General features: G+C 35.3%; 1 protein-coding gene across 1 annotated transcript; it reads left to right on the top strand.

Annotated features, from left to right (window-relative positions):
- Positions 1–37,342: 37,342 nt before the first annotated feature.
- TOP2A (DNA topoisomerase II alpha) lies at positions 37,343–61,447 on the top strand. The gene is made up of 35 exons (XM_074261450.1): positions 37,343–37,486; positions 38,890–39,045; positions 39,301–39,391; positions 39,804–39,867; positions 40,795–40,940; positions 41,199–41,296; positions 41,631–41,843; positions 42,035–42,208; positions 42,407–42,508; positions 43,166–43,303; positions 43,422–43,560; positions 44,160–44,317; positions 44,717–44,842; positions 45,725–45,835; positions 45,924–46,029; positions 46,253–46,362; positions 46,653–46,745; positions 47,223–47,337; positions 47,425–47,546; positions 48,098–48,246; positions 49,421–49,652; positions 49,840–49,974; positions 50,084–50,284; positions 50,532–50,727; positions 52,190–52,281; positions 52,392–52,562; positions 52,760–52,843; positions 54,037–54,228; positions 55,478–55,568; positions 56,454–56,609; positions 57,942–58,071; positions 58,535–58,593; positions 58,779–58,925; positions 59,678–59,895; positions 60,277–61,447. Exons 1-35 carry the CDS (start codon positions 37,451–37,453, stop codon positions 60,412–60,414), a joined length of 4,689 nt encoding a protein of 1,562 aa, XP_074117551.1. The 5' UTR covers positions 37,343–37,450; the 3' UTR covers positions 60,415–61,447.
- Positions 61,448–72,089: the final 10,642 nt, after the last annotated feature.

Here is a 72,089-nt window from a genome sequence, read left to right as displayed (position 1 = left end):
TCTGCTTCTCAAATTCCATCTAACCCTGCAGGGATGGATGCTTCTTTAATATAATACAAATATATTGCATAATATTATATTATATGAACATATAATATGATATAAGTATAATTTAATATAAGTATAAATTTTGTTTTATTTCTATGTTAGGTATATTATCTACCCATCCCATCCCATACAGGTTAAGCTAATTTTTACTTAAAAGATATTGAGGGGGCAGCTAGGTGGTACAGTGGATACCAACCCTGAAGTCAGGAGGACCTAAGTTTAATTTTTTTTCCCCTGAGGCTGGGGTTAAGTGACTTGCCCAGGGTCACACAGCTAGGAAGTGTTAAGTGTCTGAGACCAGATTTGAACTCAGGTCCTCCTGAATTCAGGGCTGGTGCTCTATCCACTGCTCCACCTGGCTGCCCCAGGACCTGAGTTCAAATCTGATTTCAGACACTTTATGCTTCCTAGCTGTGTGATCCTGGGCAAGTCATTAACCCCTTCCTAATCAGCAAAACACAAAGCAAAAATAAATAAATAAATAAATGAAATTTTAAAAAGTATTAAGACATTTCACAAGCTTTGGTTGATTAGGAGCTCATATTATTGATGTCAATTCTTTATCATCTGAGGAAAGGGGTAAGAAAGAAGAAAAGGAAGAGAAAAAACAGAGGAGGAGAATTAGATGATAGATGAAAAAGAGAAGGAAAAATAGAAAAAGGAAAAGAGGAGGAGATGGAGAAGCAGTAGAGAAGGAGAAGGTGGTGGATGAGGGAGAGGAGGAAAAGGAGAGAAAAAATAAAACAAGAAGGAGGAGGAAAGAAAAAGACGAGTGGGAAATGGAGTTGGAAAAGGAAGATGAAGAGAAGGGGAAAAGGAGTGGGAAATGTAGAGTAGGGAAGAAGAAGATGACAAAGAAGGAGATGGAGGTGGAAGAGAAAGAGTAAAGTGAAGAGTTGGAGAAGAAAAGAGGAGAAGATGGAGGAGGAGGAGATGAAGGGGAAGGAGATGGAGGAGGAGGAGATGGAGGAGGAGGAGATGAAAGAGGAAGATGAGGAGGAGGAGGAGGAGGAGGAGGAGGAGGAGGAGGAGGAGGAGGAGGAGGAGGAGGAGGAGGAGGAGGGGAGGAAAAGAGAGAAAAAGAAGAGGAGAAAAAAAAAAGAGGAGGAGGAAGTAGAAAGGGAAAGCATTACTTCTCTCTGAAGTTTGTCTAGAGGATCATCATGGATAAAGGAACTTTGCCTGCAGTAACTCAAGATCTCCTCAATATCTCTCCTTATTGAATATCCTTTTTCTACTATAGCTAAATAAATCTCTTTTTGTTTAGTTTTTAATGACCTACAAGTGTCTCATTTTGTTCCAGCATCACACTTAAACTGCCCAGGCCAAAGAACAATTTCCATTCAGATACCAGAACAAGAACATAAGAAAAAGAAAAGCATTCAAAGTCAAAACAAAAAACAGCTTTCTCTAATAAGTCATGTTTCAGATTTTTCTTTGTACTCTGGGTGGGTGAATAACCCAGTGGGATTCAAAGTGTGATACCTTGTTAAATAATGTTGTTTCATAGCATCTCTGAAAATTAAATTCAATTTCCAATTAGGGAAATCATTTGTAACACCTGAAAAAACATTCCAATTAACATGCTAGGTCGTCTGATCATTGGTTTTGAACTATAAGAAACTTTAGTTATCTTTTAGTCCTTCAGTACAGTCTGATTGTTTTATAGATGGGGAAACTAGAATCCAGAAAGGAACAGGCATCAAGATTAACAGGGAGTAAGTGGCAGAACTAGCATTCAAACTCCAAATTGTCACACTATGCAAACCCGCATCCTTTCTTTAGAGCATGATATCCCTGAAACAAGATTGCCTCAGATTTTAAGTATTCTGTGACTTCACAACCAACTCAAAAACTATCTCATGAGCCCCTACTGATATGCTTCTTTTTACTAATCAAAGGATAAAATTAATTTAAAGCAAAGGCATTTAATGAAATAATTAAGAAAAGTGGCCTTGAAATATTCCCCCCAAAAAACCTGTAAACACATTGTCCTACAAATACATGCACTATCAATGACCAGAATAAATACACTTAGAGAACATAATAACAGATAATACTTGTTGCAAAGTAAAGGACACACGTGTATATGGAATCCACATTTGGTGCATACATAGAGAAAATATTAATTCTTATGATGTCACCATGCTTTTCCCACTAGGTTTGTTTCAAATCATGTAGCATTTAGTCACTTTGGATATTCATCCCAGCCAGTCCCTCAATGCCTCTGTTCACCCTTGCTTTACTATAGGTCTTTGTTTGCTATTTGTGACTACCAAGTGAGATTTCACTGAACCATGGAGTTTCTCTTACTTCTTCTAGATAATCTTCAGCAAGGATACTAGCCCTTCCTGACAAGAATATGGGATATGGGTAAGCATAACTATTTTCTTTTTACTTTAAAATCTAAAGGATTTGCCTGCCATAGCTCTCCAGTCAGGAAAAAGTCCTAACATATCCAGTCATCAAGTTAGGGGAAAAACTCTTCCCAGATTTATTTCTGTAAGGAGGAAGCCTACCCAGGAAAGTGCTGGTAAATGTTTAATAACCAGCTCTCCAACTTATACATTTAGATGTGACATACTTTAAAGATAAATTTCCAATTATTAACATTTTCTCCATCATTTTCTTAAATCTGGACAATTAATAAAACAATAAGTCAAACCCAGATTTATAGCATTAATCTCTCTCTAAAAACACTATGAACTTTCTTTTCTTTACTTTTGCTTTTTTAAAAAAATGGTTACAATGGATATATGTTTTGAATGATTCCACATACATAGTTGATATCATTTGCTTGTTTTCTCAGTAAGTAGGGGAGGGATAGGAGGGAGACAGAGAATTTGGAACTCAATTTTTTTAAATGTTAAAAACAATAAATAATAAATTGTTCCAGGAAGAAAAAAAAAAGACAATATGAGCTGGTTCCAGCATATCTCTGGGCCCATTTGTTTCTCAGAGCTTTAAGTAGATTAGGTTTTTCTCTCCAGAAAAGAAAATTCTTACTCCAGTGGCAAGTCCCCAGCTAACTAGTGCTTTCAACTTCAACTTTTTTAACCTATGATTGCCAAGGGCAGAGTTTCTCTCAGCAATCTCTGTCTAACTTAGGGTTAGAAAGTCCCTACTTAATCCCAATGGTCCAACTGCTTTCCATCAGAATCTTTAAAGAGAGTCCATTCTCCATTCAGCTGCTTGCTACTCTTCCCTTCACATTAACCAAGGGCTTTTGATTTCTGGGATCCGTCCAGTTTCTCAGTTCCAAAATTTCCCATTGAAATAAATTAGAGAAGTAAAAAAGCATAAGGAAGAAAATCTTTTCTCTTTCATTTATATAAATTCCTGGCAAACTTTTACAGGCTTTTTAAAGTCTATCCTTCACATAGTGATGCTCACCTAGACTGAACATACGTATAAAGTAACATATCCTGGGAACTTTCCTCCCTCTGGTAACCTTTGTCTTGAGTATGTATTTTTTCTAATTTAACTCAGACTCTAAAAAAAAAATTAAATCAAACATCCAGCCCCCCACCTCCTATGGTGAGAGTAGGAGGTGGGAAAGGAAACCAAATCACATTATCACATTATGATATCAACTATGTATGGGGAATCATTCAAAACAATAACTTGTTCTATTAGAATTGCCTTCCTGGGGCTCAGTCAAGATATATGAGATTAGAAACTCTCTGAAACAGTGAGTTGAGAGATAGTCCCCAAGAAATTAAAATAGGAATGCTAGAGGAAGCACAGATCCAGAGCCCCTAGTCTGATAAGGGTGACATAATAATAGCCCATGTGGTTACATGGGTTTTTTAGTTGGCTATAAGACAATTTATATATTGCTGTTTGCCTTTATAGAGCCATCTTGAAATTCCACAAAATTCCCTAAATTTAGTAGTGAAACCCTTTATAAGATCCACTATCTGCTTGGACACTTATAGGTAGCTCACTTCCTACAGAAACAAGTGGTCTATCTTTGGCTATGAGCACACTTATAAAGCAGAACATAATAAAGAATACTTACAAAACAACCTAGGAAGATATGAGAGCAAACTTTATAGACATTAAGTCCTAAATGATGAAAGGATAAAAGAAAAATGAGATCAGAGTAGGGTTGCAGCCTTGGACCCTAAATATCAACGCCATCTTCCTTCTTCCAAACTTTCCCAATGACCATACAAAAATTATGAGTAAAGTGTCTTCAGGGTTAATGACCAGATACCTCACAGGCCCTGCTTATTGACAGCACCTTCAAGGCTCTGTTCAGTACTTCTCTGACCTTTGGGAACCTGGAGGGGTCTGCAACATCTGCCCACAAACTCAAACCTTCTGGTGTGGACATTGTTATGGTGCCTTATGATCCCTGCCCAAAAGTCCTACATGACGAAGGATGCCCTCCCAGATAGTGCAAGGGTCTGCACAAAGAAACCTGAAGAGTAAATACTGAGAAAGCCAAGGTCTTTTCCCACCTTCAGCTGGTATACAACTATGGTCTTGCCTAATGATTTCAGTCCTGATATCAGTATGTGGGCAACCAGGAACAAAAAGAAACACACCAGAGTATCCCAGATCTTTGAGAGTCTTTCCTTCCCAGAATGATATCTTTGTGGTGATAAATTAGGTCATCTTTTGTCTCAATTCTTACCTAGCCCCAGCTTTTGGGATAAGAATTCACAATTTGACAAAACTGCTGGGGAAATTGGAAACTAGTATGGCAGCAACTAGGCATTGACCCACATATAACATTATATAAGGTCGAAATGGATTCATGATTTAGGTATAAAGAATATTATAAACAAATTAGAAGAACATAGGATAGCTTACCTCTCTATGGAGGAGGAAGGAATTTGTGGACCAAAGAAGAACTAGAAATCATTATTGATCACAAAATAGATAATTTTGATTATATTAAGTTAAAAAGGTTTTGTACAAACAAAACTAATGCAGACAAGATTAGCAGGGAAGCAATAAACTGGAAAAACATTTTTACATTCAAAGGTTCTGATAAAGGCCTCATTTCTAAAATATATAGAGAACTGACTCAAATTTATAAGAATTCAAGCTATTCAAAGGATATGAACAGACAATTCTCAGATGATGAAATTGAAACTATATCCACTCATATGAGTGTTCTAAATCACTATTGATCAGAGAAATGCAAATTAAGACCACTCTGAGATACCACTACATACTTGTCAGATTGGCTAAGATGACAGGAATAAATAATGATGAATGTTGGAGGGGGTGTGGGAAAACTGGGACACTGATACATTGTTGGTGGAGTTATGAAAGAATCCAGCCATTCTGGAGAGTGATCTGGGACTATGCCCAAAAAGTTATCAAACTGTGCATACCCTTTGACCCAGCATTGCTGTTATTAGGATTATATCCCAAAGAAATACTAAAGAGCGGAAAGGGACCTGTATGTGCCAAAATGTTTGTGGCAGCTCTTTTTGTAGTGGCTAGAAACTGGAAAATGAACGGATGTCCATCAATTGGAGAGTGGTTGGGTAAATTGTGGTATATGAAGGTTATGGAATATTATTGCTCTGTAAGAAATGACCAGCAGGAGGAATACAGAGAGGCTTGGAGAGACTTACATCAATTGATGCTGAGTGAAATGAATAGAACCAGAAGATCTCTATACACTTCAATGTTGTATGAAGATGTATTCTGATGGAAGTGGATATCTTCAACATAAAGAAGATCCAACTCACTTCCAGTTGATCAATGATGGACAGAAACAACTACACCCAGAGAAGGAACACTGGGAAGTGAATGTAAATTGTTAGCACTACTGTCTATCTACCCAGGTTACTTATACCTTCGGAATCTAATACTTAATGTGCAACAAGAAAATGGTATTTACACACATATATTGTATCTGGGTTATATTGTAACATATGTAAAATGTATGGGATTGCCTGTCATCAAGGGGAGGGAGTGGAGGGAGGAGGGGGATAATTTGGAAAAATGAATACAAGGGATAATATTATTTTAAAAAATTACTGTGAAAAAATTATAAATAAAAAATAAAAAAATTAAAAAAAAAAAGAATTCAAGCTATTCTCCAATTGATAAATGGTCAAAGGATATGAACAGACAATTTTTTTTTCCTGAGCCAACTGGACTTAAGTGATTTGCCCAGGGTCACACTGCTAGGAACTCAGGTCCTCCTGACTTCAGGGCTGGTGCTCTATACACTGTTCCACCTAGCTGCCTCAAACAGACAATTTTCAAATGAAAAAATTGAAACTATCTCTAGTCATATGAAAAGGTGCTCCAAATCACCATTGATCAGAGAAATGCAAATTAAGACAGCTTAAGATACCATTATACACCTCTCAGATTGGCTAAGGTGACAGGAAAAGATAATGATGAACATTGGAGGGGGAAAACTGAGAGATTGAGCATTGTTGGTGGAACTATGAACAAATCCAACCAATCTGGAGAGCAATCTGGAACTATGCCCAAAGAGTTATCAAACTGTGCATACTCTTTGATCCAGCAGTGCTGCTATTGGGCTTATATCCCAAAGAGATCTTAAAGGAGGGAAAGGGACCTGTATGTGCAAAAATGTTTGTGGCAGCCCTCTTTGTAGTGGCCAGAAACTGGAAACTGAGTGGATGCCCATCAATTGGGGAATGGCTGAATAAATTGTGGTATATGAATGTTATGGAATGTTATTCTGTAAGAAATGAGCAGCAGAAGGATTTCAGAAAGGCCTGGAGAGACTTACATGAACTGATACTGAGTGAAATAAACTGAACCAGGAGATCATTATACATGGCAACAACAAGACTATACGATGATCAATTCTGATGGACATGTCTCTCTTCAACAATGAGGTGATTCAAACGAGTTCCAATTGTTCAGTGAAGAGAGCAATCTACACTCAGAAAGAGAACCGTGGGAGCTGAGTGTGGATCACAACATAACATTCTCACTCTTTCTATTGTTGTTTGCTTGTATTTTGTTTTCTTTCCCAGTTTTTTTCCTTCTTGATCAGAGTTTTTATAGTGCAACAAGATAACTGTTAAAATATGCATACATATACTGTATTTCACATATATTTTAAGATAGTTTACATGTATTGGACTCCCTGCCATCTAGGGGAGGAAGTAAGAGGAAGGAGTGGATAATTTGGAATAGAAAGCTTTGCAAGGGTTAATGTTGAAAAATTACTCATGTATATGTTTTGTAAATAAAAAGCTTTTAATTTTTTTTCTTAAAAAAAGACATGATTAAAGAATCAATACCAAAAAATATTTTTACTTAGCCTTTAGTTAGTGACCGGGCATTGTTTCAGACAAATGGAGACCTGGAAAAGACTTTAATTTAGAACTGCCAAAGTCATCTATTGCATTCCAGGCCATTGCATTTGAGTGAAGTGGAGAAACTGACTTTCCCTACATGTCTATTATTTCCTAAATTGGTGCCTCAGGGTCTTGGGGAAGAGACATGTGCTTCCCAAAATACTAGTTGGGAGAAACTCGTGAAGATATAAGCTCAGCCATATGGGGAAGTAAATTCTTCAATGTGTCTCTAATTTCCAGCTTGCCTTCCTAGAGACTTTGAAGTTAAAGGCTACCTTCTCCCTGTAAGAGTAACCAGATACCTTGCTGTCCATAATCAGTTTAGCTCCTTCTCACTAAATACAATTATACAAAAGACTATCACAAATAGTGAATAGTGACTAAATCCATTTATTGTGCTTGAGAAAAACAGCAAACAGAAATCAGAGATGCTATGCAGACTAAAAGAACTCCACATATGTGAGCGAATGAACTCTTAGCTGTGAGTGGAATGAATGCTCAGTTCAAACTGGAGCTCAGAGTCACTCAAGGAGAAATTCTCTTTCCAGAGTCTCTAGGAAGACAAGCTGGAAATCAGAGATACATTGAGGAACTGGCTTCCCCTATATGTCTACTATTTCTTTTTCCCTCCCAAAGTGTCTCTAGAACCATACCCCGCTGACTAGATATATTTCCAAATGGAGACAAGGGAGTTACATCTATCTGAAGCAGTGCTATATTCTTGCTGAGTATGCTTTCCATACTATGGCAAAGTAATCGTTACTGTTCGATGGCCTACAAGCATCTCATTTTGTTCCAGTCCTGAAACTGAACTACAAGACCAACCTGAGTCACCTGTACTACCAAGTAATAACAATAATAATTGACATATTGTGAGAATTAAATTAGGTAACACATAGAAAGTGCTTTGCAATTTTTAAAGTTTTATAAATGCTATTATTAGCTATTCCAATTTTACAAATAAGAAAACTGAAACACAAATTGATTCAAGTGTCTTGCTGAAGGTTTTTTGTTTTGCTGGGATTTGTGGGGTAGAGTTTTTTGGCTTGGAGTTTGGGTTTGGTGGTTTTTTGTGGGAGATTTTTGTATTTCCCGTGCTTAGCACAGTGCCTCACACATAGTAAAAGCTTAATAAATGTTGACTGACCAATTGATTAGCAAGTGGCAGAAATGTGAGAATAAAGTCTGATTTTACCCACAGTCTAGTAGTATATACCACCACAACTAAATATACACATATATATATATATATATATATATATATATATATATATATATATATATATATATATTCTCAGGTTCCTTAGACCAACTCCCTGTTTCCCATTCTCTCTGTAAGAGAAGGAAAAGGAGGGAAGAAATTGCAAAGCCATCTCAGACACTGCACCCATCAGTAGAATCACTTCTCAGTGCCCCTGAGAAGGTAGCAGGCTGGAGAGCAAGGAGGGCTTTCTTACAACGTGATAAGGAGGGTACAATACCTGCCCTTCAATACTAGTTCCCACTACAAATATGGCCAAGGGCCATCTTATCAGCAAACACCATCAGTTGCTCTCCTTTTCCCCTAAGCAAAGGAGCCAAGGTAATAAAAAGGACAGTCTTGACCTCTTGACAACTGTCTGGACCCACTGCTGGTTAGCTATTCAGACTAAAGTCTCTGCTCCCTTTCCCAATTCCCCAAAACTCTCATGGTATTGTTTCCTTCATTTGTGGGCAAGCTCTCTCCACACAATTTCAAACCCAAAAATCTACTATAGTGTTCTCCAATACCCAATGAAGTAAAAGAAGAGCAAAAACTTATTCTGGCAGAGAAGTGGGGAGGTATATATTCAGAAATGTAAATGATACTTAAAGTAGCAGATATCAAAATCTAAAATTTAAAAAATACAAATGAGCATTTAGACTAGCTGATTTCTAAATTCCTTGCCAGCTCTAACATCCCAGAATAAGTTTTTGTTCTTCCTTCCATCCCAAAAGAAAAATACCAACTGGCTGCTTAAAATCTTACCATCAGTATGTACTGTTGACCATTACAAAAAATATTAGACTCTAATCTTCTTAAGGTCAGAGACAATCTTTTGCCTCCTTTTATAACCCTAGCATTTAATGTGTCTGGTTCTTAAATGTTTATTAATTGAATGAAATTCCATAATTGAGTAGAAGTGACTCATTCTCTTCCTCTTTACCTGACTGTGTTGCTCCAAGCTCCCATTCTGTTTCCTCTCTGATCTGCCTGATCACACCAGCAGGGGACCACCAATGTGTCCTGAGAGGAAACAATAATGAAATGCATTGGAATGAGAGTATTTTAAGGGTTTACCAAAAGAAGAAATTTCAGAATCTTTCTAATTTTAGCTGATAGATTCTTACTCTGTATTCCTCAGTGGTGATCCTTCTGTGCCTCAAGATAATCAGGTTTTAAAAAACCTTTCTAAATGGAGCATTGGGACTAATCAGGGCCCGAGAAGCTTTGGGGTCAGAAACCTCAAACCATTACTACCTCTCCTTTCTCTTCCCTTGGCATTAATTACACATCGTACAAAGAACTTATTGCCAGACTAGAATCACAGAATTTCAGCCTTAAGACACTTCAGAGGCCATCTAGATTAACTCATTCTTCTTTGAGGAAAAGGTATCTGATTGGGGTGAGATTGAAGAAGATTGAGGGGATGGGGTTGTCAAGCTGATGAAGTAGCAAGAAATGAAGTTTTTGTTGCTCTCCTCCCTAAATCCCATCCCCTTTACCCTCCCCTTCTCTCCTGGGTCTTTTGGAAAACCTTCTGGAAAGAGGAGAGGAGGAGAGGTGACACAAAAGAGAAGGGAGGACATAAGACTGGGAGGTGGGTACAAATGCAGAGAGGTGAGAACAAGGCAGATGAGTGAGGATCAAGGAAGAGTTTACTGGTTATTTCCCAAGTTCCAGTCAGAGAAACCTCAGTCAGATCCAAAGTCTAAACCAACCAACAAGCTCCAGTGGTCACCCTCAGTTGGTTGTTAGCTCCATAATTAGACTAAGAAAGCTAGGGAGATACTTGAGGCACTCTCCAAGGAATCTGCATTCAGTTCTCATACCAAGGCAGTCAGAAGGAGGCTATTAAGTAGAGAGAAGATGGAGAACCTCTGGAACTCCCTGAAGTAAATTCGACCCAGGGCTTTGTGTCCCAAGATCCCTACTAGTCCTTAGCCAAGTGACAGCCCCATAGTTTTGCCTGAGTACCTGCAATAGATAGAGCCCAGAAGTAGAGTGATGAGTGAGAGATAGAGAGAGGAAACTGTGGTACCTCCAGGACACTCAGATTTAAGAGGGAAATGATTAATTAAAGATTATAGATTAGAGCAGGAGGGATCTTAGAGATTATCTGGTCTAGCCCCCTCATTTTACAGATGATATAGAAGTAAAGTTGAGAAAGGTTGAGGATCTTGTATTTGGCAGAAAGGTAGTGAGTAGTTGAAGAGAGATTCAAACTGGAATTTTCTAAAGCCAAATTGAGTTCACTTTACACTGCACCAAGCCAAGATGTTTCTGTACTTGACTAGCTTCCTTTAAGTAATCAAGTTCCCCTAGTGCATTTAAAATAGAGTTCAATTTGTAGAAATTAAATTTACATACAATTTTCCAGGAATCACACCTAACTTAGAAAAATTCATCTGAGATAGTTGGGAAAATCTTTGTCTTGAAAAAAACTTATCTGGAAAAAGACAGGCCACAAAGTCAGAAAAACGAAGACTTCAAAAAAGCTACCTCCAAAGTAGCTAAAGAATAGGGTACAAGCTGAGTCCATAGGTGTATTGGAATATCTGGGTGATGCACTCAATGGGAGACAGTTCTTTTGTTCTTCCATCCTACTTTCGGGCTGTGTGGGACCTTTTCCTTTGTCCTCCAGCTCCAACTGATAGCCTTCCAGGAGAAATGAGCAGAATACACAAGGTTGATTAGCAGTGCCCCCGGCAATCTAAAGAAGCACAGTTCTAAGAGACATTTCAAACTTTCCCTCTCTGAACCAGAAGCAGGAATCCCTGGTGAAAAGGAATGATTACGTGTGCCCATCATTAACCTCAAAGCAAACAGAGTCTATTGCCAGACCAGAATCACAGAATTTCAGCCTTGGAAGGCACCTCGGAGGCCAACCAAATTAATTCAAGCCCTTAAAAAGAGTCCTCCCTGAACAATAAGGAATCATGCCAAAGGGCAATAAACTATGACTTTTTACCCAGCTATACCACTGAATAGATCTGTATCCCAAAGAGATCAAAGAAAAGGGGAAAAGATCTATATGTACAAAAATACAATGCAGCTCTTTTTGTGGTAGCATAGAATTGAGCATGAAGGGACACCTATCAATTGGGGAATGACTAAAGAAATTATGATATATATTGTGATGGAATACTATTGTATTATAAGAAATGATGAGCAGGATGATTTTAGAAGAACATGGGAAGACATAGAACAGAACTAGAACGTTGTACAACGTATCAATGATATTTTAACAACTATCAACTGTGAAAGACAAGTACTCTGATAATAACAGTGATCCCAGACAATTCCAAAGGACTCATAAAAAATGCTATCAAATTCCAGAGAATTGATGAATTCTGAATACAGATTTTCTTTCTGTCTCTTGCTATTTTTCCACTGATTTTTTTATTAAAACTTCTTATTTTCAAAACATACACATGGATAATTTTTTTCAGCATTGACCCTTGCAAGACCTTATGTTCCAAATTCCGCCCCCTTCTTCAAATCCCCTCCCCTAAATGACAAATAATCCAATATATGTTAAACAGATTAAAAAATATGTTAAATCCAAACTGCGAAAACATTTTTCCAGTTAAAGGTTCAGATAAGGGCTCATCTTCAAAATATATAGAGAACTGACTCTAATTTTTAAGAAATCATGCTATTCTCCAATTAATAAATGGTCAAAGGATATGAACAGACAATTTTCAAATGATGAAATTGAAACTATTTCCACTCATATGAAAGTGTTCCAAATCACTATTGATCAGAGAAATGCAAATTAAGACAACTCTGAGATACCACTACATACCTATCAGATTGGCTAAGGTGACAGGAATAAATAATGATGAATGTTGGAGGGGATGTGGGAAATCTGGGACACTGATGCATTGTTGGTGGAGTTGTGAAAGAATCCAACCATTCTGGAGAGCAATCTGGAACTATGCCCAAAAAGTTATCAAACTGTGCATACCCTTTGACCCAGCAGTGGTACTACTGGGCTTATATCCACAAGGAAATACTAAAGAAGGGAAAGGGACCTGTATGTGCCAAAATGCTTGTGGTAGCCCTTTTTGTAGTGGCTAGAAACTGGAAAATGAATGAATGTCCATCAAATGGAGAATAGTTGGGTAAATTATGGTATATGAATGTTATGAAATATTATTGTTCTATAAGAAATGACCAGCAGGAGGAATTCAGAAACGTTTGGAGAGACTTACATCAACTGATGCTGAGTGAAATGAGCAGAACTAGGAGATCATTATACACTTCAACAATGATACTGTATGAGGATGTATTCTGATGGAAGTGGATATCTTCAACATAGAGAAGAGCTAATCCAATTCCAATTGATCAATGATGGACAGAATTAGCTACACCCAGAAAAGGAACACTGGGAAATGAGTGTAAACTGTTATTTTTACCTTCTGAATCCAATTCTTCCTGTGCAACAAAAAAATTCAGTTCTGCACACATATATTGTATCTAGGATATACTATAACATATTTAACATGTATGGGAATGCCTGCTATCTAGGGGAGGGGGGTGGAGGGAAGGAGGGGAAAATTCGGAACAGAAGGGAGTACAAGGGATAATGTTGTAAAAAATTACCTATCCATATGTACTGTCAAAAAAAAAGTTATAATTATAAAATTAGTTTTAAAAATAAAGTATAAGTATGCATCTGAAAAAAATATGTTAAATCTAATATATGTATACAAATTTATATAATTATCATTCTACACATGAAAAATCTGATCAAAAAAGAAAAAAATGAGAAGGAAAACAAACATGCAAGCAAACAACAACAAAAAGAGTGAAAATATTATGTTGTGATCCACATTTAGTTTCCACAGTCCTCTCTCTGGGTTGTAGATGTCTCTTTTCACAAGATCATCGGAACTGGCCTCAATCATCTCATCATTGAAGAGTCACGTCCATCAAAATTGATTTTTGTATAATCTTATTGTTGCCATGTACAATGGTCTCGTGTTCTGCTCATTTGATTTAGTGTCAGTTCATGTAAGTCTCTCTGGGCCCCTCTGAAATCATTCTGCTGATAGTCTTTTATAGAACAATAATATTCCATAAAATTCATTTACCATAATTTATTCAGTCATTCCCTAACTGATGGGTATCTATTCAGTTTCCAATTTCTTGCCACTACAGAAAAGGGCTGCCACAAACATTTTTGCTTTTTTTTTCCCAAAATGGTTAATAAGGAAATACATTTTGTATGATTTCACATGGATAATTGATATTACATTGCTTACCTTTTCAATGAGTGGGAAGGAGGGAAGAATATGAACCTCAACATTTTTTTAAATGAATGTTAAAAATTTTACATGCACTTAGAAAATATTTAATGAAATAAAAATATATTTAAAAATAAAACACTGGACAGAAGATTGATAGATATAGATAGATAAATAATTAGATAGACAGATGAAAAAAGTTTTCCCTACAACATATTCAAAGAAGGAATGGAACTAGAAGTCAGGAAAACCTGAGTATAAATCCCACCTTAAATATTTGTGACTCCAGACAAGATCCTGTTTGCCTCACTTTCTCCTCTGTAAAATGAGCTGGTGAAGGAAATAGTAAACCAGTATCTTTGCCATGAAAACCCTAGGTGGGATCATGGAGAGTTAGATTCCATTGAAAAAAAATAACCAAACAACAAAAATATACCCATATACATTCTCATGCTTGTGAAAAAATCACTATGGCTCAGGATTATAAATTTTCTAAAGAAAATATAATAGTTGTAATATATAATGGCGGCTAGGTGGCGCCATAGTGCACAAAAGACTGGGCCTTGAGCCTTGAAAGACTTAATTTCATGAGTTCAAAGCCGCCCTCACTTACTAGTTGTGTGATCTTGGGCAAGTCACTTATCCCTTTTTGCCTCAGTTTCTTCATCTGTAAAATGAACTCAAGAAGGAAATGACAAACTACTCTAGTGTCTTTGTTAAGACAAATGGGCTCACAAAGAGTAGGACACAACTGAACAAGACATAATATATTAGAGAGAGAGAGAGAGAGAGAGAGAGAGAGAGAGAGAGAGAGAGAGAGAGAGAGAGAGAGAGAGAGAGAGAGAGAGAGAGAGAAGAGAGAGAGAAGAGAGAGAGAGAGAGAGAAGAGAAGAGAGAGAGAGAGAGAGAAAGAGAGAGAGAGAAAGAGAGAAAGAGAGAGAGAGAGAAAGAGAGAGAGAGAGAAAGAGAGAGAGAAAGAGAGAGAGAAAGAGAGAAAGAGAGAGAGAGAGAGAGAAAGAGAGAAAGAGAGAGAGAGAGAGAAAGAGAAAGAGAGAGAGAAAGAGAGAGAGAGAGAGAGAGAGAGAGAGAGAGAGAGAGAGAGAGAGAGAGAGAGAGAGAGGGACCTCAGAGACCATCCAATCCAGTCTTCTCATTTTGTAGGTGAGGAACTAAGATCCTGAAAAGTTAAGTAATTCTTCCAAAGTCACCCAGATAATAAAAGATAATTGAAAATGGATCCTCTGAATCCAATCCCTTTTTCAAATCTTTTTCACAGTACCACCCTGTCATCTGAGGACACTGAGGATCAGATAGGTGGGCCTCAAAGTCTCACAGATAAACAGTGGTTCAACTGAGACTTGGATCCAGATGTCCTAAGTCCTAGTCAATATCCAGGAGTTAGATTCTGAACTAAGTGTTCCAGGAAGAATTGGTAGAAAGGAAAGGGGAAGGTATAACATAAAGGTGAGGATGAGGCAACTAAATTTTGACTAGGGTCTGAATTAAACATTAAATAATAATACTCATAAGTACCTGTGCCCACATCTTTTCACACCCTCATAAATTCCCTAAGCTTCTTTATTTACCTAATTATTAGCCTTTCTTCCCTTTCCCCTTCCCCAGAGTCAATTGTTGGCCAGTACCTAGAATTCTCTGTTTAAGGGAATTGCAAGTCAAGTCCATGTGTCCCAAGCTCCCAGCTATTCCTTCATGGTCAACCCAACCTACAAGATCCCCTTAATAAATGCCATGGAGGAGAAATGTGGAGTTTGGGGAGAAGCAACTAGGCAGGGAGCTAAAAAATGAAAGGAAGGGGGGAAACTAGCTCTTAAAAAGCCTCTCTCCTGACTTTGGGGCTTAGAAGACAATATTTGCCTATCTTAAAAATTAATTCCCTGACTTTATCATCAACTTTCCCAGATCACTCAAAATTTTGATTCTTCAGAGATCATTTTGTTCCACGACTCACAGCTATAATAGCATCATTTGGAGAAAACTGGCATTTAAAAGCACTAGATATTTCATGCCTGAGGATAGAATATAATCTTATAAAGGACTATGCAATTTCCCAAATTTGAGAGCCTGCTTCAATCTTCCCATTCAATTTTCTGTCCATCTGTAGCTCCCGTCCAAGATATCTATATAGAATGATTCTTTTAATGGGCTATACATCCAATTTCAAGTTGTCTGAGTAATATTTATTCTTCATCTACTTGGGTTTTCCTAAGTGGAGCAGTAAGTTGATCTTTTTTGAGTAGCTATGGACATTTCTGAAGAACTCTTATTTAGATTTCTGATTTGGAAGGTAACAAGTAGACTCATCTTTAAATCTTAGAATCATTTAGTAGTCTATTAGGAACTCAGTGGAAGGAATCATTCACATATCAATACTGCTTACAAGGTTCCAAAGCCTGTTAAAGCAAGAGTTGTCATGTTTAACTCTTGGTGATCTCATTTAGGTTTTCTGGGCAAAGATACTTGCAAATTCCCTTCTCTAGCTCATTTTACTGAGGAAATAGTGTTAAGTGACTTGCCCAGGGTCACACAGCAAGGATGTGTCTGAGGCCAGATTTAAACTCAGGGAGATGAGTCTTCCTGACTCCAGGCCTACCACTTTATCCACCTTGTTATCCCCTGAAACAAGAACAGGCTATGTTTGTTATAAAGATTCAACTGATATGTCCTTTGAAAAGTCAATGATGAAAAGGTCACATGGCATTGGAAATTTACAATTTCACATGGCGTTATACTGTAGATGGCTCTCTTAGATGGCTGTCACGTGCCAAGCCACTTATCTCTGGGGATGCATCTGGCTTCCTAGTCTTTGAGTTTCAAGGCCAGGAACCACTGTGGCTGGTGCAATCTGGCTAAAAGGTCTATCCGGGTTATTGGGAAGTTAAATTATCAGGGTCTTCCCAAAGGCAGTGATTACTCCTATTAAATTCTCATATTCTATGCCTAATCATTGCCACAGTAGGCACTTAATAAATGCTTGTCAATTATTAGGGCAACACTGGTAAGAGAGCTAAGTAAACTCCGGTAATAGATTCCAAACAATCAAAACTGAGGATAAATGTCTGGGTAGAGGTTGAATATTTTGATGTTATAAGTGCAACAGCAGGAAAATGTATAAATATTGAGGATTAAAAACTCTTTTATTTTTTCTGCTTAATATGTGGCCATTATCTTATGTAGGAGGTATAAATTTTGTAAAGTTTCCAGTTATCCATATTTACACCTAATTCATCCCGTTTTCTGTAACTTGCAGAGAAACAGATTGTCAAGTAATTAATAAATTAATAAACTAACCAACATGTGCATGCAATATGTACTTTGGCCACCAGATGGTGCTCCCCTCGGGTCACCAACCCAGTGGCTTCATCAATCAGTGTGATGATGCAACCTTTCTCATCAGTGCATTTTCTTCCTATGCTCACAAAAAGATGCTTTTATTCTAGAAAAGAAACTACTCTCCCCTATCATCAACCTGGTAGAAGTCATCTGATTTCAAAGCCATGTGGCTGATCTAGGCTCTCTATAGTTCTAAGATTATGATCTGGGATGTTCTCAAAAATTATCAAAATAAGAAAATGACCCTTCTCTGTTTCAAGCCCCCAAATCCATATGACAGCCTCCCCTTCTCATTTACAGCCAAATGTAAATTATTCATGGGAATCAGCCAATTTAATTTTTAACCTTCATATGATTTATTGAAGCACAATAAAATAGGAAACATTTATTTTATTTTTAATATTTATTTTTAACATGTATTTTTATTTAATGTATTTGAAAATATTATTCTGAGAAAGGATTCATAGATTTCACCAGACTTTCAAAGAGGTCTATGACATACACAAAAACCTTTGAGATAAGGCAATTATAAGTTAATGTAGGCTACCTTCTGACCCAACTAATTTCCACTCTCCGTATGTCTAGGAAATAAGAAAAATATAAACAAAGATATTGTTTATTTCAAAACTCACTGAGATTGTCTCAGAAAACTCTTGAAAAACCAGTCGAGGAGGTGGAGAAGAGCTAGGAAGGGAAGGAGAATAGGTACCTAAAGATGGCACAGACCATGGCTAGATCTCATGGGAATTTCATAGCAATTGATAATCTCCTCGATGCTCTCTAATCCAATCCAGATTCTCATTTTTTACCCTTATCTTCAGATCCTCACTATAGACTATAACAAACCTGGGATCAGTCCTGGCTTTTCTTCCACTCTGCCCCACTCTGGCTTTAGCTTTGTTCTTCTGTTCCCTCTTTCAAAAGCTTGTCCTACCGGGGCAGCTAGGTGGCTCAGTAAACAGAGCCCCAGCTCTTAAGTTGGGCGAACCTGAGTTCAAATTTGACCTTAGACACATAACACTTCCAAGTTGTGTGGCCTTGGACAAGTCACTTTATCCCAATTGCCTCAGGGGAAAAAAAAAAAAAAAGCTTCTTCTCCCATCATGTCTATATAGAGGGAAAATCATCAAATAGTCTACTAGGGTACTCTCTGTTCCCAGTCACATGAAGGAAATTTGTCATGGAATGGAAGATAGGGCATCTTTTTGGGGCCATGGCCTGCAAACATAGTATAAGGGACAGAGATTGGCTTACAATTAAAAAAAAAAAAACCTATTATCCAACATCTCACTTGTATTCCAAGATAAAGTTAAAATAGGTACATGATTTAGATATTGAAGATGATATCATAAGTAAATTAAGAGAGCATAAGCTTTTTCAACACTGCAATCAAGACTCAACAATTATGCAATTATGCAACAAGAGATAGAGAGGATCATAGGAAGTAAAATGGATAATTTTAGTTACATAAAATTAAAAAGTCTTTGCACAAACAAAACTAACGTAGCCAAAATTAGAAGGAAAGCAGGAAATGGAGGGGGAGGGGTTGTATAGCAAGTTTCTCTGATAAAGGCCTCATATCTCAAATTTATAGAGAACAAGTCAAATATATTTTAAAAAAAATCAAGAGACATCCTTCAATTGATAAATGGCCAAAGGAATTGAAAAGTACTTCTGATTCCAGGGCTATAACTCTATCCACTGTGCCATCTAATTGCCCCAAGCCAGTCTTCAGAAGAGAAAATCAAAGCTATCAATAGTCATATTGGGAAAATGTTTTAAATTACTAATAATTAGGCAAATGTAAATTAAAACAATTTTAAGGTACTATTTCACACATCCAATTGACTAACATAACAAAAAAGGAAAATAATAAATGCCGGAGGGGATGTTGATAGGTACATTAATTCCCTTTTGGTAGAGCATTTCACAGCCATTTTGGAAACAATTTGGAATTAGGCCCAAAGAGTTTTAAAACTGAGTAAACCCTTTGGCCTAACAATATCACTGCTAGGTCTGTATCCCAAAGAAATCACAAAAAAGGAAAAGGACCCATATGTAGAAAAAATCTTTATAAGCTCTTTTTGTTGTATAAAGAATTAGAAATTGAGAGAATACTCATCATTTGGGAAATGGCTGAACAAATTATAGTATATGATTGTGATGGAAGACTATTGTGCTATAATAAATGACAAAGGGAATGTTTCAAAAAAACCTGGAAAGACTTACATGAACTGATGCAAAGCAAAATAAACAGAACTAGAAGAACATTGTACGTACTAACAGCAATTTTTAAATGATAATCAACTGTGAAAAGATTTAGCTACAATTCCAAAAGACTCATGATAAAAATTGTTATCCATCCCCTGGAAGAGAACTAATGAACTCTTAAGTACAGATTTTCACTTTCCTTTTCCTGCTTTTCTTTTTTTCAACATAGCTAATGTGGAAATATGTTTCACATGACTTCATAGGTATTATATAATAGGGAAGGGGCGCAGGAAGGGAAAGAACTTGTAACTAAAAGTTAATATTTTTAAAATAAATAAAATAACATGAAATGAAATAAAATAAAAATACATGTATGAAAGACATCTTGTTGGAGAAAGCCTTTAAGGCCACAAATTGTTCTACGGCTGAATCAACTTTTTTTCTTCATAATCAAATAGTAACTATAGCAGGATCTTACAAAAAGCAAAAAACAAAACAAAACTTTTGCTCAATCTCATACTAGTCTTAAACTCATACCCAGAATATGTGGAGAAGTGTGGGGAGGGGGAGGACAGGGAGAACATCATCAAGAACATGATCATGTAAAATAAGTGTTGCATTATGAATGAAGTAATACAAATCAATCCCATATAGTATATAAAATATATATTTAGCATTATAATGACCATCTATAATAGAAAAACACTAGAGACTTTCCAATAAAATCAGGAGAAAAGCAAGACTACTCATTATCACCACCATTATTTGATATAGTACTAGAAATATTAGTTTAGATCAACATCTCAGACCATATGCCATAATAAATTTTAAATGGATACATGACCTACATATAAAAAAATCTCATAATAAACAATTTATAGAAATAATAAAGGATATATTTTTTCAAATATGAATAAGGAAAGACTTCTTGACTAAATAAGGACAGGATCACAAGAAATAAAATGGATCATTTTGATTGTTTAAAATTAAAAATTTCTACACAAACAAAAGTAATATAGTTAAAATAAGAAGAGAAAGTTCACTGGAAAGTAAAGTTATTGAGAAAATTTCTAAATAAAGGTCTGATATCTAAGACATATAAGGAATTGATACAAATATGTAAGAACAAAAGCCACATACCAGTAGATAAATGGACAAAAGATATGAGCAGATAGTTCTCCAAAAAAAAGAAATGCCAACTATTGATATCCATATAAAGTTGGTAATTAAATCTATGCAAATTAAAACAATTCTGAAACAACAATTCTACATCATAGCCATCAGATTGGCAAAGATGGGGGGAGGGGAGAGAGACAGAGACAGAGAGACAGACACAGAGACAGAGAAACAGATACAGACAGACACAGACACAGGAAGGAAAGGAAGAAAGGAAGAAGGTAGGGAGAGAGAAAAAGAAAGAGAAAAATCATACCTATTGGAAGACTTGTAGGACAGCCACATTAATAGACTCTTGGTAGAAATATGAACTTGGTCCATCCATCTGGAAAGCAATTTGGAACTATATCTAAAAAATCACTAAACTATGCAAACCCTTTGATCCACTGATACCACTACAAGACATAGACTCCAAAGAATAAAGAAAGAATGAAAAAATCCATACAAGCAAAAATAATTATACCAACACTTTTTGTAGTAACAAAGAACTAGAAACAAAATGAGTGAGCATGAATCGAAAAATGGCTTAACAAATTATGGTATACAGATGCAATAGAATATTATTGTGCTATAAGAAATTACAGAAGGCATTGCTTCAGGAAAAAAAAAATTGGTAAATAGATGTAAATGATGCATTGTAAAGTGAGAAGAAAAGAACTATGTCTACAATGATCACAGCATTCTAAAACAAAGACTTAATTCTAATCAGTGCAATGACCAATCATGACTCCAGAAGACTGAGTGAATTATAATAATATAATTAGCATTTAAATAGCACTTTGACGTTTAAAAAACATTTTATATTCGTTATCTTATTTGATTCTCACAGCAATCCTGTGAGTAAGATGCAATTATTATCTCCATTTTACAGATAATGTAATTGAGGCTAGGAGAGGTTAAATGACTTACTCAGTCATTCAGTTTCTAAGTGTTTGAAACAAAATTTAAATTTAGGTCTTCCTGATTTTAGGTCCATCTTTGTACTGCCTGGTTTGTCTGATGGCTAAAGCATGCTATCATTTCTTGGAATAGAAGTGATGGACTATAAGTATAAAAACAGACATATATTTTCAAACATGATCATTACAATACAAATATGTTTTGTTACACTATATATATATATATATATATATATATATATATATATATATATATATATATATATGAACAGGCTTTCATTTAGAAAGGGGGAAATGAATATGCACTAATAGTGAGCAATAAAAAAATTAAAGAATAAAAAAAATTGTCAATGAAGCATTTTAAAAATACACAGAAGAGAGCAGAAGAAAGTTCATAAGGGAACATAGACAAGCAGAGCATTGTTGTTTGTTATAATTGCATTAAATTTAATTTATATTTTTAAAATAAACTGTATGTAATAGATTCCTAAACAATCTTCTTTTTCTGGCCTTCTTTGTATTTGGAAAGGTTCATTTTTATAGATTATTTTATAGTTCATAGCAAAAAAAAGAAAAAAATTAAGAGCTGAAAAAACCCCTGGGGCTATGGACTAAAAATCCAGAAAGAGTTATGACCACTCTCCATCAGGAAATGGCCACATAGCAGCTACACTTAAAGGGATAACCAAAAACTGATGACAGCAATGCAGCAAATGCAGTGCAGCAGAGAAAATAGCTCAGCAGAGGACAACAGCAACTTACAGCATGACTGGAAGCTCTGTGGTATCATTGGACCAGATGGTATCTATCAGGTGACATCAGCAGTTCTGTGGAACAACAAGTGGCAGTATTAAAAGAGATATTTCAGCTAGCAGGCAATCCTAAAGACTGTGTATTCTTCTCAGGTGTGTTCAATCCATCAGTCAACAAGTTTATTAAGATCTGGGAATACAAATAAAAGCCATAATAAAGATACTCTCTTCCCTCCAAGAGCTTCTTTTCCAACAGAGGAAAATTTGGAAGAAGGAAAAGAAGGTACCCAAGCAGAAGGATGGTGCAGAAAGAAGTCTAGAGAGTTAGAAGCAGAGGAGTGAATGAGGAATGTAGGGTGGAACATATCAGATGTGGACCCTTCCTTAAAATGGGAGAAACTGACCAATTAAAGGTGTGGAAGGATCTTTCAGGGTTAGAAGACCTGCAAGGACAACAAAATCCAGAGATTCAAATTGTTCCCTAAACTTGAATGTCCCCAAAACATGTGGTCTGTCCCATGTATTTTATGTATGGAACAAGTGGCATAGAAAGTATATAATCCAGAATAAAGCTTCTGAAATTGTGGGTCACAACCTCATATGGGTCATGTTACTGAATGTGGGGGTCATGAAATTATTATCAGAAATATTTGGTTTCTATTATCTATTTTAAATATTTATATCCCTGAGGTCACATAAAAATTTCTCTAGTGAAAAAGGGATTGTGAGTGAAAAAAGTTTAACAAATTCTGCTCCATAACATCTAACAAAGTAAACCCATGAATGGTGGATGTGGGAAGAGAAGAGGAGAGTTTTCTTAGAATTCATTTTTCTTTACTGTTTTAATTAAATGTCTTTTCTTTGGACCAGTGGTCTTCTCCTTTTTCAAATAAAAGGAACATCCATGCATGAACACAAGGAGAACCTAGTACTCAAGAAGGTAGACAGAAATCTGTGCAGTTTTCTGCATGAATCTAAGTTTCTATCAGAGCAAGCAGATACAATTCAAATCAACTGACCCAAATAAACTACATTCTTGAGTCCTTGAAGAAGTGGCCAGTATTACTCCTGAGCCACTGTTGGTGATAGCTGAAAGGTCATAGGAAATGAGAACTGTTGGAACAGTAATATGTTTTCCTGATTTTCAAAAGAAAGCAAAAGAGAGACAGTGATACATTGTTGGTGGAACTGTGAATGGAACCCACCATTCTGGAGAACAATTTGGAACCATGCTCAAAAAGTTATCAAATTGTGCATATCCTTTGATCCAGCAGTGTTACTACTGGGCTTATATCTGAAAGAGATCTTAAAGGAGGAAAAAGGACATGTGCAAAAGTGTTTGTGGCAGCTCTTTTTGTAGTGGCAAAAAACTGGCAACTGAGTGGATGCCCATCAATTGGAGAATGACTGAATAAAGTATGGTATATGAATGCTATAGAATATTATTGTTCTATAAGAAACAACCAGCAAGATGATTTCAGAGAAGCCTGGAGAGACTTAAATGAACTGATGCTGAGTGAAATGAGCAGAACCAGTAGATCATTATACACAGCAACAAGACTATACAATGATCAATTCTGATGGATGTGGCCCTCTTCAACAATGAAAGGATTCAAATCAGTTCCAACTGTTTGGTAATGAAGAGAGTCATCTACACCCAGAGAGAGGACTATGGGAAATGAATGCGGACCACAACATAGCATTTTCACTCTTTTTGTTGTTGTTTACATTTTTGTTTTCCTTCTCAGGTTGTTTTCTTTCTTTCTAGATCCGATTTTTCTTGTGCAGCAAGATAACTATTTAAATATGTATACATATATTGGATTTAACATGTATTGGACTACCTGCCATCCAGGGGAGGGGGAGAGGGAGAAAATTTGAAACAAAAGGTTTTGCAAGGGTCAATGTTGAAAAATTACCCATGTATATGTTTTGTAAATAAAAAGTTACAATAATAAAAAAAGAGAGAGAGAGAGCAAGAGAACATAGTCTATACTCTATGCAGAGTTTATGGGCATATAAACATTAAACATTAAAGAGATAGTTAAAAAAAAGTCTAGAAAGAAAAAAAATATATAGTGCAATGGATAAAGCACTGGGACTGGAGTCAGGAAGACTTTAATTCAAATTTAGTCTCAGAACACTTACAAACTATGTCACCTTAAACAAGTCACTTAACTGCTGTCTGCCTCAGTTCCTCAATTGTAGAATGAGTTATTTTGAGAATCAAATGACATGTGTGTAAAGAAGGATGCCTCCCATGGACCCACATTTAACACCACATACTAAGATAAGATCAAAATGGATCCAAGATTTAGGCATAAAGAACGAAATCATAAATAAATTAGAGGAACATAGGATAGTTTACCTCTCAGACTTGTGGAGGAGGATGGAATTTGTGACCAAAGAAGATCTAGAGATCATTATTGATCACAAAATAGAAAATTTTGATTACATCAGATTAAGAAGCTTTTGTACAAACAAAACTAATGCAAACAAGATTAGAAGGGAAGTAACATATTGGGAAAACATTTTTCCAGTTAAAGGTTCTGATAAAGGCCTCATCTCCAAAATATACAGAGAATTTACTTTAATTTATAAAAAATCAAGCCATTCTCCAATTGATAAATGGTCAAAGGATATGAATAGACAATTTTCAGATGATGAAATTAAAACTATTTCCACTCATATGAAAGAGTGTTCCAAATCACTATTGATCAGAGAAATGCAAATTAAGACAACTCTGAGATACCACTACACCCCTGTCAGATTGGCTAAGATGACAGGAACAAATAACGATGAATGTTGGAGGGGCTGTGGGAAAACTGGGACACTGATGCATTGTTGGTGGAGTTGTGAAAGAATCCAACCATTCTGGAGAGCAATCTGGAATTATGCCCAAAAAGTTATCAAAATGTGCATACCCTTTGATCCAGCCAGTACTACTACTGGGCTTATATGCCAAGGAAATACTAAAGAAGGGAAAGGGACCTGTATGTGCCAAAATGTTTGTGGCAGCCCTTTTTGTAGTGTCTAGAAACTGGAAAATGAATGGATGTCCATCAATTGGAGAATGGTTGGGTAACTATGGTATATGAATGTTATGGAATATTATTGTTCTGTAAGAAATGACCAACAGGATGAATACAGAGAGGCTTGGAGAGACTTACATCAACTGATGCTGAGTGAAACGAGTAGAACTAGGAGATCATTATACACTTCAACAATGATACTGTACGAGGATGTATTCTGATGGAAGTGGATATCTTCAACATAGAGAAGAGCTAATCCAATTTCAATTGATCAATGACGGACAGAATCAGCTACACCCAGAAAAGGAACACTGGGAAATGAGTGTGAACTGTGAGCATTGTATTGTTTTGTTTTGTTTCTCTTCCCAGATTATTTTTACCTTGCGAATACAATCCTTCCTTTGAAACAACAACAACAACAAAAATTCGGTTCTGCACATATATATTGTACCTAGGATATACTATAAGATATTTAATATGTATGGGAATGCCTGCCATCTAGGGGACGGGGTGGAGGGAAGGAGGGGAAAAACTCGGAACAGAAGGGAGTACAAGGGATAATGTTGTAAAAAAAAAAAATTACCTATGCATATGTACTGTCAAAAAAATGTTATAATTACAAAAATTAATAAAAAACAAAATGAAAAAATAAAAAAGGATGCCTACATTTTATCCCCATATAAAGAGTCAACATGGTTTCATCTAGAACAGATCATGTCAAAATAACTTCATTTCCTTTTTTGACAGGCTTACTAAACTAGTAAATGAGAGGAATGCTGTGAATATAATTTACCTTGATTTTAGCAAAGCTTTTGATCAAGTATCATATTCAGATCAAGTATTTCCTCTCTGTGCAGCTACAGTGAAGAGATATGGATTAGATGACAAAATCATCAAATCCATTCAGAATTGGTCAGATGAGCTCATTCAAAAAGTAACTGCTAATGTTCCATGTCAGCATGACAAAGATACTGCAGTGAAATACTCCATGGATCTGGGCTTTTGCTGGTGTGCTCATTAAACGATGGCACAAAATCAAGAAGGATCATTAAGGCAATGGGTAGCCAAAACAGAACTAAAAGAAAAAGCTCCATAGGAATAAATGGGTACTATAAATTAACTTCAGAGGTGGAAAATGGGGGGGAGGGGAACAACCTATGTTTATTAAGATAGCAGTTCTTCTAAAAACAAAAAGTTCTAGATGTTTTAGTAGTACCTCTCATAGTGTGATATGATGGTGATGATATAATGTGATTTTTAAAAGTTAACACAATCTTAGGCTTCATTAGGCAAAACTTTCAGGAAAATAAGGAAGTAATAGTCCCATTCTAATCTGCCCTTGTCAGATTTCATTTTGTTATTCAGCATTTTAGTTATGTCCAACTCTTCCTGACCCCATATGGAGTTTTCTTTGCAAAAAAAAAAAAGGCGTTTTGCCATTTCCTTTTCTAGCTTATTTTACAGATGAGGAAACTGAAGCAAACAGTGACTTGTGCAGTGACACTCAGATAGTACCTGAGGTCAGATTTGAACTCAGAAAGACGAGTCTTCTTTGACTCCAGATTGAGTGTTCTATCCACGTGCCATCCAGTTGCCCTTTGTCAGACTTCATCTGGAATAATGCTATGTTCATTTCTGGGCATTATAATTTAAGAAGGACATTGATAAGTTGGTAAATGTCCAGTGAAGGGAGATCAGAATGGCAAAAGATCTTCAGTATATGCTATATGAAGATAAGCTAAGGGAATTGAGAATGTCTAGCCTGGAAAAGAGAGATTCAGAGAGGTCATGATAGAAGCCTTCAAGTATTTGAAGGAGTTGTCATGCACAGAGGGATAGACTTGTTCTGTTTAGCCACAGAAGGCAAAACAATGAATTGCAAGAATTTAGCCTAGGATATCAGGGGAAACTTCCATTAGAGCTGTCCAGAAAGGGAGGGCATTGCTTCCAGAAGTGACAGGCTCTTCGTGCTTGGACATCTTCAAGCAAGAAGCTGGATGAACAGGAATCTGAGGTGTTTTGGTGGGGCTTCTTTTTGTGTACATATTGGACTAAACAGGGACCAAGGTACTTTTCAACTCTCAAATTCTGTGATCCCATAAATATTCTTTTCTCTACCTCCTAGGTCATCATTATGTTCTGTCTTCATTCCTCTTGCTATCTGACTGCTTCTTTTCAAGGTCCTTTACTTCTACACTGAATATGACTGGATACAACAAGCACAAAATTTTGCCTTGAGACCTCCTCTTTTCTCTGTATTCATTCTCTCATTGATCTCATTGGTTCCCATTGTTTCAAGAATCACCTCTATGAAGATAATTCTTGAATCAGCTATAATGTCTTCTACTGAATTCTAATCCTTCATAATCTATTGACTGTAGGATATTTCAAATCCATTGTGACCAAAATAAAACTCATTATATTCCCATCCTTCCTCTAAACATACCTTTTTCTGTTGAAAGCTCCACCATCTTCCCAATAACCTAGATTTTCAAACTCAAAGTCACCCTTGACTCTTCCCCTTTGCCTCACCACCACCCTTTCCCAATCAGTTACCAAGGCTTGCTGATTCTATTTCTATAACATATCTAGAATTAGAACTCTTTTTCTTTACCTTATTCAAACTCTCATCACTTCTCAAGTCCTAAAGCAATAGTTTCCTAATTGTTTTCCTTTCTAGTCTTCTCTCCTCTCCAGTCCATTCTCCGCACAAATGTTAAATTAGCATTTTTTAATTAAAGCTTTTTATTTTTAAAACATATGCATGGATAATTTTTCAACACTGACCCTTGCAAAGCCAAAGTTTCCCCCTTTTCCCCCCAACTCCTCCCCTAGATAGCAAGTAATCCAATATATGTTAAACATGTCAAAAATATGTTAAACCCAATATATGTATACATATTTATACAATTATCATGCTGCACAAGAGAAATCAGATCAAAAAGAAAAAAAAATGAGAAAGAAAACAAATTGCAAGCAAACAACAAGAAAAAGAGTAAAAACACAATGTTATGAGCCACACTCAGTTCTCACAGTCCTGTCTCTGGGTGTAGTTGGCTCTCTTCATTACAAGATCATTGAAACGGACCTCAGTCATCTCATTGTTGAAAAGAGCCACATCCATCAGAATTGATCATCGTATAATATTGTAGTTGCTGTGTAAAATGATCTCCTAGTTCTGTTCACTTCACTCAGCATCAGTTCATGTAAGTCTCTCCAGGCTTCTCTGAAATCATCCTGTTGGTCATTTCTTATAAAACAATAATATTCCATAACATTCATATACCACAATTTATTCAGCCATTCTCCAACTAATGGGCATCCACTCAGTTTCCAGTTTTTTGCTTATGTTGCTTATGTGCAAAAAACATTTTTGCTTCTCTCTTTCCCTCCTTTATGATCTCTTTCTGATATAAGCCCAGTAGAAATCCTGCTGGATCAAAAGGTATGCACAATCTGATAGCCTTTTAGGCAGTTCCAAATTTAAATGAGCATTTCTAAAACACAAGTTTGACCAGGTTACTGCCCAACATCTTCAGTGGTGCTCTATTGTCTTTAAGTAAAAAACAAACTCCCCAGATTAGCAAGTACAGCCCTCCAAAATCTGACTGCTACCTAAATTATTTTATATACTTCCCTTTCAAGTACTCAACATTCCAGCCAAAATGAATGTGTTGATTAGCCCTGAGGCATGTTGGCTTGAGAAGTCTCCTCTCCAAAATAACTAAGCACCATATGACAGTTCTAACAGATGTCAGTAGTAGCTTTGCTGAGAAAATGAGCATTACTTTGGGAAGAAGAGTAAAGGAAAGGCATTTCAGTAAAGATGCAACCTTTTCTTTCCTAAGAATATGCTTGATCTAGAGGTTATTCCCTTTCCATCTGGCATGGAAGACTAGCAGGAAGGAGTCATGCTTTCATGATTTTTTACTGCTTAATTTTCCTTATCTGCTTTTTATTCTATCATAATCAAATACTTTGCTATCTAATTTGTTATTTTTGTCTGATCTGTTGCTTGGAGTATTAAGTCATATTTGCAACAATATTATTATCCAGAATACCCCATATTGAAACTGGGATAGAAAAGGGGTCAAAAAATGTTTGGGACTCAATAAATGCTTATGGAATAAAAGAATGAATGATGAAATTGACTGACAGGAAAAAGTATTCACAAAACACCTTAGCATCATTAATGTCATTAACTATAGAAAGGAAATACTTAATTAGTCCCAAGCTGTTATACGATAGTTTTTTAAAACTGAAATAGAGTTATATGATCTTTCCCTGCCCCCATCCAACTATCCATTTATGACATCAGAGAAGATACAACCTCATAAGGGACATGCAGAGTTCCCTTCTTACATTCATCTCAAAAGAAGAGATGGTTTATAACTGTGGTGACTGGCAAAAGAGGAATTCTAATCCTGAAAATACTAAGGCAAGTGAATATAATAGTCACTTATTTTTAAAAGTTCTAATTTGAGGTTCTGATTGTCAGGAAGTAGTAAATCAAGAGAGGTAGAAGAGCTGGGAGGATCAATACAGCTTTATTCATGACCTTCCCTCTCCTATTTTTTTTTTTTTTGTTCAAATCGACCTTACTCTTCAAAAAGATCATATGTTAAGAATTCATATGTTATGCATATATACTGTCAAAAATTATAAATAAGATTAAAAAAAAAAAAAGAATTCATATGTTAGTCACATCTCCCCAGCTAGATTGTGAACTCTATAAGAACCATCTCTGCAGGATCTTAGCAAAAGACCTTTCATATCTTAGGTCCGTAAAGTTTACTTGCAGAATCTGCTTTTATAGAGGAAAGGGGTAGCAGGTTTTTATTTTTTTAATATGGTTTTAAAATGATCCTGTCATGTCTTTCTCTCCTTCCCCATTGCATGAAAAGGGAATATTGGAAATTAGTTTACTTCAGTTTTGCTGAACAAAAAATTAGCATGAAACAGGAAGGTAACCACCTGTAAGCAGGAGTGGCCTAAAGTTACCTACTCCTGAAAAACAGGGAAATTCAGAGAGATATGTTTGAAATCAACCCCTCCCACCTCATCTTTGCCAATGAGTTTCAGCATCCAAAGCCTTCTTAAAAACCCTGATCTCTTAGCTCTCAGTTTCACGGCATCACATTCCTGATACAGGGAAGAACGGTAATAAAGAATAAGCACAGTGCTCATGGAAACACACAAGGATGACTGTAAGGCAATACTTTTCAAATATTTCCCCTGAGGAAAAATAAAGGTGATTAAATAGAAAAGCATTTATAAAATAGCAAAGAGATTAGATACATAATTTATTAAACACTTATATGCCAGGCACTATGCTTAAGTACTGAGGATACAAAGAATAGTTGTTTTTTTGTTGTTTTTTTTAAGTCCCCACTCTTTTTCCTTACCGAGGGAAACAAAATGCAAACAGCTATATACAAACAAGATGTATACAGGATAAATTAGAAATAATTCATAAAGGAAAAGTATTTGAATTAAAGGAGATCAAGAAAAGCTTCCTTTAGAAGGTAGGATTTTTGCTAGGGCTTGAAGGAGGTCAGGGAAGCCACAGAGGGGAAGGATTGGAACTTTCTAAATAAAGGGAACACGGTGAAAATGTCCAGAGTTAGGAAATGGATTGTTTTATTCAAGGAACAATAGGAGAGTAGTATCAGTGGATTGGGGTGTGTAAGGTTTAAGGAGATTAGAAAAATAAAGGGAGGTAGATTGAGCAAGGAAGAGCTTTGAACTACAGATTTTATATTTGATCATGGAAATGATATGGGAGTCACTGGAGCTTATTGAATGGGATGTAGAGGCTGAGCAGGGGAGGTGATATGGTCAGACCTGCATTCACTTTGACAACTGATTGAAGGATGAACTAGAACTAGAAGAGAAGTGATGTTCCAAATATGAGGTGATAAGGACATGTTCTAGAGTAGTGACAATGACAGATGACAAGGAAGTACATATTAGAGATGTCACAAATGTAAAACTGATGTGCCTTGGCAACAGATTAGATGGAGGGGGAGAAAGGACAAAATGGATAAAGATCCAACTCTGGAGATGGGAGGACCTGAATTCAAATTCAACTTCAGCCATTTATTAGCTGTCACTTAACTCTAATTGCATCCTAAATATATATGGAGAGACAAGGGGAGAGAGAGAGAAAGAGAGAGAGAAAACGAGAGAGAGAGACAGAGACAGAGACAGAGAGACAGAGACAGACAGACAGAGAGAGAGATGGGAGGAATAAGGATGGGAGATTGTGAGGAATTAAGATGCCTAGATTTCAAGCCTGGAGGATGATGATGCTGTCAACTATACTAGGGAAGTTAACTAGAGGGGAGAATTTGGGGATTCAAGGAGCTTACATTATAATAAAAAAAGATAACACATAAAAGGCAACTGAAAAGTGGAAAGGGAAAGAGTGGGAAGAAGGGAGAAGATTCATGGATGTGTACTTGGCCAGAGGTGAAAAAGTCAAGAGTTAGGAGTAGATGGGAAAACTGGAAATTAGTATGGCAGAAACTAGGCATGGACCCACATTTAACACCACATACTAAGATAAGATCAAAATGGGTCCAAGATTTAAGAATAAAGAACGAGATTATAAATAAATTAGAGGAACATAAGATAGTTTACCTCTCAGACTTGTGGAGGAGGAAGAAATTTGTGACCAAAAAAGAACTACAGATCATTATTGATCACAAAATAGAAAATTTTGATTACATCAAATTAAAAAGCTTTTGTACAAACAAAACTAATGCAAACAAGATAAGAAGGGAAGTGACATATTGGGAAAACATTTTTCCAGTTAAAGGTTTTGATAAAGGCCTCATCTCCAAAATATACAGAGAATTGACTCTAATTTATCAGAAATCAAGCTATTCTCCAATTGATAAATGGTCAAAGGATATGAACAGACAATTCTCAGATGATGAAATTGAAACTGTTTCCACTCATATGAAAGTGTCCAAATCACTATTGATCAGAGAAATGCAAATTAAGACAACTCTGAGATACCACTACACACCTGTCAGATTGGCTAAGGTGCAGGAACAAATAATGATGAATGTTTGAGGGGATGTGGGAAAACTGGGACACTTAAGCATTGTTGGTAGAGTTGTGAAAGAATCCAACCATTCTGGAGAACAATCTAGAATTATGCCCAAAAAGTTATCAAAATGTGCATACCCTTTGACCCAGCAGTACTACTACTGGGCTTATATACCCAAGGAAATACTAAAGAAGGGAAAGGGACCTGTATGTGCCAAAATGTTTGTGGCAGCTCTTTTCATAGTGGCTAGAAACTGGAAGATGAATGAATGTCCATCAGTTGGAGAATGGTTGGGTAAATTATGGTATATAAATGTTATGGAATATTATTGTTCTGTAAGAAATGACCAGCAGAATGAATACAGAGAGGCCTGGAGAGACTTACATGAAACTGATGCTAAGTGAAACGAGCAGAATTAGGAGATCATTATACACTTCAACAATGATAACTGTATGAGGATGTATTCTGATGGAAGTGGATATCTTCAACATAGAGAAGAACTAAGCCAATTCCAATTAATCAATGATGGACAGAATCAGCTACACCCAGAGAAGGAACACTGGGAAATGAGTGTAAACTGTTAGCATTTTTTTTTTGTTTTTCTCCCCAGGTTATTTTTACTTCTGAATCCAATCCTTCCTTTGCAACAACAACAACAACAACAACAACAAAAGTCGATTCTGCACATATATATTGTACCTAGGATATACTATAACATATTTAATATGTATGGGAATGCCTGCATCTAGGGGAGGGGGTGGAGGGAAGGAGGAGAAAAATTCAGAACAGAAGGAGTACAAGGGATAATGTTGTAAAAAAATTACCTATATATATGTACTGTCAAAAAATATTATGATTATGAAATTAATAAAAAAATTAAATTAAATTAAATTTTTAAAAAAGAGTAAGGAGCAGAGCTGGAAGAGAAGTAAGTTAAGATTGGCCATTGGAACTTCCTCAAATAGAGGTGCTAGAAAGATTCTCACCAATGAGAGGAGGAAGCCTGTATTAAATCTTTACTATGAGTGGACAGCTAGATGATACAATGCACACCAGCCCTGGAGTCAGGAGGACCTGAGTTTAAATTCAGCCTCAGGCAAGTCACTTAACCTCAATTTCCTTGCAAGAAAAAAAAAAATAAGAATTCTCTTACTACATGTTAAAACACTATGCAAAGGCTGGGGCTAGAAAAACTGAGACAGTTACTGCCCTTTTCATGCAAAAGAAAGCTTCCTACTCAGTGTCTTTTTCTAAGAGTTGCTTTTCATGGGTCTCCTGAGACCTGTGAGTTCTGAATTAATCAAAACAAGCAATCAGCATTTATTAAGCCCCAGTTTGTACCAGAAGTATAGTGCTTACTACTGGGAAAACAAGACAAAAAACTATGGTGGAGAGAATGCAAATAAATATTAATTTAAAATTTGTGCATTTAGATGAAAAGCAAACCCCCAGGGGAAAGAGCTAACACTTGCAACTCGCAGGACCTGAGAGGTCTTCTGCAGAAAGTGTCTAAAGAAATCAGGAAAGGGAAGAGGGCAGAGCTAAAGGCAGAGGTGGCAAATGGAGAGCCTGTTTGTACCAAGGGTACCAATTCAGGGAGCTAGATAATCCAGTGGATACAATGCTGAGAATGGAATCGTTCAAATATGGCCTTAGACACTTCCTAGCTATGCACTGGGCAGATCACTTGACTCTGCCACAATTTCTTCTTCTCCAAAATGAGCTGGAGAAAGCAATGGCGAGCACTCCAATATATCTGCCAAGGAAACCCCAAATAGGGTCCCAAAGTGTTAGACACAATTAAGGTGATCCCAAAACAATAACTACTCTGTACCAGAAGCTGTGTTAAGCACTTTACAGTTTTTATCCTATTTTATCTCATTTTATCCTCAAGTTCCAAGGATTCTCATGAGAATTCTGAAGAGCTATTATTATCCACATTTTATTTATTTTTGTTTTGTTTTTTATTTTTTAGACAAACTCAGGTTTTCTAATTACAAATTCTTGCATTTATTTTAATATTCATTTTTATATAAAATCTTGAGTTCCAAATTTTCTCCCTAAGACAATAAACAATTTTTGTTATTCCCATTTCACAGTTGAAGAAATTGAGGCAGAGGACAAGGGGCTTATTTCCAGGATCCCACAGCTAGAAGTATCTATGATCAAATCCTCACTCAGGTTTTCCTGAGTCTCAGTCCCAGATCTTCCACTCTAGATCCATTTTCACCGGAGAAATTTTTATGAAATCCATGGTATATGGGCATATAAAATAGGTGTACAAATCAAACATTTACCTATAATAAAAAATAAATTTATTTTAAAACAATACTTTAGTATACACGTAAATTTATCATTTATAAAGCAAATTTGCACACTAATAGATGGATGTACTTGTCTATTTTTATGTAAAGAATTAAATCTTGAGGGGTTATTTGATATTGAAGGACATAGAGCATCCACAATTCAGTAAAAGGGGTCTGGATCCACAGTTTAAGAAGCTTTAACCTACTATCTATCTCCTTGAAGAAAGAACAAACTGTAAAAAAAAGACTAGACAGACAGGAAGGGTCCAGATAGTGAAGAGTTTTAAATGCCAAATTGACTTTTTTTTTTTTCTGAGGCGGGGGTTAAGTGACTTGCCCAGGGTCACACAGCTGGGAAGTGTTAAGTGTCTGAGACAAGATTTGAACTCGGGTCCTCCTGAATTCAAGGCTGCTGCTCTATCCACTGCGCCCCCTAGCTGCCCCCAAATTGACTTTCTATGGGATCTTGTAGATAGAGCCATTGAAGTTTATTGACTATCAGGGTACTATAAACAGATCTATAATTTTAAAAAATTATATTTGGAAGAAATATAAGAGAGACAGAGCCATTGAAGTTTATTGGCTAGAGGGGTACTATAAATAGATCTATGATTTTTTAAAATTATGTTTGCTAGAGCTATGGAACACCTAACATATCACTTGTTTTGCTGAGGTTTTTTTTTTTATCATTTTTAAAATAATTCTACATGATGGTTCTCTGAGAGTAGAAAAGGAGAAGGGATATGGGGGAAATTTAGTCAGAAAGATGAGTGGAAATTCAGGAGTAAGCAGTGTCAGCAAAAACCACTGAGGAAAGAGAATCTAGATCTAAGAGAAAAAGTGACCAAAAATGCATCCATGAAGTCAGTCAAGGACAAGGAATAAGAAAGGGTTATTAATTAGATATGGCTATGGGAAGATCAAGGTCATTGGTTTATTTTGGAGGGAAAGTTTCAGATGAATAATGATGTCAGAAACCAGACTGTGGAGGATTCAGAAAGAAAAGGGAAGCCGGGAAGTGGCAGTACCCAAACGTAGAGGACTTTCTCAAGTTTAATGGTGAAAGGGAGGAGAGATACAGAATCAATAGCTAGAAGGAATGGTGAAATCAAGAAAGGGCTTTAGAAAGTTTGGGGAGGCAGGCTGGCTTTTAGTCATTTGGAAAGGAGGCTGGAAGACTGAAGATGAGAGAAAAGAGAAAATGGGGGCTGCAGTTCTCCGGGACGCACTTTTCTCCTCCCCCACTCTTCATAGGTCCCCTTTTTTGTGTAATCATCAGAATGTAAGCTCCCTGAGGGCAAGGACTATCTGAGGTAGTAATATTTCAGTACCCAGCTCTAGGCACGCACTCAGGCATTAAATAAGTGCTGCTGTTAGTCATTTCCAACTCTTGAGGGGTTTGCCATTTCCCTCTTTACCTCATATTACAGATGAGGAAACTGAGGCAAATAGGGTTAAAGTGACGTCACACAGCAAGTGAAGTGTCTGAGGCTGGATTTGAATTCAGAAAGTGGACTCTTCCTGAGGCTGGAGATTCTACCCACTGCCCCCCTACTGCCCCTAATAAATAACAATAGCTAGTGCTTCCGTAGCGTCGGAAGGTTAGCCGAAGCACTTTACAAATTATCCCACGTGATACTCCGGAAGCCTGGGAGGTAAACTCTGGTAAACTTGGGAGATGTGTGTCTGGTGTCTGTCTGTCTTTCCCTCTCAAGATTTCATTTAGAGGAATGGATAGATGGATAGCAATATTTATAAATATATATATATATATACATAGAGATAGCATATGTAGATACTTTTCAGTAGAGTGCTTCTCTCTACTTTCTAATAATAAGTCGGGGAATACTATTTTCCTAGAAATTCTACTTTAGATGTTTTTATACCAACAAACTCCTCTTGTAATCCTAACAGAAAAAGGAAATGTCTTCGATTTAAATAAAATGGTACAGAAATGAAGCTCCAGAGCAGTGCCTTCCAAGCATCCTGCTCTGCTGCAAAAATCTAAATGGATTCTCACTATAGCTAATTGATAATGTAAAAATTACTCGCCAGTTATTTTTTTTTTCAATCTGTAATAGTTAATTTTTTTGCGTGTGGAAATGTTGAAATTTTTTGCATATTTGTGGAAATAATAATAAAAGGATAATCAAAAAAGTTTAGAAATAGAGCATGGAGCGTGGAGTTGTGTGAGGATTCGAACTCCTCACTCCCGCTGTGTAACATGGGATAAGCCACTAGACTTCTTGGAGCCTTTTATTTTTCCTTCTCAGTCAAAGAGAATGTAAGACCCGGCGATCCCTCCCTTTCCAACTCTAAATCTTCCAGGATCCTCGGCAGACCTGTTAGGATGGGGATCTAGGTTGGAGAACTCCCAAACTTCCCCTTTCTCACTTTCTGGCTTTTCCCTCATTTCAAACGCCCGCCCAAGTGGTTATTCTGAGCTTCCTAGCGGGCAAACCGCTGCTTCCTTCTCATTGGTATAACTTCCTGCCCGTCTTCTCGGCCCCGATTCCAATTGGTCCTATTTGAAAGTCCTCAGGGTCCCGCCTTCTGTCTTGACTGGCCTATTCGAATAGGACTCCGCAGTCGCTCATTGGATTATCTGAGACTCCCGCAGTGATTGGTCGCTCGTGGTCGCCAGGGTGACGAGATCAGAGTGATGATTGGTCACTGTGGCTCGGGCGGGCGGGGAAAAAATAGTTTTGAAAGGAGCCCGCGTAACGGACCCTAGTCTTCGGCGGGTTGTGTCGGCACTTTTTCTTAGTCCCTCTGTCTTCTGATCTCTTCAGTCATTTTCGCTGCCTCTCCTCATGGCCGCCGGCATGGAGGATCTATCGCCTCTACAGGTGAGCATAGGAGGCCGGAGTGCGACTTCCGGCTCCGGCGGCCGCTCTTCACAGGGCTCCGGCCCGGGTTGGATTAGTTAGTCCTTGGCCTTGCCAGGAGCCCTCCCCCACGTTCCTGACAAGGGACCCCAGAGCGATGACCCCCGACCTCCGCCCCTGGGTGGGTCAGGGGTCGCCGCAGGCCTAGTCGGGACTCTGGGTTGCCATAATCTCGGAAACCGCCCAATTAAAGGGTGAAGCGTTTTAGTCATGCAGTGCCCCAGTGGTGTCGAGAGGCCCGGTGACTGGGGCGAACGCTTTGGCGAGAAGGTAAAGCCGGTCAGTCTATTCACAAAGAGCCTCTGCTTTGGCCGGGCTCTTCCGCCGCAGGGGGGGAGGGGAAAAGGGGGGAAGAAGGTTCCAAAAGAGGCAGACAAGATGCAACCATATATAGATAGATAGATATTAGAAGGCACAGGAAGGTGTGCTGAGGAAGGCTTTTTGTAAAAGATGGTGCTTGAAGGAGCTGGGGGAAGGGCAGAGGAGAGAGGGCTTGGGGACGGCGTGGATTGCCCTGCTTCTGCTTGTTGTCACTTCAGGGGCCCCTTGGATCCCGGAAGGGTCCGCCCCCGTCCTCCTGCCCTTGACTGACTCCCTGGGGCCGTTACTGAGATCCCCGATGCTCTTTGACTTGGCTTCCGTGTGACAGAAGAGGAAAAAACCGGCCCCAGAGTGGTTGGGTCCTGATTGGGGAGAGCTGAGTTTGTTTTTTAACACAAAACTTCCCTCCTTTCCAGTCGCTACACCTGTCTCTCTTCCGCCCCTCCCCCCATCTTTTTAGCTCTATGCTTGTAAAAGCAAAGTGGCTTCTAACTGGTGACTGACCTGAATTCCTGACTCAAAGCCCATGTGTGCACGAGTAGTATTGGACTGGTTCGTGCTTTAAGCTTTTTAATATAGATCACAAACAGCGTTATAATTTCAGTTATTCCAGATCACCTGTATAGCATGTAAACCTTTCCTGTGTTTCCCAAGTCAAGATTGATTCATAATTTGGATACGTCTGAAATCATGCAATAGTTTTTCTGTTATAGTAGGATTTTTCCATGTATATATGCTCATATTCATGCAGGTTTTCCTTTCCATAAAGTGAATATCAGTGTTTTCAAAAGAAAATGGATGTGGGGTCTATTCCTTGATTGGAGACCTATACAGTTTTGCAGTCTTTTTATTACTCAAGGTTTTGTTCTTGATGTTTTTAACTGCTAGGATTCAATGATCATCTCCTAAATGTACTAGCAATGTGTTCAACTGCAAATTTTACCCTTAAATATTAAAGTGTTACTTGGCATTTTTATTCTATTTTCCTTTCAAGACTATTATTAAAAAGCTTTTTCTATCTCCTTTTTAAAAAAATTTTGTAGCCTGTAAATGAAAATCTACAAATTAATAAAATAAAGAAAAATGAAGATGCAAAGAAAAGATTGTCTGTTGAGAGGATCTATCAAAAGAAAACCCAGTTGGAGCATATTTTACTCCGTCCTGATACCTATATTGGTTCTGTGGAGGTTGTGACCCAGGTAAATAAACAAAATTGATCATGTGCAGTTTGATATTTATTTTTCAGCCTTTTTCTTTCCAGGTTTCCTTCTCCCTTTTATTTTACCTGTATTTGCTATGCATAGCCAAATCTCAAAATTTTAATCATAAAAACTTTCCATTAAAATATATTTTGTTAGTCTTCAACTTAGAAAACATTAAATGTTTTATTTAATTGTGATGCATAGTTTAGAGAATAATAAACTGACTTTCAAAATGTCTTTATTTTATTCTAGCAAATGTGGGTTTATGATGAAGAAGTTGGACTTAACTACAGAGATGTAACTTTTGTTCCTGGTTTATACAAAATTTTTGATGAAATTTTAGGTAAGGAAGTTCAAATAAAGAATAACTCAAATCCATTTCAACTAAAAATTTTTGCACACTAAAAAAAAATTTCTAAACTCATTATAGCTTAGAAATAGTCCATGTCAAAAAAATATGTAGTGTTTGGCCTTGCTTTAATCTTAATATAGATCTCATTTTTAATGCCTTTCAACAATCTGTAACCAAAATGGATGTAGCATAAACAGTGGTAGTGCTGGTGATGGCAGCATTAGTAGTGAAGACGGCGGTTAAGCTGGGCTTCAGATGGAGATTTCTGGCTCAGAATTAGTCTTTGTTGCATGTAATCAGTGTTTTCTCAGTTGAGTTCAAGTTTTTCTTTAGAACATAAGTGTATCTTTTTGAAAACAGATTTGAATGTCTAATAAAAGTTTTAATTGTTTTACTCTTTTAGTAAATGCCGCAGACAACAAGCAGAGGGACCCGAAAATGAATTGTATTAAAGTCACAATAGATTCGTAAGTCTCTTTTTGGTTGACATATTGGATAAGCAACTAGTACATCAAAATAAACCTTTTTCTTTCTCCTATTTTATTCATAATGGTCCATTAGGTAATGTTTTAGTCTGGCTGCCCAATTTAATAAATGATCCTCTCCAGAGTGGGACTTTCTCAAAGAGTGTACATAGGCCACTAGCCTTCTGACTTTTTATATTTTCCTATTAAGGAAATGTTATAATGACCAATTGTGTAAACTATCCTACCTTATAGCTGTTCCACAAATTATATGAAATACTTTCTCCCTTCAATATATGATATGTCTAATAATATCATTAAGTATTTAATTGCACTAAAACGTATTTTCTCTTCTCTTAAAATGTTGCTTAGAATAATACAATAAAAACAAAAAATTTCCATGTAGCATTATTATGATTATTGATGGGTTAGTTACTGTGTCTCAATAGTTGTCCTTGGGTAGTAGGGTAGAGAAAGGATATAAGGGGGAACTGGCAGGAAGGATGTACGCATATAGGTGACCTTTTTTTAAAAAGCTACAAAATATTTTTCCAGGTTTGTCTTTTTTTCTTTCCATTTGGCATATATCATATCCCCTTTCCCTGTTTACCCTAAACCATGACAGTGTTGCATATTTACTTAACATTATCATTGTCAGCACAGGTGTTGGAAAGAGTTGAGTTTTTTGGTACATTTTCCTGCCTACACAACATTGAGAATGCTCATGTTTCAACCAGTTTCCCTTCCTAAATAGTTTACTGGGTTTTGTAAGAAAGCAATTATGATGTTATGGGATATGAGAAATCCATGACTATAAAATATATAACAAATAACTCCTATAAAATATTTGAACTTAAAAAATAACAATTATAAGCAATATGTTCAGCCTTTTCTAATTTTAAATAAAAATTTAAATTTCTTTTTCACTAGGGAAAACAATACAATTAGTATCTGGAATAATGGGAAAGGTATTCCTGTTGTAGAGCATAAGGTTGAGAAGGTCTATGTGCCAGCTCTTATTTTTGGACAGCTCTTGACTTCCAGTAACTATGATGATGATGAGAAGAAGGTCACTGGTAAGATATCTGAAAATTCACCAAACTGTGACTAAAAATTATATTTTTTTAAGCTCAGTCTTTTATCAATCTTTATTAGTTTAAAGAAAGATGGAATATCAACTAGTTTAAAAAATGATTTTGCTATAAACCAGTTGCTTGTGTATTTCAGATAAAAGTATAGCTACATTCAGGCTATGTAATGATTTAGTTGAGAAATGGGTATTGAGGGGAATTAAAGTGCAATTTATCCCTTTATTTGTCTTTTTAAAAACACAGGTGGTCGAAATGGATATGGAGCCAAATTATGCAATATATTCAGTACCAAATTTACAGTGGAAACTGCCTGTAAAGAATATAAAAAAATGTTCAAGCAGGTATACATCAGACCCTTATTTTTTATAACATATATAGCTTAAGCTTATAAATTATAGCTTTTTGAGAATAGATAACTAACCTAGATCTTAGAATGATAAAATTGTTGAACATTCATTAAGAGTTTCTTAAGCAAAAGACTTTATATGATATTGTATAATTCAGAAACATTTAAACAACTCCTAAGATTTTATGAAATTAGATTCATTAAAATGACTTCTTTGTGTTTAATGTGTACTAAGGTTCATGCATCATTCTGGCATATTTTTATCCTGGTAACATTTATAATGCAATTTGAAAGGGTTTTTACTAACTTAAAAAATTTAACTTCCACAGACCTGGATGGATAACATGGGAAAAGCAGGTGAAATGACTCTCAAGCCCTTTAGTGGAGAAGACTACACATGTATCACCTTCCAACCTGATCTGTCAAAATTTAAAATGACAAATCTAGACAAGGATATTGTTGCTTTGATGTCTAGAAGAGCATATGATATTGCTGGTTCTACCAAAGATGTCAAAGTCTTTCTCAATGGAACTAGGCTGCCTGTGAGTTTTTGTTTTTAAATAGCCCTTCTTTCACCACAATGTAACCCCTTAAATTATTTATTTTTAAGTTTGGGAGTTTAATGATTTGGCCTCGTATCACTGGATTTATAAGGAATCCTCTTGATCATTGTGCCCATTTTAATTTGCACTTCACTGGAAGAAACAAAATAATTACTATTATGTTGGTACAGGTAAAAGGATTCCGTAGCTATGTGGATTTGTATGTGAAGGACAAATTGGATGAAACTGGCAACCCACTAAAAATTATCCACGAAGAAGTAAACAACAGGTGGGAAGTATGTTTAACTATGAGTGAAAAAGGCTTCCAGCAAATTAGCTTTGTCAACAGCATTGCCACTTCCAAGGTAATTTTCTTATATTTAAATGGGTCATTTAATCTTTTGGCAAAGCATTTTTGCTAATATCTATTTTTAAAAATTAGCTTATATTAATATGTGGACATTTTAGTATTTATTAAGCTAAAAATACAGTAACCAGGAATTTTTAATGTCTTAATGGCCTGAGACTATTGGCTTCTATGTTTTACTGTTTTTTCTCTGTAGGGTGGCAGACATGTTGATTATGTAGCTGATCAAATTATAAGTAGACTTATTGATGTTGTGAAGAAAAAGAACAAAGGAGGTGTTGCAGTAAAAGCCCATCAGGTATGAACACTTTGGTATTGCTGTGGAAAAGATGAGAGAATAGTAGAAATAACTCTCCTAAAGTCATATAATTGTGCTAATGACAAAGATATTAGATATTTACAAGGACCCCAATCTATACATATATGTACCCATCCTATATGAATTGTCTATGTTCTCACCTAAATTTGGCACAGAGGTCCACTCTGTGCAAAAGATTTGTCCCCAATTTCTCCTCATATCTTAAGAATATTACTTGAGCATTTAGTCTGTTCACCTTACTGTCTTTGTGTTATATCTTTTTTATATTTATATTATTTATGTTATTTTATATATTATATTTATTTATATCTATATTATGCCTACAACATCACCAGTAGAATATTGGCGTTTGAAAGATGGGCTTTGATTTCTAAGAGAAGGCTGAAATTATTAAAAGAAACTTTATAATTTCCTGAAAACAATGCAGCCTACTTTCCTTCTCTAGTTTAAATATATACATCCAGTATGTCCACTTGTCCTGCATGTTTTAGAAACACATACAATGGACAGGATCTTTTAAGTATTTTTTATAAGGCATACATGAGAACAAACTGAGGGCTAACCCAAACATGCAAGTATGTACATATTATGTATACTAGTTTGAATGAATTTTTAATTGATTAAATTTTACCGCAGGTGAAAAATCATATGTGGATTTTTGTGAATGCCTTAATTGAAAACCCAACCTTTGACTCCCAGACTAAGGAAAATATGACTCTGCAGGCCAAGAGCTTTGGTTCAAAATGTGAATTGAGTGAAAAATTCATCAAAGCTGTGAGTTGATACCATTATAAGGAGTGTAAATGGCCTTTTAAGAACCATATCTCAATTTTAAAAAATTATATATGTTACCCACTCTTTTAAATATCATGCATAATTTTTTCTATTTCAGGCAATTGGCTGTGGAATTGTAGAAAGCATACTAAATTGGGTGAAGTTTAAGGCCCAAGTCCAGTTGAATAAAAAGTGTTCTGCTGTTAAACACAATAGAATCAAAGGAATTCCCAAACTAGACGATGCTAATGATGCAGGTATGCATTTGATAACATTAGATCATTTGGAGCAATAGATTTCATAGTTAAGCTTATAAATTATAGCTTTTTGAGAATAGATAACTAACCTAGATCTTAGAATGATAAAATTGTTGAACATTCATTAAGAGTTTCTTAAAGTAAATTATTCAATAGCAGGTCCTAGCTAATGTTCCATCAAAATTATCTTTTTGTTTGTTTGTTTGTTTGCTGAGACAATTGGGTTAAGTGGCTTGCCCAGGATCCCACAGCCATCAAATTATTTTTTAGCACAAAACAAACTCCTGTCTCTTAATAGAAAAGAATACTTCAAAGAAGTCTTCACACATAACAGGATGTGTATGCATGGTTCTTGACTTCTGTTTTGGCTTAGCAAGGTCATCACTGAATATTATTAGTTTTGTGAAAAGCCATCTTTTCAGAGAAATATTTTAAGATTTTAAAAAAATTATCTACTTCCTATCTGATTGAAAAATATTTTAATAATCTCCTGATTTAAAATTTTAAAGGCTACCAAATGTGTCACTATATTATTAAGAAGGCTTACAACACTAGTGTCAACTGCCAGGATTAATTTCTTGTGCAATTTGTTATTATAGGCAGTAAGAACTCTACAGATTGTACACTTATCTTGACTGAGGGAGACTCAGCCAAAACATTAGCCGTTTCTGGCCTTGGTGTGGTTGGGAGAGACAAGTATGGCGTTTTCCCCCTTCGAGGAAAAATACTCAATGTACGAGAAGCCTCTCATAAACAAGTAAGTGGAAATACTTTTAGGATCCACTAACTTTAATTCAGGATTTATTGTTGGTTTAATATTTCTGCTTTAGATGTTTGAAAATATGTTTTAGATTGATTTAACTTAAAAATAGAAATTTGTAGCTTCAAATTAATAATCTCCTGGTTCATTAATATTTAGTAACAAGAAACATTAGTGTTCTAGCTAGTGTTTTAATGTAAGGAGTAAAAAGTCTCAGAATCACAAACTAATCACATGAGAAGCATTTTAGCCCAAAGAAAAAGGAAAAGTATGATAAAATTAAGATAGTGTGACATAAGCAGAGTACTACTTATGCTAAGTAAGCTGTAACTAAATTTAAAACTTAATTTTTTTTTTTTTTTTTTTTTTTTTTACCATTGTATGTGTCTTTTCCAGATCATGGAAAATGCTGAAATTAACAATATCATTAAGATTGTGGGTCTTCAATACAAGAAAAACTATGAAGATGCAGATTCATTAAAGAGTCTACGTTATGGAAAAATTATGATTATGACAGATCAGGTTAGAGTCAATATGAAATATATCTGATAAAGTAAGCCTTATTTTTGCATGTCTGTCTAAAGTTATTGTCATCATCATGATTAATCAGATTTTATTAGGGTTTATAGGATGAAGTGTTATGTTTATATTCTTAAGTACCTCTTGTGCATAGTTGGAATAAAAGGATAGTAGTTACAGTGATCTTTCAATGAATTCCCAGATGAGGAATCTTCCTCTACTAATACAGACTGGCACATTCTCTGAAACACTAAAAATACTGAAAGTGTTAAGTGATTTTCCTAGGGTCACAAAGCGAGACATATAACTTGACATATAACTTGAACCTAGATCTTCCATGTATCTTTACATCCACTACATTACACTGCTTCTTATGGATTGAGATATTTATTTTGTTAGAAAATGGCCTGTGTGACCCTGGGCAAGTCACTTTAACTTAATCCCAATTGCCTCAGAAAAAAAAGAAAGAAAGAAAATGGCAAGAGAGGGAAGCTATTTAGAACAATCAAAATTTAATCTTGTTTTACCATAATCAAACTTTGTCTATTATGTGCCAGACAGTTATGTTAGAATTGGGGATGTAGAAGCAAAGATGAAGTAATCCCTGTTCCTAAGAGGTTTATTTTCTATCCAGGGAAAAAACATTCACTCAAAGTAAATTTAAAAATATACACTAAAACTTAATTGTGATGGTAAATATTTAGGCTTTCAAACATCTCACATTATTTTTTGGTGAATTAGAGTTGGTATTTTTAAGTGTTTTTATTTCTCTGGAATTATTGACTTTTTAAAATGTTTTTGGAAAATATTCTAAAGTAGATTATATTTTAAATAGTTTCAAAATATCTTTGTTCTATGTTTTAATTTAAAGTTTTTTTTTTAAAGGATCAAGATGGTTCTCACATTAAAGGCTTGTTAATTAATTTCATCCATCACAATTGGCCCTCTCTTCTGAGACATTGTTTTCTAGAGGAATTTATCACTCCCATTGTAAAGGTATATTCAGTTTCTAAAGTAACTCAACAAATTTGAATGCAACAAGATATTATTTTAAAGCCTTTACAATCTGTTGTATTCATCACAGGTTTCAAGAAATAAGCAAGAATTGTCATTTTATAGCCTTCCTGAATTTGAAGAATGGAAAAATTCTACTGAAAATCATAAAAAATGGAAAGTCAAGTATTACAAAGGTATAGAATAAATCTTCTGGTGCAGTGCTGAATAAACTAAGAGACTGTTGAGCATTTTAATTATGCCTTGTTATTTTTTCCCTAATTTCAAATGAACTTATTTTATACTTGAAGGCAAAATGTGCCTTAAAATAAACATTTTGTAAAATTGTATTTATTCCTCATTCCTGTAAATACTCTAAAAGATTCAAAGTTTTAATTAATACTCTGTTGGTTTTTGTAGGTTTGGGTACCAGTACATCAAAAGAGGCTAAAGAATACTTTTCAGATATGTCTAGACATCGAATCCAATTCAAATATTCTGGCCCTGAGGATGATGCTGCGATCAGCCTAGTAAGTTATATTGTATGGATTTCTCATTCTAAAAACCGTGATTATTCTAGTGAGAAGCTTCTGATTAGGGGTTAATCTAAACATGTACTTGTTTTTCTCTTGGGAGCTTTTTTTTCTATTCTTCAAGTAAGCAACCAAAATCCTAGAAATAAGTTGATGTACTTCAGAAAAAAGATTAAAACAGAATTATTATGAAACTTTTATAATTCACAGGATTATAGATTTAGAACTAGAAGATATCATAGAGGCCATCCAAACCAACTCGTATCTTTTTATTTCTTAATTTATAGGCCTTTAGTAAAAAACAGATTGATGATCGAAAAGAATGGTTAACTCATTTCATGGAAGATAGAAGACAGAGGAAGTTACTTGGCCTCCCTGAGGTAAAATATTTTTAATCATGTCCTATAAAGTTCGTCATTTTCATTTTTGTTGTTTTTGTGGGTCTAGAAATGAGTTGATTATAGCAACTTTGAGTCATTTAGCTGTTTGTTAGATCAAACACTACTCTGGGTAGGGAAATCAATTGTGATTTAGCTGAATGTATGAAGGTCACTGAAATGGCCAGGTTGAGAATAAGAGATTCTAAAGCAGTTGTTCATTATTATCTAATGTGTAGTTGATTATTTTATCCTTAATCCACATGCAGAGTGAATTTTTCTTCATAGTATTTTTCTAATGGGTTACATTGAAAATATAACATTAATCTTTCCCACTTCATTTAGTATGCTCAAGAATAATAAGTTAGGATTATTGGGTTCTTGCTTTGTTTTATTTTATTTATTTATTTATTTTTACTAAACAATTATTCTGTAGAATGCCTTTGGTGAATAATCATCCTCTTTTTTTTGGTCCCTCAGGATTACTTATATGGGAAAGCTACTAAGCATCTAACATATAATGACTTCATAAATAAAGAACTAATCTTATTCTCAAACTCTGATAATGAGAGGTCCATTCCATCAATGGTAGATGGTAAGTTGATCCGCTTTACTGTAGTTAAATTAACAAGAGAAATAAGTTGGTTTGTATTGACGTTTATTATTCTTTTACATTTTGAAGGTCTGAAACCAGGTCAGAGAAAAGTCCTGTTCACATGTTTCAAAAGGAATGATAAAAGAGAAGTAAAAGTTGCCCAGTTAGCTGGTTCGGTAGCTGAAATGTCCTCTTATCATCATGGTGAAGTAAGAACAAAATCACAAAACACTGCTTTTTTGTTTCAAATTAGCTTGTAGTCAAATGGAAATACCAGAAAGAGTCTAAAATTATATCTAGATTTTAATTGATTGTCCCTTGTTAATCTCTTCTTGCTTTGAGAGTCAGCATTAGACCTGGCACAAAATAGAAGTTCAGTGATTATTATTATTACTCTGATGTTCTTGTTAATAATAGTGATAATTTTGAAAGATAGTATGGTTGTAAGTAATATAATTTCCTAAGAAAAATAATAATACACAGCAATGGTATCAAACTCAAATAGAAATGGGCACCACTAAATTGTAAATAAGGATCCCTACAGACCCCATATTGACCACATGTTAACGTTGTCTCTTTTGTGGTATACAGAATATTATGTCCATTTCTCAATATCTAAAACACTAAACAATAAATTTTGAATTAATAAAGCTTCACCATCTGTAATATTAATACAGCTTTCTTTAACAGAACATAGATTTGGTAATTAAAAATTATAGGGTTGTTTGTTTTTTTTGTGTGTTTTTTTTTCTAATTACAGATGTCATTAATGATGACCATTATTAATTTGGCTCAAAATTTTGTGGGCAGCAACAATCTCAACCTCTTGCAACCCATTGGTCAGTTTGGTACCAGGCTGCATGGTGGCAAGGACTCTGCTAGCCCTCGATACATCTTCACAATGCTCAGGTGCAATATACTTTTTGTTTTGGTTGAAATTTAGTAATTTCAAGTGCCATGTTTTATCAGAAATTCAGAAATCTAAATAAGTCATAATGTGTGTTTATGATTTGGGTGCTTCAATCAACATGACAAAAAATGTGATTTATTGAAAGTTTGGTACCCTGCAAATAGAACATACCAAGGTTATAGTCTGTAAATAGCAGCAAAAACTTAAAATTGATTTTTCAGCTTTTTGAGTTCAATGCCTTGGGATTTTTCTACAACTTTGCCTCCTTTTAGTAGGTACATTCTCCTTCTCAGACTCTACTTTTGCTGTTATTTAGTCAGTTTTCTTGTTATAGCTAATTTTGATGGCTCCATTTCTGTTATATATAGCCAGTCCTGTATGATTTTTAAAATAGCACTTCTTACCAAATAACCATGATTCTAATTATTGGTTTCATTTGCATTTCTGTGACAGTGCTATTATCAAATACTTAAAAAAAGTTTTATCTGTGTATTTTGTGTTTACATTACATTTACAGATTACTCCCATATCTCATGAAATATAAGATATCTTTTATAACACTAAAATAGTTAAATAAAATTAATATAGTGGTTTATCTGAAACATCATTCCACATCCATAGCACCTCCCCACCTCTCTTATTTTTTAATTAACAGAAGGAAAAAGAGATGTTTTCTCTCTCATCCCAATTCCTTTGAAAAAAGAAAGATAAATTACATATAACAAATAATGCATAGTTGAGCAAAACAAAGCCCCTCAGTGGTGCATATAAAACTGTGTGTATCTCATTTTGTACCCTAAATCCATTACTTCTCTGTAATTTTTGTCTAGTTTCATTATTTGTACTCTAGAATTCTGAATGGTCATTATATTGATCTTAGTAGTCTCATTTTTAGTATCGTGTGTGTATGTGTCTATGTCCCTTGAAACACCAGCATAATTATGCAATTTATCCTGGATTGTACAACATATATATATGTTTATACTGTACCCATAGAATCCTTCTCTTGTAAAGATAAAAGAATGCTATATTTTCTAATTTCTTTTTTGGGGACAAGCTACCAAATTAATTGGACAAATAAGAATAATTGCCAGATGAGACAAAACATTTTTACAACAATTGAATGAAATCGGAATTTTTGTAAAATATCAACATTTGTCGATTTCCCCCCAGCCCATTGGCTCGGTTGCTTTTCCCAGCAAAGGATGATCAGACTTTGAAGTTCTTATATGATGACAACCAACGTGTAGAGCCAGAATGGTACATTCCTATTATTCCCATGGTGTTGATAAATGGTGCAGAAGGTATCGGAACTGGGTGGTCCTGTAAGATTCCCAACTTTGATGTCCGAGAAGTTGTGAATAACATCAGGCGTCTAATGGATGGAGAAGAACCTTTACCAATGGTAATGATTCTAGAAGATTTAGGATCTAATTCTAATTTTTATCATTCATTTTAATTGTTCATGTAATAGAAATAATAAGCTAATTATTGATTATTTAAAAATGTGTTCACAACTTCTGTTTCCAAAATCTTTTAAGATATGAACCAACCTGTTTGGGCTTTTAATTTTTTTTTTCCCTATTCTTTAGCTCCCCAGTTACAAAAATTTCAAGGGTACAATTGATGAGCTGGCTCCAAATCAATATATTATCAGTGGTGAAGTGTCTATTCTAAATTCTACAACTATTGAAATCTCTGAGCTTCCTGTCAGAACTTGGACCCAGGTAAAATACTCTATATTTTTTAGTTTTGTGTTTAAAAGTAAATATATCCTTGTGATCGTCTCTCTCTTGTTGAATCATTTTACTTACCAAGAATGGGTTTGTTTTTCAGGTATATAAAGAGCAGGTTCTGGAGCCCATGTTGAATGGCACTGACAAGACACCTCCTCTCATAACAGACTACAGAGAATACCACACTGATACCACAGTGAAGTTCATAGTGAAGATGACTGAAGAAAAACTGGCCCAAGCAGAGCATGCAGGACTGCATAAAGTCTTCAAACTTCAGACAAATCTAACATGTAATTCCATGGTATGTTTGAAAAGTATACATACAACTTAAATGTTGTGAAAGATACATGATGCCTGTTTATTATATGGATTCTGTTTATATTGGACTTGAAAAATATCATTTGAGTAAAGTTGAATTAGTATATTAACATGTAAAGGGATAAACTACTAATGCAATATTTTATTTAGGTTAAATTCATTGAACCGGATGACATTACTTTTCAAGTATTTCTTCTATTCTGATTCCAATCTATGTTTTCTCATTTTAGGTACTTTTTGATCATGTTGGTTGTCTAAAGAAGTATGATACTGCATTGGATATCCTAAAAGACTTCTTTGATCTGAGGCTTAAATATTACGGACTGAGAAAAGAATGGCTTACTGGAATGCTTGGTGCTGAATCTGCCAGATTGAACAACCAGGCTCGGTTCATCCTAGAGAAGATAGAGGGGAAAATAGTCATTGGTATGTTACTGGAATAATGTCTTGTTAAAAGATACTACTGAGCATTCAAGATTAATTTCCATTGGACTTTCTTGTGATAAGAGATGTCTGGATTGATGTTCAGATATATTAATATCATGATTTGCACCAAAACTCATCCTCCTATTGATTGTGTTGAGTTTGATAGCTTTATCTGGTATTACAATTTATTAAGCACTTTATATACTTTTTTAATCTTCACAATATCTAGACAGTCCAACTATTATTCCTATTTTAAAGATAAAAAACTGAGTCTCACAATGGAAGTCACTTATTGTAAAGCTGTAATCTCATTTGATCACAAACCCTATAAGGTAGGTATTATAGCCCCATCTTACAAATGGGGAAATGAGGCACAGGATGACACAGCTAATATCTTAAGGCAGGGTAATAATCACACAGCTTTATGATCCTGTGTAAATCATTTAACTAGTCTTCCTAATCCTAGGGTCAAAACACTATAAACATTCTACCACAGAATTTAAAGGTAGAGACCTAGTAATTAGCTCAGTGGAAAATAATTGAAAATAAAAATAGCATGGATGAATGAAAATATATGGAGACATGAAAGAGAAGAAACTGTGTGCCTAGGACAAAGAAAAGGAGAGGGTAATTCAAAGGAAATTTCCATGAAATTGGGTTCAAATAATGAATCAGACTGAGGAGGAGCTGTTTTTGACACTAGAGAGAAAAGGTTCACCAAGCATTACCAAAGAAACTAAAGTATTAGTTATAGAGAGATAGGAAAGTATAGGAAGGACAGAAAAACACTGAGTTATACACCAAGCCAAACAAGCTCTAATTGAGTAAGGTAACTTTACTAAACTTTAAAAGTATTCTATATATAAGTAAAATAGTTTATATACATTAAAAGGACACTGCACTGTGCATAATAAAGAAGTTAATAATGGCAGTCTTTGGAAGAGAATCTCCCTAATAATCTGGTTGTGGCTTTTAGAATTGACCTGCCAAAGTAGCTGCCTATCTTTTATTTGTCTGCCTCAATAAAAGATTTATAGACTATTTCAAGTATGATTTCATTGCCCCCTTGTGGCAACTTGTATTTGCAAAGAGGACTTTTTTCACACCAGCTTATATATGACTCATATTTGAATTTCTAAGTTTTTAGTTAATATTTTTGGAGAGGAGGTGGAAAAATTGTCCTGACCTATAATTTAATTGTGAAAAGAACTGTCATGCAGGAGAGAGCTGCCTCAGCTGCTAGGATAGTAAATGATTTGCTCCTGTGCCTTGCCGAGGTAAAGACTATTTCTGTCAACTGTTTGGCTACTGCACTGGTATATAGTTCATACAAGATGATTTCTAATTTTTGTCTAATTCTACACAATAGGGAAAAGCTTATCTTATTCCTAATATTTATTTTTACTACATAGTTTATTAAGCTTATAATTATCATAATTTTCAAAAAAAATTTTTCCCCTAGAAAATAAACCTAAGAAAGAATTAATTAAGGTTCTGATCCAGAGAGGATATGATTCAGATCCTGTCAAGGCCTGGAAGGAAGCTCAGCAAAAGGTAATTTCTTGGTCAGCTTTTTTTATCTTTTGTTAAAAAACTTTAAAGTATCATTATATCTGAGTGTTGGCATCCCTTGTGAAAGTTAACATTTTAAAATCCCTTTTTAGAGTCCAGGAGACAATGAAGATGAAAATGAAGAAAGTGAAAATGAAAAAGAAACTGAAAAAGGTGATTCTGCCACTGATTCTGGACCAACTTTTAATTATCTTCTTGATATGCCTCTCTGGTATTTGACCAAAGAGAAGAAAGATGAACTCTGCAGGCAGAGGACTGAAAAAGTAGGTGTGAGAAAGGGATATTTTTTGTTTGTTTGTTTGCTTATAATATATATTACCTATACAGGGTGTTCCAAAAGTCTTAGTGCAATTTTGAGCTACAGTAAGCTTAAAACTATGCTAAAACTTTTAGGACGCCACCTATATACCATATTTGCAGGTTAGTGTATCTTTAATTTTCATCTGATTATGTAATTTAGGAGCAAGAACTAGAGACCTTAAAACGAAAAAGTCCTTCAGATTTGTGGAGAGAAGACCTGGCTGCTTTTGTTGAAGAACTTGAGGTATATGGGTTTTGGTTTGGGTGAGGATATGCATGGATGTTGAAGAAATGTGTTGTTTTCATAATCATCATTATAACCTGAGGTAGAAATAAAAAGATATATCTTAGGGTATAGTAAAGAGTCATACCTTTCAAAGAAATCACTAAATAATCATTTAGGATGATCAGATATGCCAGAAAATATAAAAATGTATACTGGGAATGAGGGGAGGATAGGACAGGACTTTGATTTAAAGTTTGAAGAGATGGTGGCATTTTCATGTGCCTACAGATAAGCCAAGTGGTTCAGTTGATCAAATGCCAGTCCTGAAGTCAGGAAGATTCCTTCCTGAGTTCCAATCCAGCCTCAGATACTAGCTGTTTGATTCTGGGAAGTCACTTAATCCTGTTTGCCACAGTTTGCTTATATTAAAATTTAAAAAATGGCAAAAAGATATTCGTTTCTTTGCCAAGAGAACCTCAAATGAATTGTGAAGAATTGAACATGAGCAAAATGACTGAATAACAAAAACATAATGGATGTAACACAAAAATGGAAGTAACGAAAGAGAATTGCCAACAAACCTTAGCTCTAAGGCAAGATGAACTTTGGGACTTAAAGAAACTCATACGCTTCATTTATGAGGACCATGCAAGTCACCTCCCACACTCCCTTACCTCCCACAAAATCAATTTTGCATATAGAGCTAACTAATCCTAGTGTAATTTCAGAGGATTCTCTAGTCCTTACCTTCACATTCACTTCACCACTGCCACAACACCATGAAAAATGATTAACCTACTCTGACCTGAAATTTCCTTTAACAAAAGAAAAAATATATATTTCCATGTTTAGCAATAAAAAGGCTTAAAATATAAATTACCTAAAGTAGGTATTCTAGTCCAATTTCCTCATTTTACAGAGTAGGAAACAAAACTCAAAAAACTTTAAGAGATTTATGAAAATCACAAATTTATTTAGAGCTAGTCCAAATCCCTTGTTTTCCAGATGAAAACATTTGAAAGATCTGTGGATCACATACATAAGACTTAGCCCTGTGGTTCTGTATTTGTCAGAACCATTGAGCAGTTCTGTCTTTTTATTCTTTGACACAGGAATTGGCCTATTAGAAAGTGAAGCTTATCATTTATCTTTTAGGTGTTAAATAAGGTCTGTTACATAATAAAGTTTCTTTTTCATAACCTTTCTTGTAGGTTGTTGAAGCCAAGGAAAAACGGGATGAACAAGTGGGTACTGTTGGTAAAAGTAAAGCTGGTGCGAAACCAAAGGCAAAGAAAGGTCAACTAGCAGAAATTTTGCCTTCTCCTTGTGGTAGACGAGTCGTCCCTAGAGTGACTGTAGAAATGAAAGCAGAAGCAGAAAAGAAAATCAGAAGAAAAATTAAGGTAATGAATGCATTTGAAGAAATTGGCAGCATGGAATAAAATCTGGTCTCAAAGTTTAAAAAGGTCGGGTTTGAGTTCCACCTCTGACATACTTAGACTAAGTGACTTTCCCAAGGCACTCTCAGTGCCTCGAGGGCAGCTCTGAAACTTGAATTATAGAGCAGATACTTTGGTAAGAAGGTATTCTAAGAGAATTTATCATCGAAATGAAATCAGTTTTATTCATCCATATCTCTTTTCTCCCATTCTCTCCCCCCAAAAAAGTTATACATGACAATAGCTTTTCAAATGCTACTTTCTTTTCCAAACCTCAGTATCATTGTGGTACTACTTGTTTTTTGATAGCTAAAAATTGATTAGTTATTATAGCATCTTTTATCCCTAAAAAAAGACCCACATATATAGGCATGCTTTATCCAGTAATAATTGGTTTCAGGAATGTATGTGTTAAGCAAAACAGCATTACAGAAAGTTAATTTCACAACACTGATATTGAATGCATTTGATGCTATTTATTAATGTGTTGAAATGTTGTGAGACATTTGTTAAGGCAATCTTATGGGTATACCCATAAGTGTTTCCAAATAAGCTTTCATTTGATTTGAAAATGCTTATTTAATAGAAAAATACAAATGCATGCTTTTTGAGATATTCTTTCTTAAAATAAAGCTTCTAAAAATGTATTAACTACCAAAAGATTTCTTCCCAATAAGTTGCTTTGATCAATACCTGACATCTAGTTAAAGTACCATTTCAATAAGCTTTTGTTGGGGAATCAAATCTGTACAAGACATGAACTATAGTAGCATCATACATTTAGAGGAACTCCCAGATATTGTATTCCATTTGTAATTATGAGACTTCCCTTTCTTAATATTTTGTTCTAGATTTTGAGGAGGTACAAAATTATTTGAGTTTATTTTCTAGGTTCATGGGTTTAGAACTGGAAGGGAAGCTTAGAAGCCATCTAGTTTAACTCTTTAATTTTATAGATATGGAAAATGAGACCAAGAAAGGGAAATTGATTTGCCCCAGTTGCCCAGACAGTAAAGCATATATCTATTTTTTCATGGAGATCATTCCATTAAGTAATTTATCTTCAGGATATCTTTTGTAACATTAATGACAAGGTTATGATTTCTCTGCAGTGTCATGCTAGCAAGCCATACTATATAGTCACTTTATCACTGTGCTTTACTATATGGAGTTGGCAAAACTTTTGACTTTTTTTTTTTTTTTATGTCTTTAGACTGAAAATATTGAAGAAAGTTCTCAAGATGACAGTATCGAACCAGAAACTCTGAAACAAAGACTAAACAAAAAACTTAAGACAGAACCAGGTAATTTATCTGCTAAGTCATATCTAACAAAGTACACTGGAGTTTTTGGACTTCTGTGCTGCAAGGGCTATCTTTCTGGGCAATAATTAATCACCTTATAATGACATCCATGGACTTTTTACATAGAATTTTAAATTTACAAATTAATTGTCCAAAAAGAAAAAGATTAAAGTAGTATGTTCATTATATCAGTAAGTATTACAAATCTCAAAACCTGATAAAAATGTAAATTCTTAACTCTAAAACTCAGAATGAACAAACACCATGGATAACATAGAAATAAAACATATTGTTTCTATCCCACAAAAATTTACAGTCAAACAAAATTTAAGACTAATACATAATTATGATTAGTATGAGGCTCTATAAGAAGGGGCTAAATTGAGTGACATAGAATAAATGCTATAGTTGTCTACAAAAAAGGAGACAGAATAAAATACTAAAGGCTAATAATAAAGTTCAAGAAAATGTTAATGAAAAATGGGAAATTTGAGCTTTGCATTGGGTATACACCAACGAGAATTTGAGTATAATCTGTGATTTTGGGGAGAAATTATTGAGAAATAAGTTTTGAAAGGTACCATCGGAGAATATCAAAAAGGATTTCTTTAAAGTCTTTAGGAAATTTATCCTGCCAGCAGCATATGCTGTCTAGATTGATAAGTAAGAAGAGGTTAAATTGCACTTAGAGTAATTTTTCTTTAACTGATAGGGATTTGGAGTAGAATGGTAGTAATCAGAATAGAGAGAAAGCTATATAAGAGGAAGACTCAATTGAATTTGGTGACTAAACTGAACGTAGAAAATGAAGAAAAAATTATTCACATATGTTTCTAAGGAATGGGTAAAAGTAATTAATTCTTTTCTACTTTTCCATCCTTTAAGGTACCAAACAAAAGAAACAGACCAAATTGCCATTCAAACCAATCAAAAAGGAAAATAAGAAAAATCCTTGGTCTGATTCAGAATCTGATACAAGTTGTAATGAAAATGACTTTTATGTCCCCCCTAGAGAAACTAAATTACGAAGGACAGCAGCAGGTAAGAAAAACTAATAAAGAAAATAAAAGTACTATGTTAATTGGAATGTGACTTTTATCTTAAAGCTTTAGATGGGCAATATATTGATAGAGTTGGCAGCAATGGAACCCAAAAATAGTTTTGTTACAGAGGAATACTCATAAAAGTTTTAGAAGAGGAAGCTGGAGAAAGTTGAGATAGTATTGCATTAAAAGAAGTTAGTGATCTTTGAATGCTCTTAGAAAAAGGTTTTTTCCAAACCATTCTCCAATTGATAAGTGGTCAAAGGATATGAACAGACAATTCTCAGAGGAAGAAACTGAAACTATATCCACTCACATGAAAGAGTGTTCCAAATCACTACTGATCAGAGAAATGCAAATTAAGACCACTCTGAGATACCACTACACACCTGTCAGATTGGCTAAGATGACAGGAACAAATAATGACAAATGTTGGAGGGGATGTGGGGAAACTGGGACACTAATACATTGCTGGTGGAGTTGTGAAAGAATCCAGCCATTCTGGAGAGCAATCTGGAATTATGCCCAAAAAGTTATCAAACTGTGCATACCCTTTGACCCAGCAGCGCTACTACTGGGATTATATCCCAAAGAAATACTAAAGAGCGGAAAGAGACATATATGTGCCAAAATGTTTGTGGCAGCTCTTTTTGTTGTAGCTAGAAATTGGAGGATGAATGGATGTCCATCAGTTGGAGAATGGTTGGGTAAATTGTGGTATATGAAGGTTATGGAATATTATTGCTCGGTAAGAAATGACCAGCAGGAGGAATATAGAGAGGCCTGGAGAGACTTAAATCAACTGATGCTGAGTGAAATGAGCAGAACCAGAAGATCACTGTACACCTCAACAACAATACTGTATGAGGATGTATTCTGATGGAAGTGGAAATCTTCAACATAAAGAAGATCCAACTCACTTCCAGTTGATCAATGATGGACAGAGGTAGCTGCACCCAGAGAAGAAACACTGGGAGGGGAATGAAAATTGTTAGCACTAATATCTGTCTGCCCAGGTTGCATGTACCTTCGGATTCTAATGTTTATTGTGCAACAAGAAAATGATATTCGCACACATGTATTGTACCTAGACTATATTGTAACACATGTAAAATGTATGGTATTGCCTGTCGTCGGGGGGAAGGAATAGAGGGAGGGGGGGTAAATTGGAAAAATGAATACAAGGGATAATATTATAAAATATATATATATATATAATAAAAATAAATAAATAAATAAAAAATAAAAATAAAAGAAAAAAAGAAAAAGGTTTTTTAATCAACATTCTAATTGTTACTCATTTTGACTTTTTGTTTGGGTTTTATAACAGCAAATACCAAATACACAGTTGATTTAGATTCAGACAGCGATATTTCAGATTCTAAAGAGGAACTTCAAGATGAAGATGATGATTTTATTCCATCAGATGGAAGTTCATCTCAAGTTAAAAGTATGCCAAAGTGAGTATATGAGCTCATTTGAATATTACTGTGTTGCATTAAGGTCTCCAAAAAGATTGTGGCTGGTACAGATATACTCCTACTTAACATTGCCCTAGGCAACTTCATGCAATAATGTCATTAATGCCTCATAATAAAACTATCTGTGCTACTTACTGGCACATCTTTTATCAATTGCCTGGGCTACAAATCAAATGATTGATGGTTAGTCCAACCCAGAGTTCGTTTGGGGAGTTATTTTCAAGACTTAATTCTGCCTCCCATTTCATCTATCATATTAAGTTTTTTGTACAATGAAACATTTCACTTAATAATATGACACTTTCACATCTGAAATTAATGATGTCAGGTGAAGTGCATATGGATAATGTACCAAACAGAACATATAATATTAAGTAATAATAATTTACTTAATACCCAAGTTACAGATAGTTACTAATTGCTAAAAACAATTTTATTCTAGAACAACTAAAGGACAAACTACTAGCAAAGAAGAGGAGCCACAGAAAAGTACCTTATCAAGTATGTGTGTGTATGTAATTAAAATGGTTGCCTTATGCTTTAAAAAAAAAAAAAAAAAATTGGTAAATTTTGCTGGTTTGCTTTGGTTAATCATAAAGTAATTCTGCTTTTATGTATAATGTGGTGGCATATAGAGAACTAAGAGAACTCTCAATTCACTCATATTTCTGTCTTGTCTTCTCAAGATGAGGTTGAGGACTTAGAACCTGAAGAGACTAAGAACTTGGCTCTGGCCTCTTCAAGCTCTTCTGCTTTCGATTTTCCAGTTGAACTTAAAAATACAGATCCAGTCTCTCAAAAAAGTGTCCCAGTGAAAAAGACTGCAGCCAAGAGTGAGTCCCAATATTTTAAATAACTTGTGCTGAGAATGCCTATTTAGTTAGCTCTCAGAAATCAGTTTTTTTAAAATATACACAAATCACATAGGATGACTACTGGAATTAATTTTTTCAGAAATGACAGCCTCCTTATTTTTTATAATGTAAAAAATAGTCACTTGAAATGAAGAATTTAATGTTAAGAGCCAGATGTTAGAAAGTCTTTGATAAGTTATTTCATTTGAGCCCCACTTTTCTTTATCGAATCACACTGCCCCTATCTTACACAGATTGTTTTGTGGGAAATGCTTTGTAAAGACCTTGGATCTGCAAAAATTCAAGCTTTTGTTATTTTTTTGTTTCTTATCATTTATTGCTGTAACAATTCTAAAACACTATCCTATTTGATTTTTTAAAACAGCCTTAATTTATGCCTGTTTTACAGATAGAAGAACTGAGTTTAGAACAGATAGGTAATTTGCCCAAAGTTTGTACTACTAGTGAAGCCAATATTTTAACCCAGGTCTTTTGACTTCCACTTCCAGGCTAGTGCTTTTTCCATTAATTAGATACATGTTAAACTCAACAAACATTAAAACACCTGATTCTTGTAAAGGGAGCAAGAAAAGGAAGCTGTGGCCAAAATAAGGGCTTTAATGTAAACTATTAATACATTACTTGGAAAAATAGGACAAAAAACTAGTTTAGAGTGAGGAACTCACTCATCCAAAGACTCAAATTCTTAATCCCAGTATTGGTTATTTCAGGTCAGTCTTCCACGTCTACAGCTGCACCAAAGAAAAGGGCAGCACCAAAAACAAGCAAAAAGGCCCTTGCCTCCAAAGGGTCTCCAGACTCCATCTCAGAAGCCTCTGAAAAGATAGTACCACCCAAAGTCAAGAAACCTCGCAAAAGGAAGCCTTCTAGCTCTGATGACTCTGATTCAGATTTTGGGAAAAGCTTATCAACAGCCAAGGCAGTGAAGGTAGGTATTTTGAAGTACACATGGGACCCAATTTGGTACTGGGTAGCTTGAGGTTAAAAGGGAAAAAGTTCAATAATAAAAACTTTTGACATTTATCACTTTAAGTTTTGCAAAGCACTCACTTCATTGAGCTTCACAACCCTATGAAGATATTCTGTCTTTAAAAATCTCATCTATCCTTGACTTTTGTACTACTTTCTTATTTTAACTTGCCACCATCTCACTTAATGTTGGTGTTGGCCTTTAAGTTAGCTGCATGAGATGTCAGTGTGCTAATTTCTAACATTTTAGAGCCTTTTAAGTTTTGACATGCTTACTAGTGGAGATAGACACTAGGACTCCTTTATTAACTTTGATTTCTGTAAATTTTTTTACTTTTAGAAATCCAAGAAGGTAGACGATGACTTCGAGATTGACTCAAATTCAAGCTCTATGCCTATGGCACCTCGGGCAAGACCTGGCCGAGCAAAGAAGCCTATTAAATACCTAGAAGAATCAGATGAAGATGATATGTTTTAAAATGTGGGATTATTTTTCATTTTAATGATACCAAAACTGCTTTTGAAGTTATTTTTCTCTGAAACCATTTTAGTTTCTTTCTCTGAGAATAAGTCTATCTCTGAGAGTATTTTTGATCAAAAGCTACTGAGATTTTGCCACAATAGCATGTTTAGTAGCAGTAAAGCTCCAGAGCTCTTAGCATTTCCTCCTTCTAAGAACTCAATACTGTATAATTGAGCAGTCACAAACATTATTTCATCATCCCCTTTTGTGTTTTGACTCCTCATGTTTATTTTAACATTTAAATCTGATAATAGTTTTGAAGCTGTAAATCCTCTCTCTTGATTTATTAGTTTTATGAGTATTTAAGTTGGCTAAAAAGTACCACATAAAAGTTAATTTCCCATCATTGACTTATACATTGTGCAAACAAGAGAGAAAGGTACTTTGGCTTCCAAAGTATGGATTTAGTGGAATTGGAATAATTTGTTCATTCGGTTTTATCATTTAGTTTTAGAAGTGGGCAATGTTTTGCCAAATAATCCTTTGATTTTATAGATCTTCTAGCTAGAATATTCCCCTTCCCAAAGTACTTATGTGAATATATGTCTACATGCCGCTAACAAGTCAGTATAGTGAAAAATTAGTCAGATTGGTCATAGAGAGAGTGCATTCTGTACAAAACTATTGATTGGCTGAAATTTTTATATGGCAACCCCTTTGTTACAGTGTTGCATACTGCTACTCTGTAGAAATAGATAGTGGCTGCCTTGGCATCAGGTTTTTCTAGGATAGGGTCCAAGGTAGCATGGGCATTTATTTTGGAAGGCACTTGTCTCAGTAATTTAGAGAGGATCCTCAAAGATAAATATGGTGACATATTGGGAATTAACCATAAGAATTTCTTTCAGCTTTTGAAGCCCTTTAGCTTGTTGTATATAATTGTCGCATCTGTTTATATTATCTGTGAGTGGTGTTCTCTAAGTGTCTTTGTAAATATTTGCTATGTTTTCTATGTAGTTGAATTAAAATCATTTTTGTACTTAAAAAAGTGGTCAATGTTATATTTTATCCATTATCATATATTTTCAGGGAACTACATGTCAGAAAAGGACAGTCTTTCAAAAATGATGCCAGAGATTCTGCCCTTATTTACAAGCATTTAGGGTTTTTTTTTTTTTAATAATTTATTTTTCCAAATACATGCATAGTTTACAATATTCACCTTTGAAAATAAAATAATTTTGGCCATAAAAAATTTACTATGGTAACGGAAATTCAAGACAAAAATACAAAAGACTTAAAAACATCTATAAATAAAGCCTCAAAGAAAATTATGGATTAGACACAAGCCAAACAAGAATTCCCCAAATGAAAAGTTTTTAGAAGAAAATATTTTTTAAATGATAAATGGAGAAAGGGCAGGATGAGAGCTCTGCAAGAAAATCACTAACTAAAATGGGGATGATGATCTCAAGAGTTTATTGTTGTGAATAGCACTTTGTAGATCAATATGAACTTGTGAATTATTCTGAGTAAAAGATATCAGTCACTAACCCCTTATGAATTATTTTCCAATACTTAATAAACCAAGCTAAGGGAAGAGGAGTTTTTAGAGGAACATAAGAATTTTGGAGTGGTGGTAAAAGAAGGGCAGTTGAACTGAATGGCCTCTGATTTTACTTCCAATTCTAATTTTGTAATCCTGATCAGGCAATAGGCTCTGTATGCCTTAAGGTTAGTGATGTGCAGGATATAAGTGAAGTCCAACTCTATTTCTTCAAATAGTATAAAAGTGAAGACAGGTGCAAAATTGGATTGTTAAGCCATTAGCTTTTCAAGGTAAAGTTTCATTAAGTGGTCTATAGAGCAAAGCTGCTTAAAAGGTGGATCGAGACCCCACATAGGGTCAAGTAACTGGATGTGGGGGGTCACAAAAAATTTCTGCACGCACAATAACCAAAAATTAATTCAAAAGCAAACGTGTAATGATTCCAAGGTGTTTGTGGCAACATTTGTCCATGTTGCATTACACTACTCTACAGCCTTGATTCTGAACTTGCAATATGCACATAAATTTCTTTATGACTTATCAGTAAATGTTTGATTTGTGTGCCTGTTTTATATACCTATATGTAAAAATTTCTCAGATGAAAAGGAATCATAAGTTAGAGAAAGTTTAAGAAGCCTTGCTATAGAAAATATGGTTCAATAAGCATTTAGCTGCTTCCCATGTGTAAAGCATTTTACAAGGCAGACAAAATGAATAGTCCCAGCACTTAAGGAGTTTATATTCTACTAAAGAATATAAATTTTACACTAATAAGTAAATATAATGTGAGAAAGAAGCAAGTAACAATTTGTGGGATCAAGACTGATATTGGAAATGATAAAGTTCTGAAGAACTCGAGGTTCCTAAAACATAAATGAGCTAAGAGTATACTCATGGCACTCTACTTTGGAAAAAGCAGGGAGACAGGCTACTGGAATGTAGAATGCATGAAGGGACGGAATGGGAAGACTAGAAAGGTAATCTAGAACTGGATGGTGAAAGACAGCAAATGCCATTGGTGAGGACTTTGTATCTAGTCAAGAAGCATTGGGGATCATTGTAAATCTCAAGAATTCAAATTATAGAATCAGATTTGTTACACAAAGGATAGATTAGATTTTACAGCTGCATCAATTCAAACAACTGTTAATATGTAATATTGGTCCATTACATTCATTCAAACACCACAATTTGTTCAGTCCTTCCCCTAGTCCATGGGCACCAGCTTTCCTCCCAGTTTTCTGCTTTTGTAAAAGTTACTGGTACAAATGATGGCTTTTCTTTTCCTCTTGTCTTCAACCTCCTTGTGGTTTATACTTAGTAGCGATGATGCTGTGGTATGTGGTATATACAAGTTAGTGATTTTTTTTAGATTAGTTGCAAATTGTTTTCTAGGATTTCCACAGCTCCACCAACATTGGAACAACATTAGTCTTTCCATTGCATTTTTAACACTGATCATTTATTTTTGTGCTTTATCACCCAGTTGATATTTGAGGATAAAGCCTTAAAGTTGTAAAGCATTTACATTGGTTTTATAAAATTTGCATTTTGCTTAATTGTGATGTCCAGGGCATTCTTTAATGTGATAGTGAATAGTTTGCCTATCCATAAAAAAGGAAAAGGACCCACATGAACCAGAAAAAATATATATATTTGTAGCAGCTTTTGGGGGGAGATAAGGAATTGGAAATTAAGAGGATTTCCATCATGGGGAATGCAATCATCATGTATATGAATGTAATGGAATACATATTATGTATCTATAAAATTTGTAATATATCTATAATATCTATAGTATATTATGCATCTATAATATAATTCTGTAACAGAGGTGGGAAACCTTTTTTTTCTGCCAAGGGCTATTTGGATATTTATAACATCATTCATGGACCATACAAAATTATTAACTTAAGAGAATTCAAGCAATGGGAGGTTTCAGTTAATCATCACCCTCGGTTTCCTTAGCAATGTTCCCCACTCCTGTTCTATAAGAAATGATGAGCAGGAAAATTTCAGAAAAACCTGGAAATACTTACAGGAAATGTTCACAGTGATGTGAACAGAACCAGGAGAGCATTGTACAGAGTAATAACAACATTGTATAATGATCAACTACAATAGACTTAACTCTTCTCAGCAATATGGTGATCCAAGACAATTCCAATAGACATGATAGAAAATGCCATTCACATCCAGAGAAAGAACTGTGGAAGCTGGAATACAATTCAAAGCATACTATTTTCACTTTTGTTGTTTTTTTCTTTCTTGTTTCTGATTTTTCTGTCACAACATGACTAATATAGAAAAATGTTTTAAATGATTGTACATGTACAACTTATAGCAGATTGCTTATGATCTTGGGGAAGGGGAGGTAGGGAAAGGAGAGAAAAATTTGGAATTCAAAATCTTACAAGAATGGATGTTGAAAACTATCTTTACATGTAATTAGGGGGAAACTGCTATTAAGTGATAAACAAAAAGAAATAAAATTGCCTGTCCAAAAATAAGCAGTTCTCAAAAAGAATTACAATTAGCAACCATTTATATGGAATGCTCCAGATCACTAATAATGAAAAAATGCAAATCCAAACTACTCTGATGTTTCATCCCCACATCCAGCAAATTGTCAAAGATGAAAAAAGATGGGAATAATGTTGGAAGAATTGTAGAAAGACGGGAATACTAAAGCATTGGTTCCACCATTTTGAAAAAACAATTTTGAATTCCTCAAAGTGACTAAAATGTCCTTACCCTTTAGCCTAAATGTTCCCTCACTGGGTATATTCCCAAAGAAGCCAGTGATAAAAAGAAAGGCTCCATATATACCAAGGTATTTATAGTCATACTTTTTTTTCTGTGGCAGCAATAAACTGGAAACAAGGTAGGTGGCTTAATTGATTAAGAAATGGTTGGAAATAGATAAATATAATAAAGTATACATTCTGCCATAAAAATGGTGAATATGACAAATTCTGAAGCAAAAGAAAACTTAGATGAATTGATGCATTTGAATGGATCTTTTATCTATGCATGATTTTGTAAGATCATGAATTGGTCACTTGGAGGTCACTCCTCAGTGATCTGCAGATCTTTCAAATGTTGAAACATTGCATTATGCAGTTTCAGAAAATCATAGTTGTTACTATCACCACCAATCTCATCAGAAGAGTTATTGAGTCTCAGAAAGCTGTCACGCTCACAATGATAGAAACAAATTTTCCAAAATTCCCATTTTCACTTGAAAGGTCAAATTTTCTCATGGGCAACAAATATCATCAGTTGTTTTTGTTTGTTTGTTTGTTTGTTTTGTTTTGTTTTGTTTTTGTTGTTTTTTGTTTTATTGAAGTAACTGATAGGCTCACCTTCATTCTTTTTTTTTTTTTTTTAGAAAATATTCACCAAATATTCTGAATAATCATAGTTTGTCAGTTCTTTCAAATAAAAATGATGTTCTATTGGATGGGAGTAAAACAGTTCAGTTCACAACTCAATCACACAAGTACATTTCCTATCAACAATCAGAATACTTTAGTAGACAGCAGGGGTACTTTATGCATTTTGTTGTTCTTCAGTCGTTTCAGTCATATCCCATTTCCAATCATATACACATGAAGTTTTCTGGACAAAGATACCAGAGTGGTTTGCCATTTCTTTCTTCAGGTTATTTTACAGATGAGGAAACTGAAGCAATTGGGGTTAAGTGGCTTGCCCAGGGTCACACGGTTAGTAAATATCTGAGGCCAGATTTGAATTCAGGTCTTCCTAACTCCCGGCCCAGCACTCTGCTGCAGAATATAAAAAGCATGTACTCAGGGTGAATATTTATTTTCTGAATATAATTTTATTTTTCTAAATACATGTAAAAGTAATTTTGAATATTCATTTTTAAAATAGTATTTTTTCTTCCAAATATATATAAAGATAGTTTTCAACATTTACTTTTGCAAAATCTTTCATTCCAAATTTTTCTCCTTCTCTCCCTTCTCCTCCCCAAGACAGCTGATATAGATTAAACATGTGCATTTCTTCTAAATATATTTCCATATTCAGCACACTGCATGTGAAAAATCAAGTCAAAAGAAAAAAAAAAAAAAAACAAAGAAAAAAAATAAGCAAACAACAACCCCTCAAAAAAGGTGAAAATACTATGCTTTGCTCCACATTCAATCTCCATTGTTCTTTTTTTTCTGGATGCAGATGGCATCAAAAGTCTATTGAAATTGCCTTGAATCACCTCATTGCTGAGAAGAGCTAAGTTCATCACATAATCTTCTTGTTGTATATAATGATCTCTTGGTCCTGCTCATTTCACTCAGCATCAGTTTCATGTAAGTCTCTCCAGGCCTCTCTGAAATCATCTTGCTGGTCATTTCTTACAGAACAATAATATTCCATAATACTCATATACTATAATTTATTCAACCATTCCCCATTTGATGAGCATACATTCAATTTCCCATTATTTGCTACTACAAAAAGTCTGCTACAACATTTTTGCACATTGTGGGTCTTTTTCCCTCTTTTAAGATCTCTTTGGGATACAAACCCAGAAGTGATACTGCTGGATCAAAGAGTATGCAAAGTTTTGTAGCCCTTTGGGAATCATTTCAAATTGTACTTCAGAATGACTATATTTGTTCGCAACTCCACCAACAATGCATTAGTGCCCCAGTTTTCCCACATCCTGGCAAACATTTATCATTATTTTTTCTTGTCATCTTAGTCAATCTGATGGGTGTAAAACCTTGGAGTTGTCTTAATTTGCATTTCTCTAAGCAATAGGGATTTGTAGTATTTTTTCATATGACTATAAATGCTTTTAATTTCTTTATCTGAAAATAGAGCCAACATTTTTTTTCAAATAATTTTTATTGCTTTATTAAGAACAGTCTTAAATGAACCTAGTATTTTTATTTTTATTATGAGGGTATCATGGTGAAAAATACAATGACCACTAGTATGGTTTGGTGCCAGTCCTTTGATTTCTGCTAAAATCCCTAGTGGTTTTACCCACCATGGCTTCTGTGCCATTGAAGCAAATGTCCACAGAGTTTTAGGATAAACTGTGAGATTCAAAAGTTTATTCAACACTTTGAATATTTCAGCATCACTTGTATTTGTTGTCAAGTATTCACATAAAGGAATATGGTTTTCAACACTGAGTTGGTGCTAACACTGGATGAATACAAACAAAAATATCAACTCCAAGTACGGTGCAGTGGATATAATGCCAGATCTACAGTCAGGAAGATTCATCTTCCTAAATTCAAATTCAACCTCAGATTCTTCCTAGCCTGTTTAGCTCATTTTTCTCATCTGTGAAATGAGCAGAGAAGGAAACAACAAACCACTTGAGTAGCTTTGCCAAGAAAACCCAAATAAGAGCATGAAGACTAGGACACAATTAAAAAATAAAAATGCAGGCAAAAATACAATTATGTAGACAAGATATTAACTTAGTCTTCATATTTGTCGTTAAATGTTTAATTCATAGGTCATATGACCTCTGGAAATTCTACTGTGTAATACATTGAGTGAAAGTGAGTGAAAAAGTCAAATGAAGTCTTATTATTATTAGCTGAAATAGTATTCACTCCATAGAGTTCCTGAAAGGGTCTCAGAGATCCTCAGGGACCGACAGACCACAGGATAAAAGTTACTTCATTAAAATAACCAGAATATTGTATGAAGCCCTAAATTGTCAGACAATAGAGAGGGATGAATAGAAATCCAGGTATGACATAGTAGGTAAAGTTGATCTTGGAAACTGGAAGGTTTGTGTTCAAATTCTGTCTGATATGTATGACATATGTAACTAAATTTAAGTGTCCCCTTCTACATAAACCTTTCCCAAGCCTCCCTTCTACAACTCTCTCTATTTACATATATAAATATGCATATATATATGAATAACATGTTATAGTGCATTGTGGGTATGTGTATATACATACATATACATGCACACATATATTTACATGTTATAGTTAAATGTCATCCTATATATATGTATATTTGTGTATATATATATATAGGATCTTTTGCAAAAGAATATTTATTTCAAAAGGTATAATTGTAAATATACACACCTATTCTCCCCAATATGAGGGAGAGATGATTTTCTTTTCCCACCCCAACTCCCTTTACTATTTCAGTCTCTGGGGAGAGGAAAAGAATTCATCATAACTTAACTCAATTCCCATATATCAGGGCTTCGTAGACTTTTTCCACTAGCTATCCCTTTTCAGCCAAGAAATTTCTATATGTCGCTGGGTATATAGATTCATAAAACAGACATATAAATCAAACATTTATAATAATAAATAATTATGAGTTATGATAATAAATAAATTTCACCTTTAGTTACATGCCTCTATTTGGGGTTTTGAATAAGACGCTTTGCCACAGAGCACAATCTCAGTTCTAAGTCCAATACCCAGGGACCAAGAAGGCAAAGACAACCAATCAGGAGAGACTAGCTCACCTTCATGGTAGGAGATACAGTGGGCTCTATGTTGGACAAGCTAGGTATGTTCAAAGGCATCCTGGATATGAATGTATGTATGTATGTGGAGATATAATAGGCATTATAGTGCATTTGTATATGTTACATATATACTATATATTAGTGTAGTAGGTATTATATAGATAGAATAAATAAAAATTATAGATATTATATAGTATAAGTACATGTATGTGTGATATGCATATATATAATATGTTATATGTATCGATTGCATGGTAGTATATTATAGTATGTGTATATAAACACACCTAATATAATATGCATATTATAATACCTTTTATACCTACTTGTATAATACCTATTAAATTATACTACCATATTACCATTGCTATGTAATATTACCAGACTTATTACAATATGATATATGTGAATATAATATAGACTATATGGATAATAATATAAGAATAATAATACGTATGTGTATCTGACATTTACATATTATAAAAAGTCATGTGTATATAAAGAATGTATAATTTACAGATATTTTTATATAATTGTATATAGGTATATATTTTATATATATATATATATATATATATATATATATATATACATAGGTATTATAGAGAGATATTTCACAAGCTTATGGATATATACGTCTCCATTTGAATGTAAGCTCTTAAAGGGAAAGGTTTTTTCCTTTTTGTATTCCCAGAGTTTAGGACAATATCTGCCCACTTTGTAAGCACCGAATGAAATGCTTGTTGACCAGCAATTTGGCCCCAAACAAGTCCTTTGACCCCTCAGCAGAGCAGAGGCTAATTTTCAGGAGAGGGAGCCACCTTTGTAGCAGTTTCCTATACGGGTGAATCCCAGATCCAGACCAGAAACAGGAGTTGTCCATTGCTGCAGCAGGAACCTTGTATGGCCTGAAAGGGCTCAGCATCGAGACAGTCACACTGAGCCCATCTCCAGCCTTGGAGGTCTTTGAGGGCAAGAAAAAGGGAGATTAGTGTGGGAAACAGGGTAAGCAGCTCAGTGTCACTGGTGAGCTCCAGGTGACCATTAACAAGGACAGGAAGGTATCCAATACCTGTTGCTAAGAAAGGTCAGCAAACCACAGTTCACAAAAGTTCCTCAGGTGCTTGCTGTGGGTGACCTGTAAAGTTCCCCCATCCATCAAAATATAAAATCATCCTTTGTGTTAAGATCCCTCCGGCTTACAGCCCTCAGAAGCTTTGATTTTGTCATTTGTAATTAGTAATTACATTAGTAATCTGATCATTCAGCTCTTCTTCTTGAAAGAGCAATTCCCAGACACTATCAAAGACAAACAAAAGAACTGAATAATTTGCAACATGGGGACTTGGGAATATTTCTTCCCTTGAAGTTTTCCCAGGATTATGGCGAGCACAGAATCTTTTCTTAATGAGAATGGGGGAGAAGGGGAGGGAGAAGCACAATATAGCACCTACTATGTGCCAGACACTGTGCTAAGCATTGTACAAATATATCATTTCATCTTCACAACAACCCTATGAGGAAGATGCTGTTATAATCCCATTTTATAATTGAAGAAACTGAGGTAAACAGGTAAAGTGATGTTGCAGGGTCACCAATATAGTAGTGTCTGAGGCTGTATTTGAACTCAGGTTCGATGCTTAGAGGTAGCTATTTTAATAATTATAACTAAAAACAACTAGATTATGTAGCCTTTTAAGGTTTGTTTACCAAGTGCTTTACATATATAACCTCAATTGATCTTCATAATGATACTATCACCATTTTCCAGATAAGGAAACTCATCTTTTTAATATTTTTTTAAATTAAAGGGTTTTTTTTTAATTTTCAAAATATATACATGGATAATTTTCAACATTCACCCTTAGAAAATCTTGTGTTCTAATTTTTCCCCTTCCTTCCCCCCACTCTCTCCCCTAGATAGCAAGTAATTCAATATATGTTAAACATGTGCAACTCTTCTATACATATTTTGAGGAAACTCATCTTGAGGAAACAGTAGAGATGAGCCTGAGGTTCAATGACTTGTTCAGATCTCAGCTCAGTAAGCATCTGAAGAACTCAGAACAGACTTCAAGGCCAGGACTTTCTCTGCTGTGCCATGTAGCTGCCTTCCTCCTCCCATGCCATCAAACTGTCAAGAAAAGTAGAATGGGGGCTAAGCACTTCCTTCTTTCTCTTCAGAAAAGAGCTCCTTCCTTTTACAACTTCCTCAAAAAAAAAAAAATTCCCTAAAAGTCAGTTGAGTAATTTAAAGGAAACAGTATCAGGCACCTGCAACTTATGATTGTCTCCCCCTGCTAGAAAGACTGTGGGTTCTCTTAGGGTGAGATCAGCTGATAAATGTCATTGTGGACTCTGACAGTAGCCAGAACAGAAACTGCCACCCCTGCCCACCTGAGGGGTGGACCTGTTAAGTAATAAGAGGGAGGGTATTCAGCTGCCCGGACAACCTGGCTTCCTTCTTTCCTGGGATACTTTTTTTCCTGAGTTCTAACCACCACATATAAAAATCTGGTTATTTTGTTTTTGTCTTTGTGACCCTAAGGCAATGGAGTAGAAGAGTGTATTAAATGTCTGTTGAATTGTTTGCTGAAATAATTGTCTCAGATCTCTGCAACTGGAAGGAGCTGACATAGCATCGGAGAGTAGCATGCCCTGAAAGGGAGGTAACACTGATAGTAAATGGAGAACAGCCCTGGCGGGCCATTGTTCACTAGTCGACTCCACAGGATAGGGACACCGCCCTCCCGCTCCCACCTGCCCAGGATGCCAGGGGGCTCCCCTGCAGACAATTTTCTGGAGTAGATGGATAAGCCCGGAATGGAGAAATGGATGAGTTGCAATTGACACCAAAGGGGAAGTTCTCATCTGACAGGATCACAGATTTATCTATGTAAGACTTGCTATTGTATTTTATTTTCAAAAGAAAACCAAAATGGTATCACTTTGCTGGGGTCAAAGTACAATGTCCAACTGTGCTCTACCACAGGTCAGGCGACCATTTGGAGTGGAACTGTCCAAATTTGGGCATTTCACATTTCTTTTGAGCTACTACAATTCCTCTTTGCTCACAGAGCTCAGCACTCTCTTTGATGTGGGTATATCAGGTAGGTGGTGCAGTGGATAGAGTATGAGTTCATGGGTTCCATTCTCCCTTCAGACACTTACTAGCTATATGACTCTGGGCAAGTCATTTAACCCTTTTTGTCTCAGTTTCCTCATCTATAAAATGAACTTTTATAGGAAAGGGCAAACCCCTCCGGTATCTTTGCCAAGAAAACCCCAATTGGAGTCACAAAGGATTGGCTATAACTGAACAACAACTTATAGCCTGTGGTTTTTCTACAAAATTCTCACCTCTCTGAGTCTGAGTTTCCCCAGCTTTTTGTAAAAAAAAAAAAAAAAAAAAAAAAAAAAAGCTTTTATGTAAAAACTCCCTTTTTGTTGTGATGCTGAGTGATTACTCAACAAATGTTACTGAACATTTCTACACTCTAAGGACCACACTGCAGCCCAACTTCCAAATGTAAGAACAAGATGTGTTCCTATCTCCAATAGCAGCCAGGTGATACTGTGGATACAGAGCTAGATGTAGTCAGAAAGATATGAATTCAAATCCTGAGCCAGTCATTTAACATCTAGACTACCTCA

Source organism: Sminthopsis crassicaudata, chromosome 4 (genome assembly GCF_048593235.1).
Source record: "Sminthopsis crassicaudata isolate SCR6 chromosome 4, ASM4859323v1, whole genome shotgun sequence".
In the NCBI taxonomy this organism is placed as follows: domain Eukaryota; kingdom Metazoa; phylum Chordata; class Mammalia; order Dasyuromorphia; family Dasyuridae; genus Sminthopsis; species Sminthopsis crassicaudata.
The sequence above is the reverse complement of the archived record's forward strand: the minus strand, read 5'-3'. Positions and strand labels throughout refer to the sequence as shown.

Coding starts and splice junctions, on each gene's coding strand:
- TOP2A (XM_074261450.1), top strand. CDS start 37,451: ATGGCCGCCGGCATGGAGGATCTATCGCCTCTACAG. Junction 41,297..41,630: donor ATAAAAAAATGTTCAAGCAG/GTATACATCAGA, acceptor TAACTTCCACAG/ACCTGGATGGATAACATGGG. Junction 42,209..42,406: donor ACAGCATTGCCACTTCCAAG/GTAATTTTCTTA, acceptor TTTTCTCTGTAG/GGTGGCAGACATGTTGATTA.